The sequence below is a fragment of the Sciurus vulgaris genome, assembly GCF_902686455.1.
Source record: "Sciurus vulgaris genome assembly, chromosome: 2".
Lineage (NCBI taxonomy): Eukaryota > Metazoa > Chordata > Mammalia > Rodentia > Sciuridae > Sciurus > Sciurus vulgaris.
The window spans coordinates 11,493,954-11,564,300 of NC_136462.1; the positions used below are offsets into that span (position 1 = coordinate 11,493,954).

The 70,347-nt window shown below is 51.6% G+C and overlaps 1 protein-coding gene and 1 long non-coding RNA gene across 2 annotated transcripts; one reads left to right on the top strand and one right to left on the bottom strand.

The window, feature by feature from the left end:
* Positions 1–23,050: 23,050 nt before the first annotated feature.
* On the bottom strand, positions 23,051–54,135 carry LOC306654304. Its single transcript, XR_013761934.1, has 5 exons — positions 54,042–54,135; positions 53,227–53,357; positions 52,850–52,963; positions 24,337–24,457; positions 23,051–23,153 (listed from the first exon to the last, which is right to left on the bottom strand). It is a non-coding gene; the product is annotated as an uncharacterized lncRNA (long non-coding RNA).
* Positions 54,136–54,172: 37 nt separating this feature from the next.
* GSC (goosecoid homeobox) lies at positions 54,173–56,157 on the top strand. Its single transcript, XM_079127693.1, has 3 exons — positions 54,173–54,679; positions 55,144–55,403; positions 55,735–56,157. Exons 1-3 carry the CDS (start codon positions 54,325–54,327, stop codon positions 55,888–55,890), a joined length of 771 nt encoding a protein of 256 aa, XP_078983819.1. The 5' UTR covers positions 54,173–54,324; the 3' UTR covers positions 55,891–56,157.
* The last annotated feature ends 14,190 nt before the right edge of the window (positions 56,158–70,347 follow it).

Below are 70,347 nucleotides of genomic sequence, written 5' to 3' on the forward strand. Positions count from 1 at the left end.
CCATTTAGTCCCCCGCTTCGGAGATGCTTTGCTCCACATGGGGTGACCGCTTAGCCTTCCAAAGCAATCATCCTGGCAAAGCAATGTCATGCCAAACTGAAAGCCTAACATAGATTAGAACCGAGGTCCAAGCACAGGGTCCTGGGGGGTGGGCGTGGGGTGGGGACACAGCCTGAGGGCTACTCCCAGGCTCCCAGACCTGGCAAGTGCTCCAGGTACTGCTGCCTCCCAGCGCAGCCGTCTGAGTCCCCGCCGCGGGAGCGGGCTTGAAGCAATCACGTTGTATTTGAACTTTCGGTGGGATTCTGGATGGGACATAAAAGAGGGCTCTGTGAGAGTCACGCTGGAAACGTACCCAGGTGCGTCACCCGGGACCATGCGGGGTAGCGAGGGTGCCTGAACTCTACCTGGATCACTCCGCGACACCAAGCAGTGGAGAAAGGACATTTTATTGCCGAAACACAGTACCTCCTGGTCCTTGGAACAGACCCTGAAAGACAGAAGTGGAAGATGGAGGACGATGATTTGCCACTTACTCAGGGCCAGCATGTGACCCGCGCAGCACCACGTGCTTCGAGCATATTGTCTTATTCTTTCACTGATAATGACTCGCTTAGTTTACAGAAAAGGAAACGAGGGGGGTCGGCTGAGTAGAAGACCCACCTTAGCCCATGTAGAAGGGGCAGCCTGTGGATTTTAACCCTGGTTTGTAATAGAAATGATAGTTCTATAACTGAGAGTTGCTGTGTGTCTGATCATGATGTGGTCATGGTCACGGTCATGGTCTAAGCCTTTCTGAGTATCTATCTACTCGTGTGCTCCTCTCATAGATGTTGGAGATGTGCATTATTCCTCTGCCTATGTTACAAACAGGAAAACCAAAGACCAGCAGAGAGAGGGGCAGACCTTGCCCGAGTCAGCGGACATCGACTTGCAAGGCTGTGTGTGAACACAAGCAGCTGCTGCAGACCTCAGGCCCTTGACCTGTGCCTCTGGAGAACTGTGCTCTACCGAGGAGGCCAGGGCCCCGTCAGGACCACGTGGCTTCCCGACCCAGGGAGGCCTTTAGCAGCCTTACACAGGTGGGCAGGCGGTGAGGGAAGAGGCCGTTCAGAGTCTCCAGGCTGCTCAGCTGCACCAGGGAGACTTGCCTTCAGGACCAAATTCCAGGGCTCCTTCTCCTGCCCCACGAGGTCTCTTCATTCCAGAATCTGCTGCTATTTAACCACCAACAGCCAACAAAAGCATGAAGTGAGCCACAGTGCAGGCCATATATGTAACTTACACTTTTTTCTGACCCCTCTTACAAAAAATAAAAGATAAAAAAGAAAGCTGGCACGGTGGTGCCTAGCTCTAATTCCAGTGTTTTAGGAGGCTGAGGCAGGAGGATGGCAAGTTTGAGACCAGCCTCAGCAACCTAGTGAGATCCTGTTTCAAAATAAAAAATAAAAAGGGTTGGGGACGCAGCTCAGCGGTAGAGTGCTTGCAAACCATGTGTAAGCTCCTGAATTCAATCCAGAATGCTGCAAAATAATAATAATAATAATAATAATAATAATAATAATAATAACAATGGAATAGTGAAATGAATTCAAATAACATATTTCGTTTAACACAACACACCCAAAATATTGTCATCGTAGCATGTCATCAGCATAACAGTTCCTCGGAAGGTTCACCGCGTATTCGTTGGTCATAAGCTTTTGAAACCCGGTGTGTGGTTCACACTTCCTGCGCATCTCGATTTGGATGAGCCACGTTCCAGAGCTCAGTGGCCACCTGTGGTCAGTGTCTACCTCACTGGGCGGCTCGGCTCTGGAGCCTGGCCATTCAGAAGACCACCAGCAGTGCAGCAGCTGCCCCTGGGAGTGGCGAGCTGTGCAAAGTCTCAGGCCACACCAAGGCCTCCTGCGTCACCTTCTGTGCCTGGCAGGCTCCCTGATAACTCACATCCTTGTCTGTCTGAGCAGTGCTGCCCTGTCACAAGGAGCCCCTGGAATCCTCTGGAACACTTAGAAGCCACAGGGTCTTATTCCCAGAAAAATAGCAAAATGCAAATGCACAGACTTCTGCTTAGTTTCAGAAATTCCCCCAGAAGCCCAGCCAAAGATCTCCAGTGCTGTGGATTCCACCCAAAGAGCCCGGCTCTGATGCCATTGTTTCAAAATAAATAAATAAAAGTGTAGATTGTGCAAATGTTTCTGCCATTTACAAATGACACCGGATTCAGAAGCTCCCGGGATCCTATGGGCTTGGAGCGAGTCGCTGGGCTGGCCAGGGAGGCAGCCTGTTCCTGTGGGTTCCCTCCCTCCATCCGACCCCCCACGGACCTGGAGGGTACGTGCGCACGCGCGCACACACACACACACACACACACACACACACACGCAGATCTGTTAGGAGGAATTGGCTCACGTGGTCATGAGGCTGAGAAGACTCACGATCTGCCATCTTCAAAAGGGCACCCAGAGACACTAGTGGAATAGTTCAGTTCAGGTCTGAAGGCTGGAGAACTAGGGGAGTCAGAGGTATGGATCCCAGTCCAAGGGCGGGACCCAAGGACATAAACTGTCCCAGCTCAGCTGGGTACATGGCACACATCTGCAATCCTGGCTACTCGGGAGGACCACAAGTTTAAGACCAGACTGAGCAACTCAGTGAGACCCTGAGTAGGGTTGGGTCTTGGTGACAGAGGGCCTGCCTAGCATGTGCCAGACCCGGGTTCCACCCCAAGCGGGGAAAAGGGGTGGTCTTTTCCTTTCCTTCCCCTTCTTTCTGCTCAGACCCTCAGTGGGTTGGGTGACACCCAGTCAACTGCAGAGAGCCATCCACTGTAGAGTTCTTCCCAAAACACCCTCACGGACATACCCAGAGACCATGGCTAAGCTGGGCATCCTGTGGACACAAATTAACCATCATAGCCGGGTGTGGTGGCACAGGACTGAAATCCCAGCAGCTCAGGAGGCTGAGGCAGGAGGATCATGAGTGCAAAGCCAGCCTCAGCAACTCAGCAAGGCCCTAAGCAACTCAGCGAGACCCTGTCTCTAAATAAAATATTAAAAAGGACTGGGGATGGGGTTCAGTGGTTAAGCACCCCTGGGTTCAATCACTGGTACCTCCTGCTCCCCAAAAAATATTTTAAAAAATTAACCATCACTAAGCTTTAGACCCAACCCCCTTCCCCGCCCTGAGCTGGCTCACTACCTGTGACCCTCTGGCCATGGTCACCTGGATGGAGTGTTTCTGTGTGTCCATTGTTTTTGCTTGACCTCCCTGAATGATTCTGAAGTCCGGCTGGATTTCCGAACACTCAGCTAAGATCCCAACTGTCAGGCAGCCTTGCGTCATCACAAGGCCACCTCCAGGCTAGAGTCTCAAGTCTCAGAACCCAGGATGACCTCGGGTGGCCTCTGTGCCACCGTGAATCACCAAAGGACAGAGTTGGAAGTTGGAAGGCCTTAGTCGTCTCTTCTGGTCCCGACTCCACAGAAGAGAGAGATGGAGATGCAGAGGTGGTGACCACACACCCCAGGTCACGCCACGTCTGCTTTCCACGCGACCCCTTCAGCTGGTTGTGAGCTCTCGGTGCAGAGGGAAATGTGGAAGTTTCCAGCAGAGCACAGGACAGTTTCCCAGTTTCTTTCCTCCGCTTTGTCATCGGCTGTTTTCCATCTCACCTCCAGGGCTTGGGCGGGGTCCCCATGTGTCTCTAAAGCCCCCCTGAGATGGTCACATCTCTGCCCTGGAGGCAATGGGCTGCAAGGCCAGTGAGGCCTAGGTTCAAGCCCCTCACCTGAATGGACCTTGGCATCGCTGTGATTCACCTTCCCTTCCAGCAGTACTGGGGGGGTCAAACCCAGGGTGCTTAAGACTGAGTTGTGGAAGTGAGCCTCAAAACTTGAGATCCTCCTGTCTCAGCCTCAGAGTAGACTGTATTCTTTTTTCTTAGAGAAGGCCAGGCACGGTGGTGCACACTTGTAATTCCAGTGATTCGGGAGGCTCCGGAGACTGAGGCAGGAGGACCAGCCTCAGAAACCTAACGAGACCCCGTATCTTGATTTTTTAAAAAGGCCTTGGGATGTAGCTGAGGAGAGCACCCTGGACTCAACTCCCAGTACCAAGAGTAAATAAGTAAATAAATAAAAAGACACAGAAGCGGCTTAGTGTCCCAGCCTACCTGAGCTCCTGCTATGCAAAGGGCTATCTAAGTCCCATTTTGCCAGGGGCAGGGCTGATTTGGGGCATTTGTCACAGCATCACCATGTTCTCATTCACTCCTTCTAGTGCCCTGGGTCTGATTCTGATTCCTTGTCCCCCTTTCTCCCAGCGCTCCTCCTGGCTGACCCTCCGGCATCCTTGAAGGCGTGGCTCAGGGCATCCTTCAAGAAGGCTTCTCAGGCGCCTGGAATGTTTTCACCTACAGGTGACGGAGTCCCCAGGAAGGGTTGCACGAACACAAGGGAGCTTTCTTATCACACAGGGTCAGAAGCCCTGAGATGAAGCAATTCCAGGCTAACTCGGCCAGCAGTCTAATGAGCTCCGAGGCACCGTCAGCAAGGATGGTGAGGACCAGAGGCAGAAAATAGGATGACTCCTCCCCAAAAAGGGGTTTTGTATTTTAAATCAATGAGAAAAAAGTTCCCCGGAAGCTCCACCCCCCCCACCTACTCCATAGGACTTTCCCTACTTTAATTGGCCAGAGTTGTGTCACATGCCCTGGCTTAACCAATGGTTGGTAGGGGAGTGGTTACCTTTGGAGTGGCTTGACCAATCAAGATTCATCCTCAGGAGGTAGGACGTCTCAACCTTCCGGGAATGCATGGCCACCATCTTGAAAAACTATGTTGGCAGGAAGGCCACTGGCCATGTTTGCTGCACCTCCCCAACCCTCCGAGGCTGGGAGGGAGCCCTCCTCCTCCAGATTCCCACAGCTTATTCCTCTCCCACATTATAGGACACCTCACTTTTCACCTACCCCAGGCCATAAGCTCCACAGGAGCGGGAAGCATATCTTACCCATCTTGGTCGGGGTCTGGCACCTGGTAGAAGCGTGAAGACTGTTTAATGAATGAATGCATGTCCTTCCTGGTGGTACTTCCATAAAGTGTAATTTACTTCTTGTTTTACATGTGATGAGACGCTTTACTATTGAGGAAAGTTGTAGGTGTTCCACATCTAACTTTTATATTATGTGCTCCTTGGGCACTAGGCCACCTCTGGGCACATCTCGGGCCCCTCATGCAGAGTCTGATCCATGGTACATGCTTTTATTTTAAGATAGGATGCAGAATCAACAGGTTTTCATGAAATATAGGGATGAAGAAATGAACTGTGCTTTATGCTGTGAGTGAACCTCTCAGATCTATGGTGAAGGAAAGAAGCGAGACACCAAAGAGTAGTTGTGTAACCTTCATTTATATAAGGTTCACAGTGGCAGAAGGTGGTGATGGAGGTGACAAGAGGGGTCACCTCATTGCAGGGAGCACAGCGGAGCTGGGCATGGCTGGGGTAGTCCTCTCTCTTGATCCAGATGGTGATCACACAGCTGTGCGCACGTGAGAAAGGTATTGATCTTTAAATTGCAGTACAGCCAGACAATGGAATAGAATTTGGTGCTAAAAAGAAACGAATTCTAGAGCCGCAAGGCGACACGGAAGAAGCTTAAATGCACATCGCTAAGTGAAGGGCGCTGATAGAAAAAGGCTACACTGTGTACAATCCCAGAGACGAGACTTTCTGGAAAAGACAAAACTGTGAAGATAGAAAGAAAAGAAAGATCCTGGGTCGCCAGGGTTGGGAGGAGGGCAGGCATGGAAGCGCTGTGGAGTTTTAGGGCAGGAACCCGCTCTGCAGGATCTACCATGGCGGACATAAGTCATTATTCATTTGTCCCCACTGAGAGAGCACAACACAAGAGTGAACCCTAAGGCAAACTAGGGACTTTGGGCAATCACAGTGTGTCCATCGGTCGTCACAGATGCGCCAGGTGGGGAGGGGTGTTGCTCACGGGGAAGGCTGGGAGTGGAGGTCACAGGGACTCCTTAATTTCTGACCCGATTTTGCTGTGAACCTAAAACTGCTCTAAAAAATAAAGTCCATTTCCCAACAGATGATTGAGGTACGCTTTGTGCACGACGCAATAAAGCAGGAAACAAGAGCCCTTCATCATAACATTCACCCACGTTTCCCAAACACCGTGGGCGCCGGACCCCGCACTGGTCCCTGCCATTAGTATTTCTAGAGTGGTCAGAGGAAATGGCTTCCACCTGGGCCTCCATCCTGCCCTCGGGGTCCAGCACCAACAAAGATCTGTCAGATACAGAAATGTCACAACAGTCCCTGTTAGAGGAAATGTCACTCGTTTGGGGATCAGGAAAGCCAACCTCAGAACGGGCCACACAGCCTTGGCCAGTGGCAGAGCAGGACTTGAGCTTCGCTTGTCCTGGGGAGAAGGCCTGTGACGTCCTGCAGCCACACATAGGCCCTGGTTTCCTCTGGAGCCGAGTCCCAGAGCTGAGGGTGTTCGGAAGACGCACTGGTAAAATTATTCCCAGGAGCTTTCACCCAGCCCTGTTTTCCCTAAGTTAATGGCTGTTGTCTCTGAGACAGGGTCACAAAGTGGCCTGATTATAGCTGTGAGAAATGATACCCAAGCCCACGTGCCACGCCAGCCTGTCAGTGACTTTGACACCATGATTCTTAGTTACCTGGTAACGAGTAAAAGGTGTAACGCTCTGAAGCCTTTAATTTCGCTTTTCAGGAGAGGAGCATGGATGGGGGACAGGCAGGGCGCAGCCTGAGACAGGTGCGAATTACCTTTTGACTCTCATGAATATATATTCCATTTGCATCAGACGTCCGCCCGAGCAGGAAGCCCTGTCCCCTGATGAGCCCGACTGATGGCCGTCAGCGCCTGATTGCTGGGCTCCTCCTGTCTCTCCCGCTGGGGAGTGAAACCTTGCTCAAGGTCAGTGTCGAGGTGTCCATCTGCAAGTTTCCAACGCCCAACAAGTTGCAGCAGGAACAAAAGGTGTGTGTGTGGTCACAAGTGAGCGGTGCGTGGTGCGAGGGGGCAAAGGCCAGGAAGGACGAGGGGGTCAGGAGCCACCCAACCTCAGAGCCACCATGACTGAAGCCGCGCCAGAGGTCTGGGGCTTGGAGAGTGAGCAGGTGACATGCAGAAGCCTTCTGAGCAGCCCGCCTGTGACAGAGAAGGGGAGGGCAGCGCAGGAGAACCCACAGAGGCCTTTTTTGGAAGGTTTCTTATTGTGAGAAAATACACACAAAACCCGTTGCTTTAGCGTGAACAATGCCAATGGCATCACATACAACAGGCACCCCCACCTCATCCCCAAACATTTTCATCACCTCCCAAAAAGAGACCTCATACCCGTAAGCAGTCACCCGCCCCAGACCCTGGCAAAGACAGACTGTCCTGCCTCGGGCAGCTGCCCGCTCTGATCACTCCCATTCCAGGAACTGTACACTACCAGGCTTGTTACCCCAGGCTTCCTGCACTTAGCGTGATGTTTTCAAGTTCTGCCATGAGGTGGCGTGTCTCCATCTCTGATTAGCCATTTTATGGCCAAACAGTGGTCCATAGCGGGGCCTTAGCTGGACCTGGGTTTCCACCCTTCGGCTACTGAGCTGGGTGCTGCTGTGAACATTCACACACCAGGGTCTTGTTTCAGTAGCACCCGTGGCCAGTTCCTTGGGGTAGAGGCCTCAGGGTGCCACTTCTGGGATGAGCTGGCTGGCGAGCCGCCCGGTGATTTCCTCATTGGCTGGGTAGGAACTCTCCCTCTTCTCTGCACCTTTGTGAACATTTGCTAGTTTCCAATTTTTTTAAAAGTTGAGCCAGGCACATCTGTAATCCCAGTGATTTAGGAGGCTGAGGCAGGAGGATTGCAAGTTCCAGGCCAGCCCCAGTAACTTAGGGAGACCCTGTTTCAACATAAAAAATAAAAAGGGCTGGGATGTGGCTCAGTGGTAGAGCACTCCTGGGTTCAACCCCCAGGGAAACCACCCTGTCCCCCCCAAAAAAATTGAAGTACCTTTGCTTTTAAGAACAGATTCCTTCTTCTACTGAGTGTCCAGCAGATGCCCACTGGGTGGTGGTGTAACAGTGGGGAGTGGACAGGCCTGGCCTTGCCCTCCACCAGGGTCGTGGGAAAGTCAGACTCAGTGAGAACCTGTCTGCCTTGGACTCTGAGGCCTTCAGTTCTGTTGCTACCATCTCCAGCCTCTACCTCTGCTACTTCTCCTCCAGTGAGAACCGAATTTCAACATGGGACCCCAAGTCCCTGATAGAAGTAAGCAAGAGGCCTTGGCCCTGTGGCCTGCTGGCTGGGCCCTCCAGGGAGCTACCGAACATCGTTCAGCCTTCCTGCCAGCAAAAGGGGGACCACACTGCCTACCTGAGAGTTATCATGAGAAGCAGATAAATGACCAAGGTGAAGATCCAGCATGGTGCCCAACCCTGAGTGGACACTCGGCAAACACCTTTCAGCCAGACATCACGGTGCACACCTATAATCCCAGCAACTTGGGAGGCTGAGGCAAGAGGATGGCAAGTTTGAGGCCAGCCTCAGCAACTTAGCGAGATTCTGTCTCAAAATAAAAAAAAAGGACTGGGGGTGTAGGTCAGTGGTAGAGGGCCTCTTCTATACTTACATACATAAACATACATGCACAGACACATAAATAAGATAAATAAGGACACAGGAGAGAAAGAGAAGTCAAAATGAGGAGAACGGGGATTTCTTTTTAATCCAGCACTGCCTGTGGGGACGTTGGCAGACTGGGGAGGTGGCCTCCGCTGTGGGCCGGAAAATGCCACCAACATGCTCCGTCTGGCTGGCCTGGGACCTCACTCACCCACCAGCTCCCTGAGGATCACCTCAGTCTCCCCAGTAGTTCCTGTGCTCAGTGAGCTTTGGGGGCCCCTGACTACACAGTCCCCAAGGGCTGCTAGAACAAAATGTTTCAAGCTGACTCAAAATGACAGAGATTTATTTTCTAACAGTCGTGGGGACCAGAAGCTGGAAATCAGGTGCCTCTTGCAGTGTCTGGTGTTGCTGGAGGTCTGGGCTCCAGCCTTGTGTCCCCCCCCGACCCTGTACAACCACCCCCCCCCAGGTTCCTGTGTTCTGTAAGGACTCCAGTCATTGCATGAGAGCCCACCCTGTTTATTAGGGCCTCATTTGTTTTGAATCTACCTGTAAAGGCCCTATTTCCAAATCAATATTGCCTCTGTAGGTACCTGTGGCTGCGATGGTGGCATCTCTCTTTCGAGAATGCGACTCAGCCCAAACACTGGCTCATCATTTGGCTCAGGCATGGATCAGGTTTGGTGCAGCATAGTGATCTTTAACGGTTTGGAGAAGTCCTCTTTAAGGAAAAAAAAAAAAAAAAAAAAAAAAAAAACCACGAACATCAGTTTAGGCAAAGGGCTGAGCAAGTGAGGTTGTCCTACGGTCGAAGTGTCATTAACTTCATGAAAAATCTGCCTCTGGATACACCTTGCTTATTCTGACTCAGTTTCTAGATTCATTAGCGGTCAGTGGTCAAGGGCGTGGCTCAGTGTAGAGCACTTGCCTGGCTCCTGTGAGGCTCTGGGTTCTATGCCCAGCTCTGCAAGCAACAAAATAAAACGAACGACCATCAACAAAGACAATGATCATCACACGAAGCTGAAGGAATGAAACAGTTAAAGGCGACTGTGGTCTCAGCTGGGAGGCTGAGGCAGGAGGATCACAAGTCTGAGGCTGGCCTGGGCAATTTTTAAAAAGGACTGGGGATGTAGCTCAGTGGCACTTGCCTAGCAGTTGCAGGGGGATGGGGGGTCCTGGGTTCAATTCCTAGTACCACAAAATAAAAAAATAAAATGAGAGAAGAAGACCAACCATTCAAGCATAAGTTCTGTATCCAGACCTAATATCCACGTGCACATTGAACGGGTCTGGAAGGACATGGATGCAAATTCCAACTCAATTTCTTGTGGCGGGAGCCGTGGGTGCTTGTCACGTATTGTTTGCATTTTCCCTTCTTGCTTGTCTGAACGTTCTGGTCCTGCGACTTGGAGCACATATTGCTTGATAAGAACCATAACCATCTTCTCGTCGCAGGCTCGATGTGCCCATTAGAGCCCAGATGCGTCTGAGACGCTGGCTTCACTGCTGGAGACTGTCACTGGCTCCTTCCTGGGAAACGCTATTTCCTCAAGGGCCACGGAGCCCTGGAGCCTCCCCTCTGGTTTCCTCGGGGGTCCCCGCCCCGCCCCCACCCCAAGGCTGCCTGCTCCTGTTGGGAGGGTACCCAGAGAGCCGCTGGCCGAGAGGCCCCGCCATGCGGAATGAGGCGCCGTGGCCGCTGATCCGTTTCCTTGATTTACATCAATTTACATTCGGCGCTCAGCAATCTACATGAAAATCAGGTGCCTCCATCTATTCCCTGGAAGTCAGCGGAGGCTCGGCCTGAGGGAGGGTGGACTGAGAGGCCCCCCTCACGTCCCAAACCCTGGGCAGATTAATTTGTCAACCAAAACAGGGGCCGGAATTGTAATCATGGCCACCTGGCCCTCGGTTACTTTCCCCAAATTGGATAGATAAATGGATATTTGTGGCTTATTAACCTGAACGTTTGGTCTGCTTTATTTTCCACCCCGTGCATCTCGTCACAGGAGCTCATGGATGCCATTCTCCCATTCATTCTTCTAGCAACGATGTCCTGAGGTTTCCTATGTCCCTGGCAACGGTACTCGGTGCCCGGGCTAGAAGGCGATTTCCTGTGTCCCCTGTCTACACTAGGATTTACCGTCCCTGCTCTTTAGAGTAAGCTTCAAGGTAGGTGTGACCCAGGTCCAGTGCATAGACCTCAGGGTCACAGGGTAACAGGGACCAACTGTGTGTGTGTGTGAATTCTCCACCGCGATCAAGACCGAGCTCACTGTCCTGGCCCCCAGGGGCCTTCCACGCCCCACCCAGTGGACATCTCCTACCCCCTGGAGATAAGCTTTGTCGAGTTGTTCTGATTTCTTTCTCCATCGGTCCACCCTGTTTAAATGAGATGCACACTAGGCAGACAGGAAGGGGTCCACCTCCAGGAGTTCGGGCCTGCGCAGAGCCTACGTCGGTCACCAGCACTTGTGAGACTCCTCTGTTGCTGCGTGCACCTGTCGTGTGTTCCTGGAATGCCATGCGATGGTGAACCAGCTCCTCAGAAGGCTGAAGCAGGACGATGGCAAGTTCAAAGACAGGCTCAGCAGCTCGGGCTGAGTTGTTAGTGAGACCCTGTCTCAAAAGAAAATCACAGAGTGCTGGGAATGTAGAGCAATCCCCAATACCAAAAATTTAAAATGCTCCTTTTTACTACTGTGTGATATTTAATTACATGTCTATACCACAGCGTGATGAACCATTCTCTGGTCAACGGACACTGGGTTGTCTCCAGTTGGGGACAACTAGGGAAAAGGTCCCGTGAACATCTTCTCTCTGTATCATAAGCCCAGGTGCACCTGTGGGGTCACTAATGGCCTGCATTTAACTTTGGTCAGTTCTGCTGTCCTTGCCTTTTGAGTGAGGTCCCTTCAGCTCATATTCCCCATGTCCCTTATTGGGATCACATGGCTCCCAATACTTGTCCTTTCATCTATTCCATAAGGTTTTGCTGTTAAAGTGATGGCCGAATCACGTCCCCCCACATTCGTATGTTCCAGCCCTCACCCCCGATGTGGCCGCATCGGGAGATAAGGTCTTGAGGAGGTGACTGAGGCCAACCGAGGTCATAAGCCTGGGTTGGACTGATGGGACTGGCGTCTCTATACCAGACACCAGAGAGCGCTGTCTCCCTCCTGCCTCAATCTGCACCCAGGAAGGGCGGCTGAGGAGAGCTGTCTGTGGGACGGGAGGGAGGCCCCGAATGAAGGCTGCCAGAATCTTGATCCCAGGCTCCAGGCCCAGAACCGAGAGAGGGTCCTCACGCAGTCGATGGCATTGCTCTCTGTCAGTCCCAGCTGACCATGTGCCAGACAGAGCTTGGGGCCGGGATGGAGTGGCCGAGGAGACAGGCAAGACTTTGCCCTCGGCCTGCTTCCATTCTCAAGGGGGAGAAAGGACACCAGGGGAAATGACGGTAGATCTGCCTTCCATCAGAGGGCACTAAGTTCAAGCCGGAGAGCAAGGGTGCAGTGTGGGGAGCAACAGGTGTAGTTTTTAGATGTCAGGGAAAGCGATGTTTCAGTACTGACTGTCAGGAGAAGGGAAGGAGCGGCCATGGCCAACCTCTGGGAAGTGTGTGCCTGGCGGGCAGAACAGCATGTGGGCGGCCTCGTGTGAGACCCTCTGGGGGCCAAGAGATGAAAGCTCTAGAGAGCCTTGTGGGGCGGGGCTCATGGAGAGGGGAGGCTGAGTGGGCCACGGAAGGACTGGACATTTATTCAAATAGGAAGCTTATGTCGGTCAGGATTCCCCAAAGCAGCAGAATCAACAAGGTGTGTGTGCATACAGTGTGCACGTGTGTGTAAGCACATGTATGTAGAGATTTTTCAAGGATCTGGTTCGTATGATGTGCAAACCTTGCAGGGTAGACCAGAAGGCCGGAAGCCGAGGCAGGAGCTGGTGCTGCCTCTTTGAAGTAGAGTTCTTCTTTTCCTGAGAATCCTCAGTTTTTGCTCTCAGGTCCCCATTGATTGACCAAGGCCCACCCACGTGATGAGGGGTCATGTCCTTCACTTAAAGTGTGACCCACATCTATAAAATACCTCCTCAGCTGGGCGTGGTGGTGCTTGCCTGTAATCTCAGTGACTCAGAAGGAGCAGACAGGAGGATCACAAGTTCGAGGACAGTCTCAAAATAAATAAATAAATAAAAAGGCCTGGGGATGGAGCTCAGTGGTAAAGCACCCCTGGGTTCAATCCCCAGAACCAAAACCAAACAAAAGGACCCACCACAGCAACCTCTAACACCATGTTCGACTCAGTAGCTGGGACCAGCCGCCAGCCACGTTGACCGCGAGCACATCCCCAGACTCCGGGAGGTCTCTGCAGATGATATTCTGTTTTCTCACCTCACCTAGTTTCTGACTTACTTTAAAGGACATGATCTGCTTGCTAGAAATGGGTCCTTCTGGTTTCCTCCTGGAGAACAGCCTGCAGGGACTCAGCTGGCCGCCACCAGGGAGACTGTTCGCAGGTCACTGCCAGCACCAGGGGAGGCTGCAGGGAGTGGGGCCTGAGCCAGGTGGCGATGTGGAGACCTCTGACTCATGGCGTGCGGCTCCCCTGGGAAGGTGGAACCGCCAGGTGCCATTGCTTCTGTCCTGCCAGAAACTGATCCACTGTGCCTGGGGCCTTGCACACAGCAGGTGCACAATCAATGTTTCTGACTAGGAATGTGGAAAATATGAGTAGCCTAGAGCATTTTGCAAGCTGTAAAGTGCTGTCCAGAAGTTCTGTGCAAACCGTGCAGCACTGTGTATTGGGTCACCCTTGCACCCCCAGGCTCCTCTGCCCTGGCACCTCTCCTTGAACCGGTGCACCCTTTGAGGAAACCCTAGCTGTGGCCTGAATCCCATTTCCATCTTGGAACAGGGTTTGCTGTGGCCCACATCAACAATTCTCTCTGGCTTCCCTTGACCTCCTTCAAGTGCAGTAGAGCCAAGGCCACCTTCCTAGGGGACATTCCGCTGCACAGGGTCCACAGATTGGGCAGAAATCACATTCTCTGCTATGTCCAAAGTTCCTGTTCCCCTCTAACCCAGAAAATGCTTGAGAATGTCACATTGCCTTCTGCAGTGTTTCCAGAATCTGGGAGCAGGGTGGACATAATCCATCTGTCTTATGACCTTGAGGGTTAATTAAAGCAAGTGGAAGAGCCATGAGGTCTGGCAGGGTCCCTCACCCTTGAACCACATAGGGGGCTACTGACCCCTACCCCTTACATTCATGGCTAAGCAGGTTCTTCAGAGTCCTAAAAAAAAAAAAAACTCAAGTATTTAAGAAAGAAAAAGTTAAGAACCCCCGTGTTGCCAGGGAAAGTGGTTCCACATTCCTGCTGAATGGAAGGAACACAGAGTGTCCTGGAGCCAGCAGCTACCTGGCTCTGTTCCCTGCCGTATTATAGAGCAAGGAAGCCAAATTTCCTTCTGACGTCTATAAATAAAGCGTTTCGTCCACAAGCAATTGGGTGGAAGCGTTTTTCCAACCAGCATGCATATGAGTTTCATTTCTCCGCTAGCGGCACGTCAGATCAGAGATGTTAGTTTAAGTCCACTGCTATGTGTAATAATAATAATTTCTTCACAGAGCCTACTTCCTCTCTTTCCAACCCTCCCTTCCCCTGCCTCAGTCTGGGCTACATGTAGAAATTCTGCCTAGGATCAGGCAAGCACAGCATTCCAAAGCTGTCCATGCAAGACATTGAGAAGGCTGGGATTTGATTTCTTCCACTGCACGTAGAACAACCCATTTCTGAACTCCTGGAATGACGTGTGGATTCTTCTTTCCCTGATAAGAGCTATGCACACAGATGATCCCATTCTCCTATTTACCTAATCTGCCAGGCAGCTCAGCACCAGCAACCTCATCTGCCTCTGGTTAGTGCCTGCAAGTCCTCTGTTTTCCAAATTGCTGATTTCACCTTTGATTATCTTTACTGAGACTAATTTCAATGTAGGCTTACCCATAATGTATCCAGAAAGAGGCAGGAAGCGTAGAAATAATAGTTTGGGGCTAGGGGGCTGCTCAGCAGTGGAGCACTGGCCTAGCATGCATAAGGACATGGGTTCCATCCTCAGCACCAAAAAATAAAAAAATATAAAGTTTGAACAATTTTTATTCTTAGTGACTGCTGCTCTTAGGTTGGATGAGGCACAAGATATGGAAAAAATCAGGATAGAGAGGACAGGAAAGAAATGACACTCAGTAGGCCTGGGTTATGTGCCCTGCACGGTGTAAGTATTTTACATAAACTTTTTTACTTTTTCAATTTAATCTGTACAACAGTTCCTCCAAGGTGAGATGGCCAAGTCACGCTTGGGGTCAAATGTCTGACTCCAGAGCTAGTGTGGGAACCATATTATCACGATGCTCCTCAAACAGCAAATGGGGAAAAGGCCAGGAAGTAGCAAGATATGCATGGGACAAGTAACCCACTCACTAAAGGGCAGAGCTGGTTTGGCTGATGTCAATTGAGAAGTCCAGAGAGAGTGACCAGGTTACAGGCAAGGTGTCCACTGTCCATTCAGTCATCCAACCATTCATTCACCCCCCCCCATTCAACCATCCATCCTACCATGAATCCACCCATCCATCCATCCACCCATCCATCCACCCATCTATCCTCCATCCATCCATCCATTCATCCACCTATTCATCCATTCATCCACCTATCCATCTATTCAACTATGAATCTATCAATCCATCCATCCATCCATTCATCCACCTATCCATCCATCTATCCAACCATGAATCTATCCATCCATCCACCCATCTATCCATTTATTCATCCAATGCTTTCTAACTCTACGAGAGCCTCATAGCTTCCCACAGGGAGCTTCAGAGCTGGGACAACCCTTCAGAATTGTCCCAAATTGAGGCAACACCTTTATGTGACCACATAAACCAGTCAGAAAGTGTGACCAGCTGAGGGCCATTTGCAGAGACTCAGCTGAAAATCATTAACAGTCAATGTCCCCAGAGGATGGGGAATGAGGGTTACTATTCTGCAGAACAGGTCCTTGGTGGCACAACACTGTTCCCAGAATACCCTGTTTTGCTGTTTTCCATTTGATCATTCATACATTGTCTGTCCCCACTGCATCAAAATACAAGTTCCACGAAGACAGAGACTTTGTTTCGTTTGCTGCTGTGTCTGCAGAGCCTGGAGCAGTGGCTGACCCAGAGTAGTGCACAGTAAGAAATCGCACATGAAATGCCCAGGTCGTTGTAATGGGTACCACAGATGGGTGGCTTAAACAACAGAAATTAATAACTCATTATTCGGGAAGTAGGAAATTCAAGATCAAGGTATAGGCAGGTTTGGTTTCCTCTGAATTTTTGCCAGCTTCATGTTACTGTGACCAGAATACCCAACAAGAACTTTTTTTGGGGGGAAGGGGGAGTACTGAGAGTGGAACCCAAGGACATCTTATGACTTAGTTACATTCCAAGCCCTTCTTATTTTTTATTTGAGACAGCGACTCACTAAATGGCTTAGAATCTTGCTAAGTTAACAAGACTGGTCTTGAACCTGCCATTCTCCTGCCTCACCCTTCTGAGACTCTGGAATTGCAGATGTGCACCAACACCCCTGGTCCCACAAGAAAAACTTAAAGAAGAACATTTTTATTTGAAGTTCATGGTTCTAGAAGTCTCAGTCCACAGACCCAGGGGTTACCTGCCAGTCCTCTTTCCCTCACCTCTTATATCCTTCAACAAGATCTGACCACACTGCCTCCAGAATAAATCTCAGACTAATCCACTGCCCTCCGTGTCCACGGCTGGCATTCCAGGCTGATGGGTCACTCTTCCATCTGGACCTCTACAAGAACTTCCCACTGGCGTCCCCATGTCTTTTCCATTTGTGCCCTCTACCTGCCCCCACTGTGCCAGACCCACACACTGCCGCTTGCCAGCGACCAGCGGGACAAAGGACACGTATACTTCAGAGGTTCATGAAGCAGCTTCCCTTTATTCGGATAACACCCTCAATATATAAGCAGTCTCATGCATATGCAATTGTAACCAGATATGTGCATCCAATCCTATTAAAGGTCAAGCGATCAGAGCCCAAGCATACGTGTAAGATACATCTGTCCACGCGCTAGGCGGCGGAACTAATTATTATGCAGCCAATGGTAAACGCTTCCTGTTTTTCTCAAGGCGCATCCTGCAGGCCGTTTGGCTCTCTGCCGGTCGCCATCTTGGATGCATGTGGAGTAACCCTGGGCCCCGGGTCTCGCCCGCCACACACACACCTTCCAAAACTCATCCTGTCAACAACTGTAAAGGACAGAGGATTTGCCATTCTTTTGGGCTAACAAATGACCACCTCCATTTCATGGATGCTGGCAAAGAGGAAAAGATGGAAAGACAGTCTCTGGGGTCAGAGACGAAAGGCCCTGTTACTCCAGGAAAGTAGTCGGCAGAGTGTTAGCATGGCCCCTTGGTGTCCTTAGTCCCAGTTCCCACGGGTGGACAGGCCTGTGTACACAGTGGGTCTACAACTTGGGAGAGGAACTCTGAGCTTAGGGAACCACTGTTTGGACGGGCAGGAATGAAACGTGCTCCTGTCATGGAGGAGAACCTCATCCGTCCAACTGCCTGTGCCCCGAGATGAGCGCCCACCTCGAGCAGAACCCAGACACTTGCCATGACTCTCGGGACTCTCAGTGGCCAGCTCTGCCTACCTTTCTCCCCCACCTCCCAAACCCTTTGCACCGGCCTCCTCCTGGCTCCTGCCCTCGCGGCCTTTGCCCCCGTCTCCCCGGCCCCCTCACCCGCACAGTTCTTCACTTGAGTTGCTCCTTTGCACCCTGTAAATGTCACCTCCTCCAGGAAGCCAGTCTCAACCATGCTTTTTGGTACCAGGGGTTGAACCCAAAGGTGCTTCACCACTGAGCCACGTCCCCAGGTATCTCTCTCTCTCACCTGATGCGGAGCTCTCTGGGGACAGCATCTGTGCCAGGACCCAGGCTCTAGCAGGGATCCAGACTGGGGCCTACAGAGACGATGTCCTCACAGCTGCAACGGAAGCAAAAATGGGGGGAGGCAGAGGCCCCCTCTAAACCTTTTTAGTTTTTATTCTGAGGCAGGGTCTTGCTTAGTTGCTCAGGGCCTCCCTCAGTTACTGAGGCTGGCTTTGAACTTGAGATCCTCCTGCCTCAGCCTCCCAGCCACTGGGATTACAGGCACATGCCACCACACCTGGCGGTCCCCAGGCCTTCTGTCTAATGTTTCTTCCCATAGGCTTCAGTAGGTCATGGCTGGATTCTTTTCAAATGCTATCACACTCAGCAGTTGCCTTTCCTTTGTGTTATGCTTCCTCCCACTGTTTCCAGTCAAGACACCCAGTTGGGTTCCCTGCTGCACTCAGGAGCCTCGAGGCTGCGTAAATGTTTGGGGAAGAGCTGGGGGTGTGGCTCAGTATTGGTGCAAGGCTCTGGACCCTCTCCCTAGCACCACAACACACACACACACACACACACACACACACACACGCATACGCACACACATACACATGCAGTACAGGGGGCAGCCCTAGCTCAGAAAGCTGGGGGCCCTCTCTCCAGGGCTGACCAATGCCAACCAAGGAGCTTCGCAGTGTTTCGGAAACTTACAACTTGGCATGACTCAGATTAATACCAGGGTACAAGTGCTGTGTGACTCAATACTGTGCTTCCAACATGAGGCTGCTCTTTGTAGTGGCCTCTGAGAACATCAGTGGGGACACCGCAGCATGACTGTGGGGGAAGCTGTGGCTTGGGGGATGGAAAGTATTAAAAGTCACACACACACAAACGCGCGCGCGTTTAAAACGCAGTATAGTTTTTTGAGTTCTTTATATATTCTGGAAATTAGTGCTCTATCTGAAGTATGAGTGGCAAAGATTTTCTCCCACTCTGTAGGCTCTCTCTTCACATTGCTGATAGTTTCCTTTGTTGAGAGAAAGCTATTTAGTTTGAATCTATCCCAGTTATTGATTTTTGCTTTTATTTCTTGTGCTATGGGAGTCCTGTTAAGGAAGTCTGATCCTAAGCCGACATGTTGAAGATTATGGACCTACTTTTTCTTCTATAAGGTGCAGGATCTCTGGTCTGCTTCCGAGGTCCTTGATCCATTTTAACTTGAGTTTTGTGCAGGGGGAGTGATAGGGGTTAGTATCATTCTGCAGTATATGGATTTCCAGTTTTCCCAGCACCATTTGTTGAAGAGGCTATCTTTTCTCCATTGCATATTTTTGGCACCTTTGTCTAGTATAAGAAACTTGTATTTATTTGGATTTGTGTCCATGTCAATAATAAAATTATGGCATTTGCAGGCAAATGGATGAAATTGGAGAATATCATGCTAAGTGAGATAAGCCAATCTCAAAAAACCAAAGGACGAATGATCTCGCTGCTAAGCGGATGATGATACATAATGGGGGTTGGGAGGGAGGTAAGAATGGAGGAAGGAGGGACTGTATAGAGGGGAAAGAGGGGTGGGAGGGGTGGGGGGAAGGAAAAAATAACAGAATGAATCAAACACCATTACCCTATGTAAATGTGTGATTACACAAATGGTATGTCTTTACTCCATGTACAAACAGAGAAACAAGATGTACCCCATTTGTTTACAATAAAAAAAATTTTTAAAAACTTAAGGGCTTGGCACAAATATGTAACAACACCTCTCACCATTATGTACAACCAGAATGCACCAATAAAACAAATGGAAAATAAATAAATAAATAAAAATAATAAATAAATAAATAAAACACAGTATGCTCACAACCCTTTCTTTGACCCTCTCCTGGAATGGCTGAGCTTGAGAACTTGTGCTCTGGACTCAGACTAACCTGGGTTCCAGTCTAGAATGACCTGCCCCTGTCCCAGTGGCCTGTCTCGGATCGACACCTTTAACTAACAGTAGCATCTGGAAGGCGGGAAGGGGAGGGGCTCCAGGGGTAGCTCACCAGGGCTTTTCAGTAAGGATGACGTGCCCCTCCAAGGGGCTGCGCTCAGAGCTTTGCCAGCGACCAGCAGCAGGCTTCTGCGTGATGGCTCAGTTCAGCAGGGCCAGGTGCCCGGGGAGGCCTCTTAGGCTCCTAGGGCGCTCGCAGTTGAAGGCAGGAGGAGCGGAGCCCAGAGACAGGGAGCCAAAAAGAGGACTGAGGTGGATATCCTGAGAGGTTGGTGGCAGTGGGAAGGTGGTGTCTTCTCAGAAGAGACCAGGGAACCAAGGCCGAGGGACAGCAGAGCTGGCTGCTGGGGTTGGAGGTAGTTGGCCTGGGGTAGAGGTGTCCAGGGCTGGCAGAGATGCCGGAAGGACGAGGCTGGCCCGTTCCTATGTGAACATGGGCAAGGTCCCTAAGCTCTAGGATCCTAAGTGGCAGCTTATCAATAGTGACAACAGGAATACTGAGCCCCAAGGACAAGGGACCCCATCCCCAGGCCTGGCTCCCCAGGCACTCTTGCCTTTTCCCTGAGAATCAGCTACACAATGGCGACTGGATTTCCACTGGGGCATGGGGCAGGCGGGTAGAAGTTATTGCTGGTAGAATTCAAAGTGGGAAGGACAAGACGACCTTGTGTTCATCTATTTGCTGAGCTTGGGTTCCAGGCTTGGGCTTGGTACACAGAATAAGAGAAATGAGCCCAGCAAAGCCTGGGGGGCAAAGGGCCGGCCAGCCTGTGCTCCTGTCCCGGGGCCCAGGATCCAGTGGAGGCGAGAGGTTCTTTTCTGGCTGTCTCCCAGGGCTTGTTCAGGAAAGTGGTCGCAGGAGGCCTCTGGGGATCAGTCTCCTTTGGAGACTGCTCTGTTTCCTCCTCCTGGGGCTCTATCTACAAGAATAGAGAGGCCCAAGGAAGCCCAGTGAGCCCCTGCCAGTCAAGGATTAGGGGTGCCTCTACCACCCTGCTCGCTCTCTGTTGCCATAGAGGTAAATCGTGGGGTGTGGATACACCATGAATCCATAGAAACCCATTCCTCCCTCTAGATTCCCTGTGTCCACCTGGGGTTCCCAGGATCAGTGCCATCCCTGAGTCAGGAGAGCATCAATTCACAGTCTGACCTAGAGGGCAGCCAGCGTCACTGGGCAGGGGACTTGATCCCAGCTGCCAAGAGCAGAGGGATGTCGGGAGTTGGGGAATGGACAGTCTCTGCCAGTCACCACCGCTTCCTCTGCTGCCTCCAGGGCTCAGGTGAGAGTTTACCGTGCTGGTGGTAGAGCTGGCGGCCAGCACAGTCCCCTCAGGCTGGACGACTCCACACCCCTGTTTACGGAGGCCCAGAAAGTGAAGGTGACTGACCCAAGGTCACACAGCAAAACTGGGATGGGACCAGAGCTCAAACCTCCCACAGACCTAAATTAGAATATCTGAGGTGGGGGAGGGCTGGGCCTCTCAGGACGTTGTGTGTTTCTCTTTGTTTTTTTTTTGCGGTGCTGGGGATGCAACCCAGGGCATCACACGTGCCAAGCAAGTGTCTACCTGGATCTAAACCCCCTGCCCCTGAGTTTTAAGATGCAAAACCACAGGATGTGTGGGCCACACCAGTGACTCCAGCTGCTTGGGAGGCTGAGATAGGAGGATGGCAAGTTTGAGGCCAGTGGAAGCAAGTTAGCCAGATGCTGCTGTTTTAAAAATAAAACTCAAAGCCACTCCAGGCAGTGACTCTGACTGCGCAGCAGCCTCTGTGCTAGGTTTTCTCCTCTTGTCCCAGATCACCCTCCCTGGTGACCCAGGCTGATTTGCATAGAAGGTGTCACCGCCTTCTGGCCCCATGGCTGCTTCTGGTTGGGTTGTTCATGCTCCCTTGCTGCTGGGGGCAGCGGGGCAAGTCCATGGTCCTGGTGACATCCCCTTGTTGGAGCAGCTGCCCCGACTGCAGCCCTGGGGGAGCTCACCTCCACCCCATCCTCTGAGTTTCGCCCGTCCCTCTGCCTCTTCTTTCCAGAACCTTCAGCAAGCCCCAGCCCCTGCTGTGTATGTACCCACTTCCTCCCAGTGTCCTGACCCACAGTCCTCGGTCTGTGTGGGGGGTGTCCACCCACTCCACTGCCAGCCGTGGGGACTGGCTTCAGGAGTCGGTGTGGTAAGTGTGGAGGAAAGTCGGCTCAGTCCTGAGCTGGAGAGTGCCAGGGAGGAGAGCAGACTTAGGCGCCGGCTGCATACCAGGCTGCCACCCAGCAAGCAAGCAGACGCGCTGGGTCCTGGCACCCAGCAGGAGGAGGAAGGAAAGGCCAGGAAGGGCAAGCAGAAGCCAGACGGGGCCCAAAGGTGACTTGAATAGACTTCCTAACTCGCCAAAGACAGCTTCGCAGGAGGCGGAAGACACCTCCAGCTGCGAGGGACCCACTGCCGGCCCCCCAGCTTTGTTCCCTGACAAAGAACCCCCGGGTGACAAGCCTGGGCGGCTGACCCCTCCTGGACGCCCAGGGAAGTCTCGACATGTGACAGTGGTGGGCCCAAGACAACACTGGAGACTGTTCTTCAGGAAAGGGGTCCCCACGGTCCCCAGTGCCGAGGATCTCCCTGATGGAACTGCTCCTGGGACAACACTGCTCTGGCTCCCAGGGTGGCTGCACCATCACTTCTGAGCAGAACGCAGGGGACCAAAATTCTATTGCCAGGCTCTCTGCTTTGGTGACAGCTCTGGGTTTTGCCGTTAAGTGCTCCACTCACGTCAGTCAAGCCCAGAAAGGGGGTGGGTGTGGTCCTGGGAAGACTCCCCGTGGGCTTCTTCCCGATTCTGTTTCCACTGCTGCTGTGAGGACGTGGTCTCTGCAGGCCCAGTCTGGATCCCTGCTGGACCCTGGGGTCCTGGCGCAGATGCTGTCCCCAGAGAGCTCCGCGTCTGGTGGGAGAGACAGCTGCCTGACCGTTCCTCCGACTCGCTTTCTTATTCCTATTTTTTCGCAGTGCTGGAACCCAGGGCCCCAGCGGGCCAGGTGAGCACTGTGTCCCTGAGCCACACCCTGGCCCTCCTCTGGGTTACTCAGCTCCACCTCAGTACCACCCAGGCCTGCCCCCTGTCCCTGGGGAGGTTCCCTCCCAGTGTGTGAGAAGGAACAAAGGAAGAACCAGTCCATGGCCAGCCACTCCAGCTCTAAGAGCTGCAGAGGATGACAGGAGAGCCCCAGGGGAAGAGCCCCAGGCCGAGCTCCGTGCCCACACCTGTCATCCCAGTTACTTGGGAGGCTGAGGCAGGAGGATCACAAGTCAAGTTCAAGGCCAGCCTGGGCAGTTTAGCAAGACTGTCTCAAAATACAATTTTAAAAGACTTGGTGGCTTAAAACAAGAGGAATTTATTTTCTCAGAACTCTAGAGGCAGGAAGTCCCACGTTAAGTGCCGGCAGAGCGGTGCTCCCTCTGGAGGCCCTGGGGAGAATCCTGCGGCCTCCTGGCTGCAAGCTGCAGTTGCACTTGGCCACTCTTCTTTCTCCTTCTGTCTCCTAGAAAGACACACGGTCATTGGACTCAGGGTCCAGCTGGACAATCTCAAGACTCATGACTTAACCACATGGACAAAGACCCCCTGCTCAAAGATGTCCAAAAGCCTCTTGTGGGGGCCGTCATCCAACCCACCACGGACGGGTTGGGCAGGCAGGGGATCCTTTGTTGGGGGTGGTCTGCAGGGCCTGGTTCTGGAGAGGTCAGCGCTGCGGAACAAGAGGGCAGCCGGCAGCGAAGTGTAAGGAAAAGAGGAACCCGTGGCCGGCCCGCCCCACCCTGCCCCGCCCTGCAGGAGATCCTGAAGGCGGGATGCACCATCCCACTGGAAAATCAGGAAGTGGGGACCATGGCCTCCAGGTGACATCCTGAAATGGAGGGCTGGATATGCTTCCAGACATAGGTCGGGTGGCCTCCAGGTGTGGATGACGGGTACCCAGTGGGTCAAGCTGTGCTCCTGGCCAGGCCTTGGTTTCCCCAGGGGGATCCTGGAGAGGGAAAGGGAGGCGTGCAAAGCCTCGGAGCCCCTGCTAAGGGCCTCTTCTCACTTCATTTATGAAGACAAGCCTGATTCCCATTTTAAAGCTGCACAAACTGAGGCTCGAGAAATCCAGTCGCTGACCACCCTTGTACTGTCCATCTGCTTCCCAACGCCTTTATTTTGGGGCGGGGGGTGGGATCTGGCTTCTGCTGCAGAGGTTAGCAGTCTGGAGGCTTCTGAAGTCTGCCCTTACAGCCAGGCATTGTGCCTGTCCGCTCCTCTTACCCATCCGCCCGTGGTCCTGGAAGGTTTGTGCCACAGTGACAGCCCCTGTTTTACAAGTGAGGGACTTTGGCTTTTTGCAGCTCCCAAAATTTGAAGCCAGAGCCTAGAATTTAATTGTCTGCCTGACACCCACTGAAATGGGGGGTGCAGGAGGTCAGAAAGAAGCAGGAGTCACAGGAGACGCCACTGATTTGTACATAATCCTGGGACCAACTGGGGCCACCTTCCCAATGTCCCTGTATTATTATGGAATTATTCAGCTCAAGAACATAAAATGACCCCGACAAAGCCTTTTAATATACTCGACCCTCATGTTCTCTTGGGGCACCTTCCCAGGACCCACAGGTGGCCCAGCACAGCTGCCCTGTGGGAATGGCTGCATCCCTGTGGACCTGAGCTGGAGGGACCTGGAGACTCACCTGTCGGCATCGGAGGACAGGTGAGAGGCATGCACCCCGCCAGTGTCTTTGGCTGTTAAACCTCTGGTCTTTACACTCACCGAAACTTGCTTGTCGATCCTCAAGCACCAACTCTACTGACCTGTGGGTGGACTTGGACACAAATCGGGCAAACCTCCATGATCACAGGCAGATATGCATCTTGGGGGAGGGGCTGCATCACAGGGTTAGGTCATTTCACACCACTGAGTTGCTCATCCTGCAACTTTGGGGCTCTGATTGCTACGCTGGCTGTGGTGGTGCTCTGGGTTGATTCTGGTAAAGCACAAATTAGGGTTCAGAGCTCACATATGCCAGCCAGGCTCAGTGGTGCATGCCTCCAATTCCAACGGCTGAGGAGGCTGAGGCGGGAGGATCACAAGTTCAAAGTCAGCCTCAGCAACTTAGCAAGGCCCTAAGCAACTTAATGAGATCCTGTCTCTAAATAAAATATAAAAAGGGCTGGGGAGGTGGCTCAGTGGTTAAACGCCCTTGTGTTCAATCCCTGCACCAAAAAAAAAAAAAAAATTCACATATGCCGGGGGCTCTCAACTTCTGCACTACTGGTATTTTGGTCCTGGTAATACTTTGTGTGGGGGGCTCTCCTGTGCACTACGGGACGTTCAGTAGCCTCCCTGGCCTCTACCCACTAGATGCCAGGCATGTCACAGCTCTTGTCTCTCCCATGCCCTCATTGTGACAAATAAAAATGTCCTCAGATATTCCTGAGGCAAGGTGAGCCCTGGCTGAGAGCCCCTGGCTTGTGTGACTACTCCACGCAGATATCCAGAAATCCCTTTATCTAGGGACACATGCAGGTGGAGGGCTTTAGTGTAGAGGCTGTGTCCACTTCCTGGGGGCCACTCATGAAGCCACTCACAAGATGACCAAGAACCACAGGAACGTGTGCTCCCACTTTCTGACGGCCAGACGTCTGCAGTCGAGGTGCCCTCTGGGCCATGGGCCCCACAGCCCTGGGGACCCGTCCGTCCTGCCTCTTCATAGCCATGGCGGTGGCAGCGGTCCGGGTGAGCCTAGGCGTGTGCCCGCAGCACCCCTGTCATCACCTGTGCCTCCCGTGACTCTCTACGCTTCCTGTGAGGACACCAGTCACCTGGATCAGGGACCTCGCTCCTCCAGCATCACCTCCAGCATCACCTCACCTTACAGAATCACAACTGCCAGAATGTCTTTTCCAAATAAAGCCGCGATCAGAGGTTCTAGGAAGGACACGAGCTTGGGGGGCGAGGGGTCCACTCAAACTCGGCACAGCTGGGTGCGGTGGTGCGCGCCTGTGACCTCAGGGGCTTGGGAGGGTGAGGGAGGAGGATCGCAATTCAAAGCCAGCCTCGCCACTTAGTGAGACCCTGTGTCAAAACAGAAAATCAAAAATCAAAAGGGCTGGGATGGGGCTCAGTGGCTAAGCGACCCTGGGTTCAATTCCCAGTACCAAATAAGTCAATGATAAAAATAAACTCAGCACAAGATCCCACAGAGAGATGGGGTTCCACCCTGCCTTTGCAGGAGGACCTGGGAAATCGGCTAACCCCTTTCGGGTCACAGCATCAGCCAGAGGCAGCGTCAGGATGGGTCCCAGACTCCACATCCACCTCCAAGGGCATGGGAAGCAGCTTGGACCAAAGTGCTGTCCAGGAGTGTCCCCAGCCAGCCCACCGCCCAGGCCCCAGCCCTCCCAGGACACTCTCTGCCTCCCCAGGAATCTCACTTCTTCCTGCTGCTGGTTGGACCTGGTCACCAAAAGAGACAAGCCTTGTTGGTTCATTTTTTCCCTTTCAGAAAAATAAATTCATAAATGCTCCTTGGCAAGCTGTTTACTACCTGGTTTTAATGGCCTGTTTATGACCCTGAGTCTGCATCTGTTAACACGCCCCCCCTCGTCATTTTCCCTCATTAACTGTCAATTTGGAAGCCAGCTTTGGCATTAACCATGCCTAGACCTAAATGGCTGCGGACAGTTGATTTTATGACCGTGCCTTGTCTTGGAAACGCGGGACCTGTCATCAAAGGAGACCTGCAAACCCGGCCTGTGCAGGCGGCTGGCAGGAAGGCAAGGCAGGTGGGATCTGGGGCCCAGGACACGGGCTATGCGGCTCTTCAGATGTACCGCCCTTCTTGTGACCGCTGAGGGACAGCAGTATATTTAGAAGGAAGTTTAACTTCATGACTTTAGAGAGGGATTGGAAAGAATCTGTGAACTGTTAAAATTATTATTCTCCCACAAACACAGAAAAGAGAGGCTTAGGAGGATGAGGCAGGAGGATCACAAGTTCAAGGTCAGCCTCAGCAACTTAGGGAGGTCGTGTCTCCAGCTGGGGATGTGGATCAGTGATTAAGCACCCTGGATTCTATCCCCAGTTCAAAAAAAAAAAAAAAAAAAAAAAAAAAAAAAAAAAAAAACAGAAAAAATAATGCAGAAAAGAAAGCATCTCTTTGGAAAACGATCATGACAGATTCACACACGAAGGCTAACTCTAATCTTCTCAGGCCCGCATTCCTTAGTTCCCATCCACTCTATGCCCCACCCTTACTGAAAGAGCTGCAGAAGTCAATGAGAGGTGGCCTTGGCCAAAGTGCTCCTGAGAGCAAGCAGAAAGATGTGCGTGCAGGTGGGAACAAGATAGTGAGCCAGGTGAGCTCCAGCTGGGAGGCCAGGTAGGGTTGGGCAGTGAAGTCACCAGTACTAGGCTGTGTGTGTGTTGGGGTGGGGGTGCTTATAAGCCTATAAGACCTGGATGTTGATCATAGACACAGAGAAATGTGGCGATGTGCATTCTGGGGTGGGTCGCAAGCCACCTGATGGCTGTAGCATCACTGGTTTGTTTAAAATCCTCTGCGCCAAAAATCAGGTTGGAACAGTGAGGGAGGCTCGGAGGTCCCAGACCTTGCCCTGCTTCTCAGTCATTCCATCTTCTCCATATCACCCTGGGATCCAGCCTCACCATCTGTAGGATGAGAAAGTGTGGCCCCCAAATTCAAGTTCACTTGGACCCTCAGAATGTGACCCTGTTTGCAAATAGGATCTTTGTAGACAACAAGATGTGGTCAGACTGGATCAAGGGCCCTAAATCCAACCACTGGTGCCCTTAAAGGAAGACGAGAAGAGACACAGGAATGAAGGCCATGTCACAAGGGGGAGGTCACCAGGGTGATACAGCCACCAGCCAAGGACCACCAAGGATTGTCACCCACCATGAACCAGAACAGGCGAGCAAGTCTCCTGCCCAGCTGAGAGACAGCCGGCCCTCCCAGCCTTGGTTCCAGAGATTCAGCCTGTAGGATAGAGAGGAGACCGCTGTTGTTCTAAGGTGCCCAATTGGTGGTCCTTTGTCGCAGCAGCCCCAGGAAAGAAGGGCACCCACTCACTCACTGCCACGTTCCCAGCAGGGTGGCTTCCTCAGGGCCCTGTCCTGCCAAGCCTTCTTGTTGCCCAAAGATCTGGCCCTGGGGTGCTGGGTGAAGAGGCAGGCCAAGTACAAGCTGCTAATCTTCCCCACTCCTTAAAGGAATCCCACTAGTTCACAGCAAAGGAATTTTTGTTTGTTTTCTTCTTCGTTTTTCTGCCATTTCTGCCTTTTATTTATTTCTTTGACTTCTGTTGTTTTGGCAAAGGGATCTTCAAAGAAGCTCGGGCCTGGCATGGTGGTGCCCCCTTTCAACCCAGGGGCAGAGAAGCCAGAGCCGGAGGATCACAAGTTGGAGGCCAGGTTGGGCGACTTAGCAAAATCCTATCTCAAAATAAAAACTGAAAAGGGCTGGGAGTGTGGCCTGGTGACAGAGCCCTGCCCAGTGCTGGTGAGGCCTGAGACCCTCAGCACTGTGAAGCAGGGAGGGAAGGCGCTGGCCCCGCCAGGAGGGGCCCAGCAGGAGAGGAAACGGCCGGAAGCTGCGTCTCAGTGGTCCAATCTGAACCGCAGCACCCTCCATCCTGGGGTCTCTGTAGAGGTGGCTCGGTGCCATCACTAGGACCCCCTCGGTCACAGTGCTCTTGCGGCAAGCCCAGCCAGCCTGGCCTTGCTCTTGGCCAGGTGCTGGTGGAGTCCCTGCTGTCCCCAACGGAGTCCAGGTCCAGGGGACATACACGTGTCACCCCAGGCAGTCTTCTGCTTTGACTTGCCCTGGGGCTTGCAAGCAGCAACTACAGGGCAGGAGTCCGCGGGGAGGCAGCAGAGTTTCCCGGGCCCTGCCTGCCTCGGAACGTCCCCAGGGGGCCGGCAGGGAGGCTGAACGGCCTTGTCCAGGACCGCTGACGGTGGAGTCCGCACTCAGCTAGGGGCGGACGCTACCCCTCTTTACGCGCCCAGGCTCCTGTCCCGCTGGGCTTAAACTAAACTAAACGGCGCATCGGGCCACGTGGAAAGCTAAGGATGAATTGCACAGAGAATCTTCTGGAAGGTGGGGGCAGAGGCGCAAGTGAGAACTGCACACGGCACCTCAAAGGCAGCCTCCTCCAGCCCAAGGGGTGCAGGTCACCGGGCCGAGGGGCCGAGACGCCGCACGCACGTCCCGACAGTCCCCAGGTGCGCCTGGTCGGCCAGCCCAGGGACGGCGCTGAGCACGGGCTGGGCTCCTGGAGGTGTCGCGCCCTCCGGCTGCACGGGAGGCGATGGTGTGCGTTCCGCACTGTGCTTTAAGTTGTGGCCCGCGCTTCACACTCTGCGAGCCTCCGCCGTCCGGCGATATTAAAAACGAGACAGCAGAGCGCCGCCTCCCCTAGAGGCCCCCGCGCTTCTCAGACCACGGGAATCACGTCCTCCTGCAGGTCCCGGGCTCTTCCAGCAGCGGTCCCGTGACGCCTATGCAACCCGGCCAGTGCCACCCCCACCGAGGCTGGTGGGGAAGACCCACATGTGCTAGGGCTAAAGAGATGGCTGTCACCTACAGGTGCCCAAGAGAAGCAGATATTCAGATTTTTATAAAAAATCTAATTTTTTCCCCCTGAAAGACATCCATGGGCTGGAAGGGGTCTGCACGTGGTTCAGCTTGTGACTAACCCGTTCAAGGGTCCAGCTGGGCACGCGGAGGTGCTCGGAGGAGGGGCTTATCCACACTCCGATCGCCATCATCAATGACAAGGATAACAACACAGTTCCTAAGATAGCAGCTACTCTGCCAGGCCCAGCTTGGAGTGGCTTATGTGAATTAACTAATTTAATCCTCACAAACTGGGCTAAGCTCTTTAGGTGACTTTATCCACTAGAAACCTTGACTCCTAAGGCTCGGGAGGCTGAGGCAGGAAGATCACAAGTTCAAAGGCAGCCTCAGCAATTCAGCAAGGCCCTAAGCAACTTCCTGAGACCCTCTCTCAAAATAAAATATAAAAAGGGCTGGGGATGTGGCTCAGTGGTTAAGGGCCCCTGAGTTCATTCCCTGGTACCTAAATAAAACTTGCAAAAAGGCCCTAGCGCTGCTATTAGCCCTGGTTCACAGATGACAGCAGCTGAGTCTCCAAGCCTTCCCAGCCTGCAGGCCGGGCAGAGGGTTGTAAGAGTCCTGTCATGCAGGCTCACGGTCACTTCTTCCTGGGGGATTCTATCTCTCCACCAGACCAAGCTACTGGTGCATTAAAATTCATGCTGGGAAGCGCCTCACGCCCACTGATAAAATCTACATTTGTTTGGAAGATTCTTTACCCATACTTAAATCCTTTAGTTTACCTGGAGGGCAATCATAAAACTAGAATTTTTATTTTCCTATTTACAAAACACTTTCGGCTTATCTTGAGTAATCCACCCATCTTGAGTAATCCACCCATCCTCAAGAATGCTGGGTGAGCCGGGCGTGGTGGTGCACGCCTGTTATCCCAGTGGCTCCTGAGGATGAGGCAGGAGGATCCTTCAGAGTCAGCCTCAGCAACTTTGTGAGGCCCTAAACAACTCAGCAAGACCTTATTTCTAAGTCAAATATAAAAATGGGCTGGAGATGTGGTTAAGTGCCCCTGGGTTCAATTCCTGATATCAAAAAAAAAAAAAAAAAAAAGAGAGAGAGAGAAAATTGCTGGTTGAGCCCCTAGTGTGGTTGCTTTCCTGCTCATAATCCCAGCTACTCTGGAGTCTGAGGTAGGAGGATCACAAATTTGAGGCCAGTCTCCACAATTTAGTGAGAGATTCTGTTTCAAAATTAAAATTTTAAAAATGGGCTGGGGATGTGGCTTAGTGGTGGAGGGTCCCTGGGTTCAATCCCCAGTACCACAATTTAAAAAAAAAGAGAAAAGGTAGCCAATTTCTCTAACACCTGTCTACTGCCCTGCTGCCCCATTTCTTTACAAAACCCAGAGACAATTAAACAATAAAGGAAGCACTGAGCACCACGACACACGCCTGTAATCCCAGCGGCTCAGGAGGCTGAGGCAGGAGGATCACTGAGTTCAAAACCAGCCTCAGCAAAAGCAAGGCACTAAGTAACTCAGCGAGACCCTGTCTCTAAATAAAATACAAATTAGGGTTGGGGAGGTGGGGCTCAGTGGTCAAGTGCCCCTGAGTTCAATCCCCTGTGCATCCCCCCACAAAAGGAAGTATCTCTCTCTTTCCACCAGTTTCCACCTTGCAGGATGGAAGGAGTCTTCCTTCCTCTCTCCCTCTCTTTCTTTCTTTTGCAGTACTGGGGACTGGACCCCTGGGCTCTCTACCACTGAGCTACATCCCCAGCCCTTTTTATTTTTTATGCTGAGACAAGGCCTCACTTAGTTGCTGAGGCTGGCCTCAAACTTGTAATCCTCCTGCCTCAGCCTCCTAGTTGACGGGATTAGCAAGCCCAGTTTAGGATCCCTTTTAACAACAAAATTGTTCTGTGGCTGTTGCCGTCTCCTACCTGGACGGCAGGAACCATGTGCATATCCTGGATTGTAATCTTTTGTTGGGGTGTTGTTACTGCCTCCTCTTGGTTGGTGGTTGGTTTGAAGAAGCTGAATTTGTTGAACAGTTCTGAATTTTATTGCAGTTCTATTTACCAATCTTATCTCCCATGATTGTCCTTACTTAGAAAAATGCCTCCTTATCGGAGGTCCTAAAACTATATCTTATACTTTCTTATAAAACTTTGAGGCAAGCGTGGTGGTACCCACCTGGAATCCAAATGATTTGGGAGGCTGAGGCAGGAGGACTGCAAGTTCAGAGTCAGCCTCAGTAATTTAATGAGGTTCTAATCAATTTAGCAAGACCTTTCTCAAAATAAGAATAAAAATAAAAAGAGCCAGGGATATGGCTCAGTGGTTAAGCACCTCTGGACTCAATCTCTAGACTGTGCCTTTTCATTTACATATTTAATTACCTGCATCTTGCTTTCATGTGCGGTGGGAGACAAGGACCCATGCTCTTCCCCCCCCACCCCCCGCCCTCACCTAAGCACCAAAAGTCCCAGCACCTTCTGCCAAGAGTTCCTGCTTTCCCCAGCAGCCTGGACCGCCCACCAAGTCGGGTAACACACTGGGCTGCTTCTGAGCTCTGGACCCTGGTCCCCTGGTCAGTTCTCTGTGCCAACATAATCCAAAGACCTCTACAAGGAATTCCAAAATCTTCTGGGCAAATTGCCCCACTTCATGCTTCGCCAGGAATGTGCTGGCTATTCTTGGGCCTTTGTTCTCCCACACAAACTTTGGAATCAGCCTGTTCCGTTTCTTGAAAATTCCAGCAAGGGTCTGGATTGAAATTGCATTAAGCCTATAGCTCGATTTGGAGATATTTGAGATTGCTAACATACTAAGCCAAAAACTGGAAGTTTCTCTACTTATTTATGACTTTAATAGTATTCTCCAGCACATCATTTTCTTCACAAAGGTCTTCCATGTTTAAAAATTGCCAGGCACGGTAGCGCGTGCTGATAATCCAGGTGACTCTGGAGGCTGATTTGGGAGGCTCACAAGCTCAAGGCCAGCAGTGGCAATTTAGGGAGACCCTGTCTCAAAATAAAAACTAAAAAGGGCTGGGGATGTGGCTTAATGGTAGTCGTCCTAGGTTCAATTCTCAGTATGGAGGGGAAAAAAATCCCTAGAAGCTTTTGTCTTTTCTTGCCGTGATATGCAGCCTCATTTTGTGAGTTAATGTCTGACTGCTTGTCGCCTGGGTATGGAAACGTGCTTTTTTCTTTTTTTAAATACGAGCCGCTTGCGTCATCCTGGCCACAGGGCTGTGCTAATCTCTGCATCCTTCCAATTCCAGTATCCAGACCCAGAGGCCCGCGCGACATTTTCTTATTGACTTTGCATCTTGCTACTTTGCTGAACTCTCGCTGATCTTAATAATTTGCAGATGCTTCAGAGTTCTTGTGTAAACGGCCCTATCATCTCTGAATAATGGCAGCTCTATTGCTTCGCTACCCACCGCTATATCATTTGCGCCCTCTCCTCGCTGTATTGCCCTGGTCAGGCTAGGGGACAGTAATGAGAGAACACTTAAAAAGAAGCACGCTAGTTTCTAAGACCGTATTAATTGCGGTCCTAGGGATCAGGAGAGCTCTATCCCTGAGCTACATCTCCAGCCCTATTTATCTATTTATTTTTGGATACCAAGGATTGAAGCCAGGGGCACTTAACCACTGAGCTACATCCACGGCCTTTTTTAAAATTTCTTACTTAGAGATAGTCTCGCTAAGTTGCTTATGGCCTCACTAAGTTGCTAAGGCTGGCTTTGAATTTACCATCCTCCTGCCCCAGCCTCCCAAGTCTGCAGGTGTGAACCACTTCGCCTGGCCCTTTTTATTTTTTATTTTGAGACAGGGTCTATCTAGCACAGTTGCCCAGATTGTCCACCTGTCCTCAGCCTCCCAGGTGGCTGGGATTATGGACGTGCACCACCATGCTCAACTTTATTACAGACTTAACCACTTCTTTCTGTAGTTATTTCCAGTTTGGGTTTGGTTTTTCTGTTTGTTTGGCCTGAGGATTGAACTCAGGGGCACTCGACCACTGAGCCACATCCCCAGCTCTATTTTGTGTTTTATTTAGAGACAGGGTCTCACTGAGTTGCTTAGTGCCTGGTTTTTGCTGAGGCTGGCTTTGAAGTCGTGATCCTCCTGCCTCAGCCTCCCGCCGCTGGGATTGCAGGCGTGCGACACTGTGCCAGCTATTTCATTTTGTAAAAATGAATACAAGCAAAAAAAAAAAAAAAAAAATGAATACAAGTTTACAACTGTCATGTCTAACTGGCGAACTGAACTTCTTATAACCTACCCCGCTTTATCTTTTTGTTGTTGCTATTTTTGAACTGGGGTCTCACTTCATTGCCCAGGCTGGCTTTGAACTGCCAGCCTCCAGCGATAGGTGGGACTACAAAGGTGCGCCGTGGCCATTGCTATTTTTTTTTTTTTTTCTTATAAGTTTTGTTTGACGTTCATTATTTTTTGTCTGGAGTATGTCTGATCCTTTACTTATAAACATTTTTATTTTCTTGGTTTTATCTGTTTCTTATAATTAATACATGGCTACATTTAAAATAAACTAAGCCAGATGTGGTGGTAACATGCCTGGAGTTCCAGCTACTCAGGAGGCTGAGGTGGGAGAATCACTTAAGCCCAGGAGATGGATACCAGCTTGGGCGATATAGTAAAACTGTCGAAAGTAAATACGTGCCAAGCACAGTGGCACACACCTGTAATCCCAGGGGCTTGGGAGGTTGAGGCAGGAGGATTGCAAATTTGAGGCCAGCCTCAGCAACTTAGCAAGATACTGCCTCAGAATAAAACATAAAAAAGAAGGGCTGGGGCTGTAGCTCAGTGACAGAATGCTTGCCTAGCATGCACAAGGCCCTGGATTCAATTCAGAGTAGTGTAATAAATAAACAAACAAAAAATAAAAATGTAATGGGTAATCCTAGTTTTTTAATTGGTAGGTTTAGATCACTTATATTGGTTATTGAAACATTTGGGCTTTCCTTATATCACTTTACTTTGCGCTTTTTCTACACTCATTTGATTTTATTTTCTTGCCTGTTCTTAGAGAATCCAGGGTTCAATGTGAAGGTGTCAGGTTCAGTCATGTGATTCTGATAAGAACCTGAAATTCATTGTTATCCTGTTTACTAACGTCCTCCTGGGGGTGCTGATGTAGGGCTCCACCTCAGGACGACCCTGGCTATGGGTTTTTGTTTGTTTTTGTTGTGTTTTGTTTTGGTGGTGCTCAGGGTCACACCAAGTCTTAAACGTGCCAGGCAAGTGTGCCAGCCCTGACTGGGTCATCGGTCCCTGCTCTGTCCTGGAGTTATTAAATTTATTTGCTTGGGCTGAGGCTGTAGCTCAGGGGTAGAGCACTTGCCTAGCAAGTGTGAGGTCCTGGGTTCAGTCCCCAGCACTGCAGAAATACTACATGTGTTTAGCTATCCAATCAATCTACCTACCACAGCCCTCAAGAGTGCCTTTATTTGCAATAAGCCCATCCATCAATGTATTATAATACAAAGCTGCTGTCATTTATTCAAGACCTAATGGCCGAGCATGGTGCTGCACATCTGTGATCCCAGCAGCTCAGGAGGATTCCAAGTTCAAAGTCAGCCTCAGCAACTTAGCAGGACCCTAACCAACTTATCCAGGCCCTGTCTCAAAATAAAAAAATAAAAAGGGCTGGGGATGTGGCTCAGTGGTTAAGCACCCCTGGGTTCAATCGCTGGTACCAAAAAAATAAAAATAAAAATAAAAAAGACCAAATTGTGATAAAAGTCCCTCAGAGTACCTAGAGAGCCATATTTCTAACGCAGCACCCTCTGAAGTCTCTGCTGTATTTCCTTAAAGTAGAAGCTCTAGGCCCACAAAAATAAACAAGCACCTGAACCTCCAGGCAGGCACCAAGGAGTCCCGCGAGACCAGTCTGCAACATGCACCTCTGTCCATGGCTGACTCCTTACTAAATGTGGGTGTCAGTGTGTTGAAGGAAGAAGATGCCTTCATCGGTGTTCCTAAAATGATGGCGGTTTCTGTCTTATTTGGCTAACTGGTGTTTGCAACATGTTGGATCACTAAGGTGCGGAGACCAGGAAAATTTTAGGGGCTCTCACACCCACCACGTGAAAGCAGTGTTCATCTCTAGGTGTATGGCTGACACCTCTCCTATATGCTGCTTTGTGTATTTCTCGAGTTCCTGCTGTGTGCATGTCTCTAAATATCAGCTTCATATTGACAGGGGAAGTTATTTCCAGAAGACTCCTTAGACTCCAAGGCGTCGGGCACCACCGCTTCCAGTGGTCGTTCTGAGCCGCAGAGCTGCCGAGAAGCCCTGCGGCCGCGGAAGGGTTCAGACCGACCCAGGGTGACCGGATGCAGCTAATTTTCGCCCTGTAAAAATGCGCAGTGATGTGGCCAGATCTTTCAGCTAAATAAAGGTACATTCCGCATTTAGGATTTGAGGCCTTTAGATATTTAAAATGCTGGCAACCCATTCGATTACTGGCCCTGGCTTGGGGGTTGAGCCCAGGTCCTCAGGCTCACCGGGCAAGTGCCCGACCCCTTCCACGCACACAAGCTTCTGAGACACGGGTGAAGTCCTAGCCACCCTGCCGTGTAGACTGGATGTGGCTGTTGGGGGCTCGCTCCCACCTCTGGCTCAGAATTAGCTCCCTGTCCCCCTCCAGTCCATATGCAGTTAGTCACCAGGATGATTTTCTCAAATAAAAGGACGAAACCAAAATAAGTGCCCCTGGACCCAGATCACAGCCTGCTCCTCCAGGGACTCTCAATCACACTGAAACTGTGGCTGGCTGTCCACCCATCCCTTCGTCCGCTGATCCATGCCTCTGTCCACGTATGCAAACAGACATCTTTTGAACACCTACTAGGCGTCAAGTATGGTTTCCGCTGCTGGAAACGAGACTAATCGTGATGGGGCAGAGCTGCAGTCCCCGACACTCTACTGCGGAGGCTGGGGCAGGAGGATTGCTGAGCCCAGGAGTGTGAGACCAGCTTGGGAACAGAGGGAGCCGATCTCAAAACACCAAGAAGCCAGTGAAGACACGCCTTCTGCCTCCAAGGAGCTTACATTCTTGGGGAGGAAACAGTCAATTACAAGCAAATAATGTCATTTCAGACTGGGGTGGGGGTGCCATCTAAAAACAGGACAAAAGAGGGAACTGGATTGGGAGAGGCGGGGAAAGAGGAAGATGAGAGTCCACAATGCTAGAAAGCCCAGGCAGAAACAAGGCCTGTCCGCCAGGTGCACTGGCACTCACTGTGACTCCGGGAACCAGGAGGCTGAGGCAGGAGGATCGCAAGTTTGAGGCTGGCCTCAGCAATTTAGCAAGGCCCTGTCTCAAAACAAAAAATAAAAAAGGGCTGGAGGCGTAGCTCAGAGGTAGAGGCACCTCTGGGTTCAATCCCAAACAAAACAAAGAAAAAAGAAAGAGAAGGAAAGAAAAGAAATGAAACAAGTCCTCTTCTTGGACGTCAGGGTCCCGTGCAAACACCGCTGCCTTAGCTCCCAGGGAGGGGCGGGCGGGTGCGAAGTGACTGCGATACAGGTGGAATTATCTTGACCGGCAGGAAATTGATTAAGCCTCTTCCCAAACACTGGCCAGTGCTGTCCGCTTCCCTGACTCCACTGTAGGCAGCTGGGCTCTCTATTATCTCCAGAATGGAGGCTGAAAGTAGCGCTGGTTCTCCACTCGTCCCTCCCACTGGGCTGGTTTCCAGGAATCCTGTTCCCTGGAGAGGACAGAGCTGGGTCCGGCTCTTGGGCTCCGCAGCACAGACCTAGAGCGAGTTCAGGAACGGGGACCCTCCTTTGGACCATCCTGAGACAGGCCACCTCCAGCCACCCCCAGGCCCTCCTTCCCCCTCCATGAAGCTGAACCATTTAACCCCTTCCGAAGCCATTAGGTAAAGGTTCAAACTCCCCAGCTGCCTTTTCGGGGCCTTGACCTCTCCCGGCCTGACCCCAGCCCCAGTCTGGGTTCCAGTCTGGCCCAAACGCTCCGGGCCCCTTTCTGGTCTGTTACCTTGGCCTAAGGAATTTTTTCCTCTTAAATGCCATCTGCTGCTGCTTTACTGTTTGGTTGGTTTGTTCCAGGGGACGGAGCCCAGGTCCCCTAACTTGGCAGGCGAGTGCTCTGCCCTGGAGGCACCCCGACGCCCTTCTTTACTCTGGTCTGTGAGATGCCACTGGACATCCAGGCCCCTAACCCGGAGCTGCACCTTCTGCCTTCTCGCTCCCTGGGTGCTGGCATGAGGACGTCTTCCTCTGCCCGGCCGGGGCTCTGTGTGTTCCTGACTCTCCCCCACAGCTCCCCAACGCCCACGGTAGCGTCCTGTCCGCCACACCTCCAGCCCCCTTGCCCGGCTGGCCTCCGGGTTCTCTGGCCTGTCTCCTCCCATCGCCACCTTTCCCTGGGCTCCTGGCTGGGCTGTTCATGTGCCCCGATGCCTACAGAGCGAGCGGCTGGAATAACTGAGTCCTGGGCTGATCTGAGGGCCCGGGGTGGCTGGCGTGGGACGTGACAGCACAGACAGGTCTGCTAACATGCCCTCAGTCACTGCAGCCCTGGGCCGCAGGGAGCAGGCCAGAAAGGGCATGCGGGGGCGCGTCAGGGGTCTGCCAGCCAGTGACCAGGCTGGACGTGCGGGTTCTGCTCTCCAAGCCCCAGTTTTTCCATCTGTCAATCAGGGGAGCTGGCCTGGGTGGCTTCTGAGAGGCCTTCTGCTGGGGCAGGAATGACCGGCTGTGGACGGCTAGAAGGTGTGCTGGGCTCAGGGCCAGTGTCCACCTCCTCACCGGGCCCTTCTTGGGCCACATGGTAGCATGTGCCTGAATACAGTTCCAGAGCCACCCAGCACCAAGGGCACGCTGAGTGGAGAGCCAGGCGCACTGTTGTGTGTTCAGTAACTGTGGGCACCTGCTGTGTGCCAGGCCCAATTCCAGGCACGCGGGTGAACAAAACAGGCAAAAGTCCTTCTCCCTGCAGAGTTCACTGTGTTGGACGAGGCACAGAACCAGGTGACATGGTACGCTCGCAGATAACATGTCCGGTGCAGAGGAGACCAAGGAAGGAGAAAGGCCGAGAGGCCAGGTTAGCGCAGGCAAGAGGGGCTGGGAAGGCTGGGGACAGGCTGCACACTGGGCCGGGTGAAGGCTCTGAGCCCACAGGCCTACCGATGCCTGGGGCCACCAGAAGCCCCAGGTGCCGTACCTCAGTGCAGCAGCCCCAAGAAACTCACGTGCACTCCCCACTGGCTGCACGGTTCTTGGGCTACAAAACCTGAAGGAGTTGGGCCTGATGGCACATGGCTAAATCCCAGGGGCTGAGGCAGGAGGACGGCAAGTTCAAAGCCAGCCTCAGTCACTCAGTGAGGCCCTCACTCACTCAGTGAGACTCGGTCTCAAAATAAAAAAATAAAAAGGGCTGGGACGTGGCTCAGTGGTTAAGTGTCCCTGGGTTCCATCCCTGGTACAAAAAGAAAAAAATAAAAATCCTGAAAGACAGACCCCCGCTGAGTCACAGCACCGTGGAGTCCAGGCCCAATTCTGCCACCTAACCGCTTCCAGAGCCTGGGAAAGCTCTCTCTCCGCAGCCTGATTTCCCCTTTATCGACAGAGGGCAGTGACACAGTCGGTCTCCTCAAACCTCTGTGGGGGGCCTTGCATCCCATCGCGGTGGCCCCACCTGGGCCAGCCCCGCCTGCAGGCTTCTGCTGGGTGAAGGAAGCTTCCTGCGCCTCCCTCACCTGCGTGCAGCTGGCACTGCAGTTTACCCTGGAGTTCTAGTTCACACTTAGGGATGGCAGGTGGGAACAGCCAGAGGTGCCCCACCAGGTCCCAGGAGCGCTTGGCTCGCCCTCACAAGCCTGGGGTTTGCCCAGCTTTCTGGGGCAACCAGACCCAGGTCCTCATGCATAACAGGCACAGCCCAGGCACTGTGCCCTGGCCTGAGGCATCCAGGGACCTTTCCTGGCCTCCCCACCCCTGCTCCGTCCACTTGGCCTCTGGGTTCTACTTCGGCTTCAGCATGGAGGCCCCAGCTCCCTTTCCCTGGCCACTGTCCCCAACAAGCGAAACAGTGAAGCCCGCTGTGCAGGGGCAGCTTGCCCCGGGGCCCAGTGACCTGAGTCTGAGTCTTGGCTTTGCTGTGTGGCCTGGGGCAACTTCCTCCACCTCTCTGTCACAGGTTCCCCAGGGAGATAAGGATGATAACTGATCCTAGGTGTGTCCTGAGATCAGCTGGGCCTGACACATCCTACTCACTGGGTCAACTTGAGCTGTGTTCCTAGCACTTTACTTATCAGCTAAGCTCTCCCTTGTCAGTTTGCCTGCAGGAAACAAGAGACAGGCATCTAAATTTGAAAAGGTTAAATATCTCCTCACTTAGAATTAGAGGCATCAGCACAGACTCATGATATATTTTATGTTTAAATTCATTCTCTCTCTCTCTCTCTTTTTTCCCCCCTGCCACCATCTCTCCTCCTTCATGCTTGGACGGAACCAGGGCTTCCTGGTATGCCAGGGAAGCACTCTCCCACGGCGCCGCACCCCAGCCTGAAGTTGTATTTCCTCACTCTGTTAACCTGAAAAGGCCTGGAAAAATGTCTGGCCAGTACAGATGAGGCTCCCCGGTTTCCTGATTATGCTAAACACTATTTCTCACTTGAACGAGGAACGGTTAATTCTGGGTTTTGTTTCAGTTTGTTTTTTGGTACTGGGAATTGAACACAGGGGTGTTCTAGCACTAAGCTACATTTCCGGTCCTTTTTATTTATTCTATTTAGGGACAGGGTCTCACTGAGTTGCTTAGGGCCTCACTAAGTTGCTGAGGCTGGCTTTGAACTTGTGATCCTCCCGCCTCAGCCTCCCAAGTCACTGGGATTGTAGGTGTGTGCCACCATGCCTGGCAGTCCTTTTTATTTTGATACAGGGTCCTGGGAAGTTGTCAAGGCTGGCCAGGACCTTGTAATCCTCCTGCCTTAGCCTCCAACTCACTGGGATTACAAGTGTGTGTCACTACACTTAGCTAAATTTCTCTGGATATTGTGATGGCACATGCCTATAATGCCAGTGCTTTGGGAGGCTGAAGCAAGAGGACTGCAAATTGGAGGCCAGCCTCGAATTTAGTGAGACCCTGTCTCAAAATAAGTAAAAAGGGCTGGAGGGAATATACAGCTCAGTGGGAGAGCCCTCCTGGGTTCAAGCCCCAGTAAGACAGAGAGAGAGGGAAGGAAGGAAGGAAGGAAGGAAGGAAGGAAGGAAGGAAGGAAGGAAGGAGGGAGGGAGGGAGGGAGGGAGGGAGGGAGGGAGGGAAGGAAGGTAGGTAGGTCGGTCTGGGAGGCAGTAGGGGAGCTACACATCGGGCTGGGGCCCAGACGTGCCCAGTGCACAACCTGGTTTCACCCCCTGCCCGATGGCACGCGAGTCCCTTAACCTTGGCTTCTGTATTTGCTGAGAACCTGCGAGTGTCTGCGCAGATACAGGCTCGAAGCACTGAAGTGTCACCACGTTACACAGAGACTTCTAGGCTCCCTCCCATAGCCACAGAAGGGCTGCCATCCTGTTTGGCACCGCGCGCACAGAAAGTTAAATACAAGCAACGGAACGGTCTTCCTCTGGCGCCACCCGGGAGTCTGGCTCTTGTGAACAGCTCCCTGCCTTTCCACGCAGCCTCCTCCGCTGCGCCACGGTACTGAGTCACGATCAATCACATCCTCCAGTCCTCACCACGGTCCTCGCATTCTACAGAGGCGAAAACCGAGGCAGGGGCCGCTGCGGAACTTGCCCAGCAGAACGCAGACCTTGCTGGAACTGGTCCTTCGGCTGCCTCCCCTCCTCATCTGGCTACAGCTGGAGGGAAGGGAACACGGCCGGGCTGGGGACACGGATCAGGGGTAGAGGACTTGCCCAGCAGGCCCAAGGCCCTGGGAGACAGGAAAGAAGTCCGGCCGCGGTCCGGCAGGCGTGGCTGCGCTCCCCTGCCACTTCTTACACTCAGGGCATCGCTCCTGTCCGGGCCTCACTTCCTCGTGTGCCTTTGCTGACAATGTGCCACTCAAGTGTCACAGCCCTCTTTATCTTCTCGACTTTTTCCTCGAAAGGGACGTGGGTTGATTTCCTGAGTCAAATTGAGCGTCCGCGGAAGGACTCCGTTCCTAGAAGAGGGCGCTGGGAAAAGCTGGCTCTGGACGCCCAGCCGGCCCCGCAGCCGGCCTCCCCCGTAGGTCTGCCCTTTGGCCGCCGCACAGTGACCAGCCTGCCCGAGCAGGTGTGCTGCGGCCCTCTCCCCTTGTTCAAGTGCAAGCTCCGTGGGGTCAGGGACTTTTCACACTCGCCATTTTCTCCCCTAGCAGGGAGCACCATGGCTGACACGCCAAAGGAAAACAAAATCAGCTGAAGGAATGCGCTGTGAACGTGAACTCGGAGGATGGCGTTGGGGGAGGGGGCTACCGGGGATTGAATCCAGGGGCGCTTTAGCCCTGAGTCTCAACCCCAACGCTTTTTATTTTTTATTTTGAGACAGGGTCTCGCCACGTTGCTTACAGCCTCACTTAATGGCTGAGACTGCCTTGGAACTTGCGATCCTCCTGCCTCGGCCTCCAGAGTCCCTGGGAGGACAGGCATGTGCCAGTACACCCAGCGAAAGAGTGAAGTTGTAACCTCAGGATTTGAAACAGCAGAGCCAGTTGGGGACCCAGATCAGTGGTAAAGTGCTTGATTTTCATGTATGTGCAAGGCCTAACTTAGACCCCCAGCGTAACAGCAACAACAACAACAAGGGCAATGCTCTTATTATTTTAACTCCTTACAAACTATTTTCAGTTCAGTTTTATAATCCTCCACTGTGTAACTAAAATGGGCCAGGCATTGTTAAGTGGTGCCAAGAGACGAAGATGAAAGTATTTATTTTTGGTGCTGAGGATGAACCCAGGGGCATGTAACCACTGAGTCACATTGTTAGGCCTTTTTATTTTCCAGTTTGACACAGACTCTTGCTAGGCTGTTTAGGGTCTCACTAAGTTGCTGAGGCCAGATTTGAACTTGTGATCCTCCTGCCTCAGCCTCCTGAGTGGCTAGAGCGACAGGTGTGCGCCACCAGGCCCAGCAATGACAAGGCTTATAATTAGGTGCACGAATGCTCCACGTATTTCTCAAGCATTGAAAGGTACTTAAGGTAAAGATTGGGATCCCACGGAAGAGAAAAGAAGTTGTCACCCAGTTAAAGGACAAAGCTTGGAACCTGATCTGGTTGGCCTTAAGACTTTAAAACCATGATTTGTTCACTGGGGAATCCCTACCTCCACAGCCCCAGCTGCTACCCAGGAACCCAGGGGAGACCATCATTAGCAAGTGGGACTCTTTCCCAGGACTGTTTGCCGTGAGAGGTGTGAATGGAGGAAATGAGGCCCAGGCAGGTGGCCCCTGATTCCAAGTTATTTGTTTGACCCTGGGCTCGCTCGTTCCCTCGCACACTGCCTGTGTAGAGAAGGAAAGGAATTCTTTATTTTGGAAAGAACTTATAGGTTTAAATGCACATTTCACTTACATTGCACAAATAAAACATGAATGTGGTGTTTTTGTGAAACATTAGAGATACGGGAGGCTCAGCCACGCTTAATCGCAAGTCGGGTCCCCGGCCTCCCCACCAACTGGCACCCACTGCTGGAGATCCCACAGACGCTGACCCTTCTCCTCCTGCATTTGAATCTGTTTCTCCAACCCGACATGGCACTACGAGCCGAGCATTTCTCTAACGGCCTTCGAAATAGTAACTCATTTCTGCTTATGCACCCACGTCACGTGAACATTGACACAGACACGTACACGTGTATAATCACACTGTGATAGAATATGGTTGTCACCAAGTATAGGTCTTGGCGATCTCTCCTCGTCAGTGCATATAATAAGATGGCCTGACTCCTTTCAGTGGCTGTGTGGTGTGGTTTTCCATATATGAGCGTGCTCTGGTTTATTTAATTAATACCCTACTGAGGCGCATTTAGGTTGTATCGTTTAAAAACAATAAATTTCAAGCCCTGTTACCATGGATATCCTTCCCGATCTGTGTACATCTGTGTACAGTAGAAGCAGGATTTCTAGAGCAATGTGCTTGGGGGGTCTTGAATCTTAACCCTGAGTAGGTTGATCTCTGCCAAGCCCAGGCTTGGGGCAGAATTGTCAGTCTTCAGAGGGTGGGGAAGAGGAGAGGAGGGTGTGGAGATACTGTGAGGCTGGGATGGGCTGAGGAGTCACCTCCACCTTGGGAGAGGGCACAGCTTCTCCAAGACCCCACCCTCCCAAGTGCCTGTCCCTGGGCTTCACACGTGCCTCCTTGGAAGCCCCTTGGTTCTGACCAAAGCAGAGCTGCATAGGCTTGCTTGGAAGGAGGGGGCCCAGTGGACCTGACCCCAGGGCTGCCAGGAGGCCAGGCAGGGCCTGTCGGCATCAGGACCTCCAGCTCTGAGCCCTTGAGAGAGTCACTGGGCTTCTCTGGCCCTGAGTTTCCTCATCAGCAAAGCTGATTCCTAGACCCCACCCTGTGGCCCCTATTGCTCTAATCTGAGAATTAAATGAAGTAATAGAGAGTTGAAATTTCAAGGTGAAGTGGTGTTTTCCTTGGAAATTCTCCTGGGTGGGATTTGAGTCTTTTGTTATGCAGGTAGCATAAAGCTAAGCCTCCATCTCCTCTGTCCCTTCCTGAACTTCCTCCTGGGCAAGAGCTGGGGACCTTCGCGGGATAAGTCCTAGAATTAATAAGAATCTCATGCTTGTGAAAAATGACCACGGTCATTTAAGGAGCACTTGCCACATTCCCCTATGTGCCTGGTAAGGGGAGCCCAAGATGTGGGTCAGACCCCCCATTTCACAGAGGAGAAGAATGAGGCTCAGAGAGCTTTCAGGGCTTGCTCCAGTTTACACAGCTCTGACGTGTCCGAGCAGTTAGTTGGTCTGGGAGCAAAGCCTGTCCTGCTGACCAGCATGTCACCCATGGGAGACACAGCTCGGGTGACTCTCCCAGGCTGTTGCCATGGGAACTGGAAGCTCTGGATCCAGAGATGGCTGAGATCTCTGGAGCTCCATGTCATTCTCTCACTGGACAAACAGCCAGTTCTGCTACTCAGAACATTCTTTCCACTGGACCAAGCAATGGGCATTCCTGGACTTGCTTTGTCTACACAGAGACAAAGGGAGATGGTCACCATGGTCTCCTAACAGATCCTACACAAGGGGAGGAAGGCCCCTCACAGTAGTCATTGCTAAGGTCTCTAGGAGGCCACCTTCTCCAACTATTCCTGGCCAGAGAAAAACATCATGGAGCCGGTGGGGGAAATCCTGCTCCTGAAGCTCCCAGGGGCTCCAGACCAGTTACTAACCTTTTCTCCCCTTCATGCTGGTCCACCTGAGCAGGTAATGGGGAGGTGTCTCCCCCAGGTAAGGCCAGTGACCACATTTCTGCTGAGGAGTGGCAGGGATCTGAGCCAGGAGAGGACCTGCAGTTTATTTCCTGGCTGCTTCTCCCAAGTCACAGATGGAAAAAGGAAAACTCATGGTGACATGGCCCAGGCGGGCTGGTGAGTCCTCCAGCCCTCTCCATTCAGGACCCGCCTGGAGAACTGTGGGACGCTCCCTGGGGACGTGAGGGTGCTCGGATAGCTTCCAAGGCAGCAGTGGTCTGCGTGTGCACACAGGCACGGCTTAGGACCTGCAGGTGACCTGCTCCCCTACTCACGGTCCTGGGGGACCAGCCCTGCCCTTTATCTCTTCCAGGGCAGCACCCACTGTGCTTCATTAACACTCTGCTGCTAATAGCCTTTGGCCTGGACCTGGGGGACAAGCGGGGCGTCCGCAGGAAGGTGCATCTGCACTCTTTCCTTAGGGCACTCCTTGTGCCAAGACCTATGGTCAGCTGGTGGGGATGGGGGGCAGAATCAGATGCTGAACCGGCCACCCCCACGTGGTCCTGGCTCGGAGGCCTCTCGGTTGTTTCTGAGCCCCCTGGACCATAGAAGATCCCTGCAACCACTTCTAGGCCTGCAGAGTCAGCAAAAGCCCAGAGACTGAACAGCACAAAGCAGCAACCGCCATGTGGCCAGAGTCCTAAGGGAGGGTGGTAGCAGAGAAAGCGGAAAGGGTGATTTGGTGCTGGAGGACTGAGGAATGGGACATTTTGCTGCGTTTAATAATCTGTTTGGTATGATAGCTAAGGGGAGCTGAATAGACTCAAGTTCAAATCCAGGCCTCAACCACACGCACAGCCACCCCTGCCCGGTCTTGATGTCCTCTCCTGCAGCAGGAGACAGTACTAAGGCCCAGTTTCCTTGAGTATAGTGACCATTCACTGACTACATGGTCATGGTCCTTTCCTTCCCTCCCTTTTGGCCAGAACTTCAGGACTTAATGCCCAGTTCATTTGTTCCATTTTCTATAAAGGGACCAGTAGCGTGGACTAACGTAGACATGGCTCGCCCTGGATGCTAGATGCTACTGCTTCATGTCACAGTATGCAGACCCTGTGTCTCATTTAGAACTCAACCAATAAAAAGGCAATTTGTTAGTACGCTGGAAGACGAGGTCAGGCCCGACATGGATCCAAGGAGCGAGATTTCACAGTGACTCCAGCTTTGTGAGCGAGAAATATTCAATAAAGAATTTCCCTGCAACACCGAGTGGTATGCATTCGCCACACATATTCGATATCCACCCTTCATCGGAAGCGCAGAATACCTCTGGCAGCCAGAGGGCTTTGAAAAGCAACTCGTTTGCTGCCCCCTCCGCTTCATGGAAGCACTTGAATGGTAAGCCAGTTATTTTAAAAATTATTTCAAGTCAAATGTTCACTTGATCACTCTAGTCTAGTTTAACTTGGAAAGCTGCTTTCTGAGGGTTTTGGAAAAAAGAATGGCTTAAATCAGAATGTGGAAAACATCATCAAAAACTTATGTTCCCATCTCTAAGCTGACTGGAGATACTTTCAAATGTAAGCACTTGCAGAATTCTAGAGTTTTGGAGGACGTATCATCACTAGTTGGGAATGAACATGTTTTGATGGTCTTGATGTCCCCATTTCACATGCAAATACTGTACCTACCTACCAGGCAGAGTTGAAATGACTCTAGCTACAAAGTTCACAAGAGGGGAATAAATGTTTAGGGACCTGTTTAAAAAATTTTTTTGCATGGTATCATGTAGACAAGAGGTGTTCTTTTTAGTTCAACTGCACTTATGTATCTTTTTGGTACTAGGGATTGAGCCAGGGGTGCTTAAATACCGAGCCACATCCCCAGCCCTTCTTCTATATTTTATTTAGAGATAGGGTCTCAATGAGTTGCTTAGAGCCTTGCTAAGTTGCTGAGGCTGGCTTTGAACTTGTGATCCTCCCGCCTCAGCCTCCCAAGCTGCTGGGATTACAGGCAGACGACCACTGGGCCAGGCCCATACTACCTTTCCCTCATAGAGTATACTGAATTCCCCAAGCTGTTATTGCTATGAACAGACTACTTTCCCTTGTAATACATAAATTACCAACAACTCATGCCATGGGAGATGGACTCTTGTGATTTTTAAACCCAAGAACTTCTGGTCTACAGGAAGAATTTTACTGCTAAATGAAACCAAATCCATAGGGTTGGTCAGGCAACATTCGGTTTTTGTCCCTGGGTTGTAAGTAAACACCCCAAATAAGAAAACAAACACACACTCCGGAAAGGAGGCAGTGAGGGAGCTGGTGTTGGGTCCGATGGGCCCAGAAAAAATGAACTGAACCATTGTACAAAATGAAGGCGCATGGAGTTGAGGGAGGAGGGGTGTGTGCGGGTGTGTGCGTGTGTGTGCGTGCACACACGCACACACCGAGGTATTTTCCAAATTGCACGATCCCCTGGGTAAGAAAAGACAATGAAAACCCCAACGTGGATCAACCAAATTGGAAGAGGAGGTTGTTTCTAAGCACTTCCTCCTGTCTCCCATCAGGCATGAGTGGGAAGGAACTGGCCACAATTACCCAGACAGGCTGGGAAGGGGCCAGCCTCATCTGCAGATGGTGGTGGGGCCAAGCTAACACTGAGTCACAGTTCCAGATCCTGTGAGGGTGGGATGGGGCAGGTGAAGGACCTGTGGCCTCTGAAGGTGTCCCCATTTCCCATTACTGGCCTGACTTCTGAGGTCTTGGATTCTGCACAAAAGCAGTGCATTGCTTCTTTAAAATGTAGTCAGGCATTAATGGGCCCAAGGAAGTGTCCCTCTAGGAGGTCAGAAAACTATTGAAAACCAAGATCTACAGAGAGGACACAAGGGAGAATGTGCTTGTGAATCTTTTTATTCTGATGTATCCAAAGCATCAATAAAGCTACCTCATGTAAATTATTCCTCGAGATATTAAGATAAGGGCTGGGGTTGTGGCTCAGGGGTGGAGCGCTTGCCTAGCATGTGTGAGGCAGTGGGTTCGATTCTTGGCACCGCATATAAATAAATGAATAAAACGAATGTCTATCAACATCTTAAAAATATTTTTTAAAAAGATATTAAGATGTCATAGCAGCAAATGACCATCTTATTAAGTCCTATTTTTAAAAATGAGCACATGGCACTGGGGCTGGGACCCAGTGGTAGCATGTGTGAGGCCCTGGGTTCTATCCCAGCACCATCCAAAAAAAAGAAAAAAAGAATACAGTACACATATCTCCAGTTTTTCTAGACACCTGATAGTTACCTGTCACCATGATCAGCTTTTGCTACAATTTTCAGTTTTGCTTCATGATATTCTTTTGCTAAAAAAACAAACTCAACATTCCAAAGTATTTTTAAAGTATTAAGTGTCTTTCTTTTATCCAAAATACTTACCTTGTCCAGCTTACTTTGACCCCCGAACACATTTTCGGGGCAAGTTTCTCAGAGTTAAGCAGCTCCAGGCTGCAGAACTAATTCATTAGCAGATCAATTATTTTTCTAAGAATTTAAAATCTACAGGTAACAGCCGAGAAATTTTTACCCTTATTCATTTCAAACTAAAAACAAAAGGTTAGACTGGAGTATTGAATGTTTGGGGGGGGTGGAACAAGACATAAAACAAAGAGCCTAGAACCTTCTTTCATGTCATAAAATGTGTCCTTCCCTTTGGGTTTGCTGACCACAATCAGATGAGCTGGAATGTTTGAGAACCCTAAGTAAAGCACCTCCTCCTGTCTTTCCCAGAGTCTTTTTTTCCTTCTTCTTAATTAAATTCGTCCCAGCAAGGTCTTTTTTTAGAAAGAGGATTTCAATTTGTTAAGTCAGGCCGCTTAACAATGTGCAAAAATAACCCAAAAAATACCAGGGTCTCTCTCGCTTTGTGAGCTGTCTGTCTTCCCCAGTTCCTCCAAAACTTCACAGAGGGACCGTGTCACTTGGAAAGTCTGCACATGACAAGACTGACACTACAGACATGGGCAGGACCTCGAGAGCAGACGGAAGGAGCTGTGCCTACCCTACAGCACGCAGGAAGCCAACATGTGGTCCCTGCTCACACGCACAGGGCTGCTGCCTCTCTGCTTGCCGAGGCCGTCCAGGTCTCCTGCTAGCGCTAGTTTATGGGAGACAGATACATCAGTAAGGAATGGGTTTGTGCAGATTTCTATGTTTTTCTGAAATCCCAGGAGCCCAGAGAGGACTGAGCTGCACCCTGCCACCACTGTACAGCCCCAGGAGCAAGCTCCTTCCACCAAGAAAGACCCATGCGTGGCTCAGAGAAGTGATGTGTATCTGGCTATTCTGTGCCCCAGATGATTCTCTTCAGAGGCTGATTTTTGCATCTTAATGGGTTCTGTGACATGGAGCCATTTCGCTGGTAACATTCTGAAATGATACCTAGATTTTTAACACCTATTTGTATGTTGGACTGATCAGCTCCGCCCTAAGACAAGCATTTAATGACATGCCCGTCAGTCTCTGAACCCTGCTTAAGTGTTCCCTCAGATGGGCCGGCTTAAAGAAAAGTGACAGAAATGTTCTTTAATAACTATGGTTTATCCATTTCTTTCAGATAGTAAGTGGCACGTTCTCACCTCATTTGCAGCTTTTAATCCCAAATGGACATTGCTTTTGAAATATCCTCTTTCTTTCTTTTCTTTTCTTTTTTCTTTTTTTCCCTGAGGCTGCCACTTGAAAGTTGAAATCTAGCAAGAATGTAATGGTAGGTGCCAGCTTTCTGAATTACAGGGTGACTGCCTGAGCTGATCCTAAAAAGCAAGTGTCTTTTTTATACCGCATAAAAGACTGAAATGTTTACATATCAAAAGGCTATAGGCCAATTTCTGTCAAAATTACACATGAAGTTAAGCAGTACAAGCAATCTATTTAAACACTAGTCATTGTAGAAAAATTCAAAACCATATGCTCTTTTAGCAGTTTTTCACAAATGCATTTGACCCATGACTTGGCTAGACATACAAGCTTCATAATTTACTCTAAATTTCAAATCCCCTTGACGTTTAAATAAAAGATCTTCATTAATGAGGTTTACATGAATGAAAACTTTAGAAGCTGATATCGGTTAGCGAGGGGCTTCAGGACCGTCTGTGCCTTCGCTCTAATTTTCAAATGACTGACTTTGCTAATCATTTCAAGAGAAAGTTCCTCTGAGAACAAATTATCATCATTTGCATTCTGTGATTTGCAAAAGCAATGGTGCAGTCACTTTGAAACAAACTTTGGTAAATAACCCGGCTGAAAGCGGATTTCTGCAACCCGGGAAAACTGAAGCTATTTTTTTCCCCTGGAGGCCTTGGGAACACGTCATTTTTCGACACCCTCTTCTCTCCCAGGGTTACGTGCTTTCTTAACACCTTGATTAGCTTGTCCTTAGGGTTTCGGGTGTTTTTCTTTAGAATGTTTCAAAACTTCTATCAAAAATCATCTAGTAAGTTCCCTACGTTTGACTGAATGCGGGAGACGCAGCGCCAAGCGCATCTTGCCCTTTAGCGGAGCGGTTGCGCCGGTGGGTCGACACCACAGGGGAACCAGCCTCCCCCAAAGTGCCCCCCAAACAATCGGAGGGGTCCTTTAGGTAGCCGCAGAACCATAGAGCCTGTTCGAGCACCAGTTCTGAGACCCTGGATTTTTTAAAAAGCCCAAATACCAACGAGAAAACCAATTTGCGCCGTGAAAACTACTGAGGTCTCAGCGCTGCACGCTGGCGACCCACCGCGACAGTGGAATCCGCATTGTTCCTAATTCCTCTGACCTCTATAGAGCCCTGAGGGCTCGGTTACCTTTGAAAGGGACACGCCAGCTTTTTGCGCATGATAGGAGAAATCTTACACGCATCCGATTATAAACTCTGCTCTGTGACCAGGCAAGAGAGTGAGAGAATTAAGGAACGAATCCCAAGAAGTTGGCGCCGGGTCTGCATTTTAAAAATACAGCTATGGGGAGGGGGTGTAAGGAGAAAACGGACAGCTTTTTCCACGATGAAAATATCTCGGGGCGCGGAGATATGCCCAGACACACTCCAAACTTGAGTACTCTGTTTTAAATCAGAGAAGCAATTTAATCTACACTCTTTGAATCAATTTAGCGATGACCGCAGCGCAGACGCCTTCCACAGAGGCCAAACAGCAAATGTACCTTATGCATGTGGAATCCACTGATCTATTCTTTAATATTTTAAAAATGAGGGCTATTACCGGGGCGAATGACTCCTCAACAAACACATTTTCATAGACTTCTGCGTGGTGATTGCTTTGTGTGAAATCGTGTTTGGGTGATAATAGGGAAAATCAGCAGCGTGTTTACTGCCTTTCCCACCGAAGCGCTCCCGGCTGCCTCTGGACGCTCCCGGTCCTCCCATGCTGAGCGGTGCGTGTGGGGCCGACAAACAATCGCTTAGCAACACGAGGGGGACCATTTGCTTGCGTTGCATTTGTTATTCCAATTGCGCCAGGCGATGAGGGGCAAGATTGGCGCGTTGCGGACACTTGTGGGTTTTCGTCCTCAGAGGAGGCGCAGTAACAGGCCAAGACCCTGCCTGCTTTCCAGCGTCTGCCTCCCAGAAGACAAAGAGGAGCGACCTCAGATTGAGGGGTACCCAGGTGGGGGAGGTACGGCCCCGCAGGGGTGAGCTCCCTGAGAGCTGGAAGTGTGAGTAGTGTGTGACTCTGGGTCCCTGTGACCCCTTCCCTGAAATTCTCCTCCGCTAGAGGATAGAGCTTGCAAATTCACTCTTATCTTGGACCCAACTGATTCAGAGACCCTGCCCTAGGCTGGGGGCAGGGGTGGAGACAGCCCACTCCTTTGTCCCAATGAAAAAAACAAGAAAATGTCCTTTATTCCATCCCCAACCTCCTCGGGCTAGTTACCCTCAATAAGTTGTAAGAGGCTCAATTAATGTTGGATTTGGTTCAATCAATTAAAATCTCGAGGCCTCCAAAAGAGGGGCAATTTGCAAGGTGTCCCCATTCACCTCTAACCGGTACTCTTCCTTCTAGTGGTTGAGTAGTACAGCTACAGGGCTTCAGGAAAGTGAAGACAATCTCTGAGTTTGTTCAACCTGATCATTAAGGACAAGCACCAAGAAGAAGGTGACCGGAGGGTGGGCTTGGCTGGCAAGTTCGTCCTAACACTTTTAAATACTTGGGGACCCTTTTGTAGGTCTGTGACTGGGGCTTTGTCGGGAGGTAGAAATCTGCCTCCGCGGATTCAGGTAAAGATCTGAAAAGACGCATCCCGCCCAGCTCGCCGCACAGTCACCAGCAAAAAAAGTCACTGCTGAAGTTGAGCCTCTAGTTGTCTTCCATCCATTACCCTGTACAACTGAACCTGAGAAAGGCTGGCGGCAGCATGTGTGCTCTGGGACCTAAGTGAGCCGTTCGCTGTCTCTCAGAAGGGAAAAACTGCTTCCCTCCCTGGTTAGTAGGAGCGCGACAGCAGGTCTTCTTACCGTAGACCTGACCTCTGAAAGAGAGGGTCGCTCTCCTTCCAGAGCGGGTATAATTATTTTTAAATCTGTTGCCTCCCCAAGTTGAGACTCATCTCCATTGGGTCCTAACCTCTCCGCTACAACCTCTAGTTTGCAGAGCAAAGAACCAAGTCTCTCAGACACCAGGAGCGGGTGGGTGTTACGGACTTAGGGCTCCAATCCGGGAGAACTACGGCGAGAAGCGCCAGCGCTAGCATTCATTCTGCTGCGCCGCTGGAGTTCTGCGCCCCGGCAGGACCAAAGCTCCGCGCAAGGGTTATTTGACTTGGGAAAAGCAATTGACAAGTGACCTTTCCCCGGTGCCTGGGGAGAGGCAGCATACTTGACTCAGCCTTACTGAGGCGATTTTAGACAACTTTGCGGGAACCCCTGGTTAATCGGTTAGAGAGAAATGGGTAGGAAATAAAGGCGAAAAATGGGTAGGAGTTAAAGGCGGCCTTCCTTCGGGACCCCGGAGAGGTCTGCAATCCCGGCCCGCCGCGGTCTCGCCCGAGTAGGTACTGCCCCTTCCCGCTGGAATGGCTGGCATTGCTGGCGCGAAGGCCCGAGGAAAGACAGCTCTGCAAGTTCAGGGGCTTGCGCCCAGGCCTCGGGACTTCACGGGCTGCTTTCGTTCCGCGCACACCGTCGCCTACCTTCTAGAAAGGCGCTCTGCCGCCTGCGCGCAGAGTGGGCTGGCTGTGCCTCCCGCGGCTCCGCCAGGAGGGCCGGCGGTGCGGAGAAACCTCCCCGCACATCACCACGGTCGCCTGCGGAGAGCAGAGCCGGCCTTGGCATAGGCCCCTGGGGCCTGGGGAACCCAGCGTGGGCCTGCCAGGTTGAAGGACAGTCCTCAGCTAGGGGGCCCGTCAGTCAGGGAGTGAGCAGGTCGAAAAGAAAAATGCAACTCAGTTGTTGCGGAGGAAGATTGGGAAGCCCCAAGGGCTCCAATCTGGATCGGAAACCCCAAACAGGGGAAGAGGACACCCCACTTCTAAAAATAAGAATTAACAAGGAAAAACACAAAACCTACCGACACCCACGCAGGGAGCAGCGGGAAGCATCGCTTCAGAGTGCTACTCTTGAATTTGAAATAGTGGCTCAATTTGGTCTTCGTTGTGTAAGGACCTAGGGATGCCATGGTGGTTTTCTGACCCAAAGTGGCTGCAAAAAAAAAAAAAAAAAAAAAAAAAAAAAGAAGATTTTTTAGAAAACACGATGCACCTTTTCTTTCGTCGTTTTTTACCTTTACAAATTTTGACTTTTGCAAAAACAAAAGGCCAGGGCGAGGGCTGGGCATTAACCAGTTCCATTCGGAAGAGAACTTTAAGATTTAAAAAGGGAGACACGGAGTTGAAATCAGGCCGCTAGTACGCGGAGGCCCAGGGGCGGAGCGGAGTTTTCGTCCCACTTGAGGAAGGACACAGTCACTCACATTTTCTAAAACAAAACAGATTCCGAAAAGGGGGAAAAAGTAGCCCCCAAGTAAAACCGGCCACGATGAATTTGAGCTACAGGCAGAGGAAATCGCACCCAATAATAGGACCCAATCTGAGAAAAAAGGGTGGGGGCGGAGAGGTGGGCGCAGGGAGCTGTTAACGGCGGCGGTACAATGGAATTAATGAGATTAACCGGGGCAATTAGGCCGCCCGCCCAGCTCGACCGGGCCGCCGCGGGGCTGCCGAATGGAAAAGATTAGGTTAATTTCATTAATTCTCAATCCACAATCTCTTTTCAGGCCCTGTAACCCCCTCCCCTTGGCACCTCTCCCCCTCCCCTGGAAAGCCTCCCCCCACCCAAAGGAAAAGAAAAGGCCAAATCTGGTTCTGTTTGTCATCTGCATATTACCAGGAACTAAATCCAGGATGACGTCGACTCGGTATAAAACCAACAAGAGGTTCAGCTGGTCCGAGCTCGTCCTACCCGCGGGTTGAGTTCAGCGAGCGCTGCGGCGAGGGGCGGGCGGGAGGAGGGCGAGCGGACGCAGGGGGCGGGGAGGGGCGCGGGGCTCACGCTCGCCGGCGCTCTCTTTCGGTTTGGTCGGCGGTAGGAGGAGAGCGGACACCCCCACTTTGGGGCTTTTCCCTCTGCGTGGCCCTGCTGCCCTCCGGTCCCGGCGCGGGGCTCGGGGATGCCCGCCAGCATGTTCAGCATCGACAACATCCTGGCCGCCCGGCCGCGCTGCAAGGACTCGGTGCTGCCGGTGGCGCCCAGCGCCGCGGCTCCGGTCGTCTTCCCGGCCCTGCACGGGGACTCGCTCTACGGCGCCAGCGGAGGCACCTCCTCGGACTATGGCGCCTTCTACCCGCGCCCGGTGGCCCCTGGCGGCGCGGGCCTCCCGGCCGCGGTCGGCGGCTCCCGCCTAGGCTACAACAACTACTTCTACGGGCAGCTGCACGTGCAGGCGGCGCCCGTGGGCCCGGCCTGCTGCGGGGCCGTGCCGCCGCTGGGCGCCCAGCAGTGCTCCTGCGTCCCGACGCCCTCAGGTACGGTCGCCCTCGCTCGGGCCTTCGCAACCCGGCGCTTTTTAGCCCCTGGGACGTGGGTGGGTGGTGGCGCTTGCTTTAGTCACCTTGCACAAACTTTTCTCCTCTTGCGACCCCCTCCCCCATCTCTTGGCCGGCCGGGCACCGGAGTTTGCACACGCCTTCCTGCAAACTTGAGGCGAGAGTTAGCGAAAGTAACCCGCGTAGTGTCCTGGTTACGATTCCACGCCCGAGCCATCACTTAGTGCCTGCCGTGGGGAAACAGGTTTTTTGAATTCCCCGACTGGCCCTGGGAGCGTTCGCGGGGACGCTCCCTCCATTTTCCTGCACCCGATCCCTGTGTTCCCCGGATTCCCGGCACCCCCTTGTAGCGGCTTTTTAAGTGGGAGAGGTTTGCGGGCTGGCCGGCGGGCGTGTGCACGGTGACCAGGGAGGTGGCTGACTGTGCGCCCCCCTTGCCGCAGGCTACGAGGGCCCAGGCTCGGTGCTGGTGTCCCCGGTACCGCACCAGATGCTGCCCTACATGAACGTGGGCACGCTGTCGCGCACCGAGCTGCAGCTCCTCAACCAGCTGCACTGCCGGCGGAAGCGGCGGCACCGCACCATCTTCACCGACGAGCAGCTCGAAGCGCTGGAGAACCTCTTCCAGGAGACCAAGTACCCGGACGTGGGCACGCGCGAGCAGCTGGCCCGGAAGGTGCATCTCCGGGAGGAGAAAGTGGAGGTAGGCGCCCGGCCGGCCGGCGGTGTCGAGCGGTCCCTCCCGGAGAGCAGGGCCGGGGCGGGTTGGCCCAGCCCTCCCCGGGGCTCCCTACGCTTTAGAGACGTCCCGGTGGCGGCCTGGAGGCTGCTGGAGGGCGCTTTAGGCCCAGGAAGTTGAGAGAAAACGCGGAAGCGGGAGCTAGCGGCTCCGCTCCTTTTGTTGGTGTGCGAGGCGTCCCGCTCGCGACTCCGCGCCCCGGTCCTCCCGCGGCCGCACAGAGCCCCAGGGTGCGCCGGCGGCGGGGCGAGCGCCCCTGTTGCTCACTGTTGTTCTGTGCTCCCTTGCGCAACAGGTCTGGTTTAAGAATCGCCGCGCCAAATGGAGGCGGCAGAAGCGGTCCTCGTCAGAGGAGTCGGAAAACGCCGAGAAGTGGAGCAAGACGACGTCGAAGGCATCGCCCGAGAAGAGGGAAGAGGAAGGTAAAAGCGATCTGGACTCGGACAGCTGACGGCCGCGGGCTGGCCGTGGCGCTTGCCTGACTCAAGGACTTGCACACAGACGATGCTACTTCTTGCACACGCGCTGCCTTGCGGGAGGGGGTCGAGAAAGAGGGCCGCGGAGCTGTGAATAGTGTACAGAGCCGGGAGGGTCGGCGCCTGGAGACTGGCAGGCACGCCGTGCTCGCAGCCCCGCGCGCTCGGAGGCCGCCCGCATCTTGCTCCCCACCGTAGTATTTATAGTTAAGTTAACGGTGACAATACAATAAAGTGATGGCGACGTAGATGGGCCAGTCTGTATTTCGTACCCCACCACCACCACCACCAGTCCAAGGCCCAGAAACTTAGTTTGTGGCATCTAAAGAAAAATTGAGCAACTCTGGCCCGTCCAAAAAAATAAAGAAAAAGAAACTTGGGGTGAACTGGCCAAGGGATGAGATGGGATGGGCGTCCCGCTTAACAGTAAGCTTGGGTCCTAGGTCTCCGGGAAGCGGGGAAGTGTCCTTGCCGATGCGGAGTGAGGGCCTGGCAGGGTTCTTGCTCCTGCCTCTGCCTGGGAGAACGAGCACGCCTTCCTTCTCTGCAGAAGCCAGGGCTGGGGGACCCAGAGCTTCTCCAGAGCTGGCTCCTGGCCACTCACCTGGTCCTATTTCTGTGACACCTCAGACCAAAGATGGCGAGTCCACAGGCTGTTAGGCAGTGGCATGTCAGTCCCTGCTGGGTGCTTTCCTTGATCTTCCGGGACTGCTCTGGCTGTTCCCTCACCCCAGCTGCCCCTCCGACTAGGGTCAGAGTCTCCTCTTCACAGCCCTGATAGCCCCAAGGCGGCCAACAGCTTTGCGACGAAGCTGGGCCCTTCTCCCTGTGCCGCTGAAGTGGCCAGGGCTGAGGGATGTGCTCTGGCCTTGGCTCAGAGGGCACCCACGCTGAGAGGGTTGCTTTGGAGTGGCGGTACCGGTCCCCACCCCCACACCAGCCCTTTCCTCCAGAACTATCACCCGTCCACCCAGCCAATTGGGTGCTGTCTGCATGGGTCTGTAGTTTACCAAAGACAGGAGAGGCCCCCTGGAGCCCCTGGGCCAGGGATGAAGAGGTAATCACTCCACAGGCCAGGGGCATGGAGTGAAGGCCAAGGCCAGAGGGAATGGCTTTTAATATGTCGAACTTGATTCGAGTCTGCTCTGAGTCAATTTGTCCAAGAGGGAACCTGGGCTTAGAGCCCTCTTGGGCTCCTCAGACCTGCCTGTGCTGGAGCAGGGAGCTCCTTGCTGGGCCTCCTTCAGAGCAAGGTCCCTTCAAGGGAAGGGGAAGGCCAAGCACGCTGGCTATAGAACAGCTACCAAAAGAAACTTGTTTGCAAATGCACTGTTTTCCCCCCACAGCTTGTGGGTTTGCAGTGTGACTCCTGGAGTATATGGAAGGACACAGTGATCTCCAGTACTGCCCTTTTCACAAGCAGTATCCCTAGGCAGAAGAAAAGGGCGGTGGCTGGAGGCCAGGCCTGCCTCTCAAGGTCCAGACTGCCTGGATTCACAGGTAGACTGCTGCAGTTTGTGACCTTGGGCAAGTTACTTAACCTCTCTGACCCCCATATTCCATAACTGTAAAATGGGCATAGTAATAGACTCTTCCCAGGGTCCCTGTGGACACTAACTTAAGAGCATAAGGGACTCTTTCAGCACGACTACTTCATTTAGAAAATGTAAGCATGCTTTATTTTGTTCAGCTCCGATACTTTCAGATGTATGTATATTATCTCATTTTATCTTCACAAACTCTAAGATGGACAATGTCACCATTTTATAGATGAGCATGTTAAGGGCTTGAAAGGTTAAGGACATTAGCAACAAGCAGCTCCTAAGAAATAAGGAGGGAACATGACCTTGGCCCAATTGAGTCTTATACCATAATTGGAAATGTTTCCACTAATAATAGTTCTTGTAAGAAATATTCAGAGAAACTGTCCTATTTATTTCAAATGAATCTTGCAATGGCTGTGGGTGTGCCTTCTCAGACAGTGGACTTACAGGGCGAGATGGCAGTGTCTGCCATGCATCCCAGTCATTGATAGCTGATGTTCCTGGAGGGTGTCCTTTGTGCCTTTGAAGAGGGATCAGCCTGCAGGAGCATCTGGAACATTATAAGGCAGGACAGAAGTGAGCAGTGTGGCATTTCACCCTGAGAGATTTGCCCCCTGCAGAAAACTATAAACTCCCGTGAGTCTTCCTGTGTGTGGCTTTTCCCTATAAAAGGGAATCTTTCACTGTAAAGAAAATTTACATTGATCTATTCTGGAAAGAGATCTATGGCAAATGATCGAGGGGAGTCAAAGGAGGGGTTGAACACCTGGTGAAGAGCCACACTGAGTGTAGGAGAGCCCTGGCGTTGCTCCTAGCTTGTCCCAGGGCAGGCCCAAGGGACAAGAGAACGCTCCCTCACTGTCCACGTCTCCGGGCCTGGCGTCCCTGCAGAGGGCTTTAGGATTGGTCCAGCTCACAGGAAATAAGCATAATAAACGTCTGGAGTGAAGAGGGAAACGACAGCATGGTGTGATTATAGTCCACCCACCTACCTTCTGCATGCCCCAGGCAGCTGCGGAGCTCGGAGCTCCATCTTAGACCGGCTCTTGGTGTCAGAAGGGCCAGCTGGGGTCATGGAGCAGAAGGCACTCAGGCCTTGTCATTTTCTTCAGTGGGAATTCAGATCACCCTGTTGGAAAGTGATTCATATACATGGGCAAGGTGTAGGCTAGTCGACCTGGCCTAAGAGGTGTCTGATCATGTCGCCCCTCATCCCCCCACCGAAGGTGTTCTGCCCATTTCATAGTTGAGCAGACCGAGGCACAAGACTAACACAAAGAAGCAAAATGGGAACTGTGATCTGCAAGGCTCCTGGATCTTATGATTTGCGAGTAGGTCTTCTGGGTGGGTATATCACCCTGTAGAAAAGATTCCCAAAGGCAAACAACTGCAAGACCGAGTGTAACTGCCCTGCCTCACAGACTCTGGTGAACAGTAGTGATAATTGTAACCCCTAGCATTAGTCTAGCACTTTCCATGCCACACTTCCAAGCTCTCTGGACGGGGGAGCTCCAACCCATTTTGCAGGTGGGAATCAGAGGCTCAGCAAGAATAAATAGTAAGTGGCAGAGCAAGCCCCGGATGCCCAGGTCCCAGCAGATGTCCCATGTACTTCTTGGGGTGGTGTGAGGTCTAGAGTAATGGCTTCCAGGTGTCCTTGGTCACCTGAGCCAAGAGGGCCCTGTTTGGAAGGAGCTGGGGTCTTCAGATTCTTGCCATCTTCCTCCATGTCTGGCAGTTCTTGGCAGTGGCAGGGCACGAGTTGGGGGAAAGGACTCGAAAACAATTGCTGCATAAGCAGCCTCCACCAAGAACGCATTTCAGCTGCTGCTCTTTGATCGAGTTATGTTTTATTGATTTTGAATTTTTTTTTTTTTTTTTTTTCAGTATGAGAGAGTGAACCCCGGGCCTCACCCATACTAGGCAAGTGCTCTATCACTGAGCTTCATCCCCAGCCCTTATTTTATTTTTTATTTTATTTTGAGTCAGGGTCTCATTAGTGTGCCTAGGCTGGCCTTGAACCTGCGATCTCCTTCCTCAGCCTCCTGGGATTACGTACGGGTGGGTATGCACCACCACGCCTCCAGTGAACTTTGAACTAAGAGTTCTGAGTTACTTGAAGGACGTCCGCTTAAGGTGCGTGTATGGGATGGAATCTGGCAGATGCTTTTGTTTTCATTGCTCATGGGCAACATTTGGTGGCCAGGAATTAGGGGTGACAGGGAGCTCTTTTTCCAAAGTGTATGAAGTTTCCAGTGACTCAAGTCAAATGGTTCAAAGGCATCAAGGCTGCCATACAAAGAGTCCTTCCGGACTGACCTTCAGTAACCTTGAGCTCTGCACCTAAGTGAAATTAAAGGCTTGCAAATGCAAAGCCTCACCCTTGTGAAGGTGGACTTCTCGGCCAAGGTGAGAGAAGAGGGTAACATTAAGACCAGAGGATAACTGGGTGGCAGGCCTTTAAAGTCGCACTGGTATAAGCAGATGGGGCCACATCCTCACCAGGTCACCTGCCGCAGGTTAAGCTCTGTGTCTGTCAGCCTCCTTCCTCACCTGCAAAATAGGCTGGGGGAGAGCATTAGAGATTAAGAAGGACCCCAGCAGAGTGTCTGACACATCAATTATCTCCCAGCAGCCAGATAATGCCCTGCATAAGTAGGTTGGAATAAGGAATTAAGGAATGTCCCTTGTTTTTAATTGTTGTTGGTTCAGGAGCTTATGCGTGACCACAGAGCAGAGTCTAATGCAATTACATGTGCCAGCATGGACTGAGATATAATAGCCTGCATTCTGCCCCAGAGGTTGAGGACGACAGGATTTAGAGGGAACAAGAATAGTTGGAGTGGGTTTGGATTTGATTTCCAAGTTTTGTGAAATGACCTTGAAGTTTTTCAAAAGTAAAGCCAAAACAAATCCCAGAAAACCATGTAGAGCCCCTTGAAAGTTCTGGAAGAAATGAATCTGACTGACTCTTTTCAGCTCTTGGGACCTCTCACTTGTTGAAGGGACGAGGGGCATCCCCAAGGACTGCCCCTAGAGCCCTGTGACAACACAAAGGATCTCTGCTTATCGTGGCCTGGTTTTAAATCTGGGAAAAAAATAGAAAGCTCTTGTCTTGCAGTCCAAATGGCCCACAGAACAAGCAGGGTGAACCATGCGTGCTGAGGTATTCGAAAGTGGGTCTATAATTTTTGGATTCCAGCAGCCTTCATCTGTTCCCAAGTGTCCGGCCCTGGGAAGCATCAATGAGAGACGATCTTACAAGTCCCTCTCCCAGCCCCCCCCTTCCCCCAGGAGCTCCTTCCACTTAGACCTTCTGTTTTCCTAATTTTGAGGCCCTCCAGAGTCAAGTGGCTGGGTTTAATTGAGTGGACCGCATTTCGCCAAGTGCCCGTGCCCCGCTCTCTTAACCGAAACTGATTTATAGAAGCTGTAATCAGTGAGATAATTTTAGCCAAGATGCACAGAGTTTAAAAGTGTCCATGTCACTTCCTGGCTGATTTACCAGGCCTGTAACGCTGGGCCTAGGAGGTGCTTCCGCCCTGTGATGCGATCAGCCAGGACGACCCCAGAAAAAGCCTGTGAGCTGCAAGAGACGGATTTTCCTTGTGGGAGCCGGGCAGGCCGAGCTCCTCCTTGAACATGAGCGAGCGCGCTTTCCCCAGGGCCCTTTCCTCTTTCCTGGCTCTCTGAACTGCCTGTGGTAATTTTAATTTTTTTCCTTCTTTTCGGGGGAGGGGAACAGAAATATTTTAAAACTCAGAATATTTCAGAGAAAAGCTCTAGATTGATCAGTAGGAGAGATGTGGTTGTGACCACAGGTGCAACGTCACAACCAGGCCACCCACAGTAGTGGCAGTGACCTCTTGCATCCCTGGGGCTTCATAGAAATTGACACATTGGTCTGGTGTTCTTCACCCTTGGACTTGGGGGGCCCAGCAGTTCCAGAGTCTCTTACAGCCTGGTAGAAGGCTTGCTGTGGACTGCCCACCGGCCAATGTGGTCTGAATCACGCAGGGGAGAGCCTGACCAGCTCACGGGGACGGTGTGTCTTTTAATTTTATGCCAAAGAAGCTATTGACATGACGCCGTAGGGCTAGAAGAGAGGCACTTCTATCCAGGTGGGTGTGGCTAATCCTTTGAAAATCTTCAAAATGTTCACAATGGGACCAGGAAAAGAAGCGTGCCTTTTCCAAGAGACAGCCAGGCCTGGACGTGGAGGAGCCAGCGCGCTCCCTGCTGCTGGAATCCCAGCTGGCCGTTTCATCTGAAGACATCCCAAAGGCCAGATGGCTAGGAAGTGAGGGCGTGCGCCCGCTCAACGCCGTTTGGTATTTGAGGAATAAATATTTAAATCTGAAACCAAGGGTCTCGCTTTCTGCTGAAGTGGGCGGGGATGAAAAGTAGCGTGCGGGTATGATCCCCACATCCTAAGCATCACGCGGCTTGTACGGTTCCTAGGACGCTTGGCACCTTCGGAGAGGCGCAGGCACGAGGAGTGAGGAGGTGCTTCACCTGTCTTAGGGCTGTCTTTTTAGATTTGAATATATTTTTGCTGCAAGAGAGCTCCCTGCATGAATGTCTGCAATGGAGACTGGGGCCCTCCAATCTCGGCGTGAGGAGGGCCCCTCTATCTGCCTCTGTTCTGGCCCCTGGGGAAAGTGGGTACAGATACTGATATGAGCAGATGAGAACTCAACTCTTCCCTTGATTGCCATTAAGGTTTGGAGAGATCTCAGGGCCTGGAACATGCTAGGCAAGTGCCCTACCCAAAAATTGCAGCCCTAGACCATGTGTGTGTGTTTTCAAAGATAGGAAATATTTTCTGCAGTGCTTGGAGTTTATAACAAATGTATCTTAACATCTGTTTGGGGATGGACAGTTTCAGAATCATTCTCCTGGGAGTGTCCTTCTCCAATCTGCCCCCAGCCTGATGAGGCAGCTGGAAGTGGCTGCCATCACCTTGCTACATCAAAATAGTTACTGCCATAGACAGATCTTGTGTCCAGCACTGTTTTTGTTTGGTTTGTTTTTGTGGTACTGGGGATTGAACTCAGGGGAACTTTACTACTGAGCCACATCCCCAGTCCTTATATTTATTTTGAGATGGGATCTTGCTAAGTTGCTGAGGGTCTAACCTAAGTTGCTGGCCTCAAACTTGTGATCCTCCTGCTTCAGCCTCCCGAGTTGCTGGGATTTCAGGCACGCACTCCTGGTGTTCCGCCACTGTTGTCTGTACTTTATTAAACTGTCCATGCATTAGTGAGGTTGGCATTATTATTTTATTTTTTGCCATGCTGGGGATGGAACCCAGGGCATGGTACATGCTAGGCAGGCCCTCTACCACTGAGCCACATCCCCAGCCCTACAGTTGGCATTGTTATCGCCGTTTTGCAAAAGGGGGAATGATGTTTCTAATCAAGTAAGGTAGGTTGTTGGACTCCAAGCCTGGTGTACTTTCTACCCTGCCAGACTGCCTTCCTGAATAAGGACCGGCCAGGTCTGGGCGGGACTCCCTTCCCGGTCACAGGCAAGCAATGCGACCTCTGAGCTTCAGACCCTTCCTTTCCAAAATGGAATTACAGCTAGTTTGTGGTTACAGTCTAAAGTTATAATTTCCAGCAATACATGGAAATTACCTGGAGTTTTGCAAACACAAATTGTCAATCACAGAAAATATATCAACACATAAAAATAATCATAAGCACATCATCCATCAGGCAAAATATTTATTGACAATGTTACAGTGATGGTAATAACATCCTCCAGTCCCCAAATCTTACAAAGATGTCTCATCTGTTGCAGATGCTATTCAAGATGCTGGATGCACAGCCTGTCTTTACAGAATTTTACATTCTGTTGGGGAAGCAGTCACTGAATGAGCAGATAAGCTATTACTGCAGACAGTGGTGAATGATAACATGGAACCAAAATCTGGGAAGAAGATAGGGATCCAAGGAACTGGAGCAAGGTCGGGGTACTTTACAGTGTGTTTTAGGGGGTTAGATGTCATTGCCCATAATTCTCCAAAGTAGGAGTTGGCAGCCTACAACCTGAGGGCTAATCTGCTGTCTCCTGCTTTGCCAATAAAGTATTATTGGAGTCCATCCCTGCCTGTGGATTTCCAGGTTGTCTATGGTAACTTTCCCACGGCAATGGAGACTGTACGGCCCATGTTATTCCGTATCTATCCTTTCACAGAAAATGTTTGCCAACTCCTGATCTGAAGTTTAGAGCCTAATCCAAAAATGGAGATCATTGCTAGTAGGAGATGGAGTAGAGTTTTCTGTCTTCCGACGTCTTCTCTCTGTGGCCTTGGTGTGATGCCGGGTTCCTGGTGATGGCTCGCGGACCAAGGAGGTGGAGCATGGCTATAAAATTTGATATAGAAGGCAATATGGTGCTTGATTCTAGGACCTGCTGTTTGGGTGACAGTTTGCATATCCAAGGAGCTAAAAGAGGATGTCGAGAAGTGCTGAATCCCATGGTATCACCTAGGAGACCAAGAGGGAAGGTGGTTCCAGAGAGGAGACCACCTAGCCGTCCCACCCCACGTTTCTGTGCATGAGCCAGTCCCTCCCTCCATCCATCACTTGCCAAGCTCCCCTGAGAGCTGCATTGGCCACAGATGTGGACAGGGCAGTGCTGGTTCTCAGGCATGTGAATCAGGTAGATTAGGTTAGGGTGGATTCAAATCCGAGGTTGGGATAACCATGAAAGGCTGTGTCTGGGCAGAGGAGGGTCTACATAGGCAGGGCCACGGGAGCAGGAAGCTGGGACCCTAGAGATGGGGTGGGTGAGCCTTCCAAAAAGAGGGACTAGCTCAAGCCAGTTAGGGGATGGGAAGCCATGAGAGAGAGGCCGCTGTGCGGACTGTAAGGAACCGAGGACGGGGCCTTGGGGGACCCACTGTCTGACACAGCGTGGGTGCTCAGGTCAGTATTTTAAAACCAGCTCTTCATTTTCAAAGCTATGGAATAGGTTTCTTCTCCCTCAAGACCCTGGGAGATGGCCCAGGAGGTGGCCAAGGTCATGCTGACACGGGGTTCAGGGCCAGTCAGCTGCAGGCCCTTCAGCCCAGGAGAGGCCTGCAGGCCATCTCTCACGGGCATCCCTGGCATCCTCTGCATCTGCCACCAGGGAAGGCCAGGCCAACAGATTGCTCGGGTCCCTCCTCCGGAGAGAAGGGTGTTTGCTGTCGTTTGCTCTCGGAAGGGTTTGGAACGCAGCGATCTGGGGCCTGATGGCCAGACCCATTGCCATGGTCTTTCCAGGTACTGTGATCCTGGGCAGTTGAGGTGCCGAGGGTCCTCATGCTCCAGCCTCTTCTTCAGCCTTGCAGCCACCATCCTCCCTGTTGGATCTGGCCTGGGCAGGCGGGCTGCCTCTGACAGTTTCCTGAACCCCTTCTGCAGCTCTTAACTCTCTGTCCCTACAACACCTGTGACAGGAGAGCTCCTCTTCATTTTTTTTTTTTTTTTTTTTTTTGCACTAGGAATTGAACCCAGGAGGTGCTTAGCCACTGAGCCCAGTCCTTTGTATTTTTTATTTTGAGTCAGGGTCTCTCTAAGTTGCTCAGGGCTTCGCTAAGTTGCTAAGGCTGACTTTGAACTTGAGATCCTCCTGCCTTAGCCTCCCGAGCTGCTGGGATCACAGGCGTGCACCACAGTGCCTGTCTTGTCCACCTCATTTTAAGAAGGAGGGAATTGGATCAGAAAGATCAGGCTGTTCTCCTAAGGTCACATGGTCACAAGGGGAAGCGCAGAAGAGCAAAAGTTGTACCAGCCCTGGGACTGCCCATTTGCATCCTGCTCAGTCCACACTCATGGAAGTAGCTGCTTTTCCTGGATATGCCAGTGCGCCAGTTTCCGCAACGGGAGATGGCTCAGACACCAGCCCTGCCTGATGACTGATGCCACTTTCTCCAGATGTGCTTCTTGGACTTCAGCCTTTCTCAGTTCTAGAGACTTTGATGTGATTTCTTGGTGTTTCAAACAAGTATTTTAAGACCCTTGAAACTGGGCATGATGGTGCAGGTCTGTTATTCCAGAGACTCAAGAGGCTGAGGCAGGAGGATCGCAAGTTCAAAGCCAGTCTCAGCAACTTAGGGAGGCCCTAAACAACTTAGCAAGACCCTGTCTCAAAATAAAAATTAGAAAGGACTGGGGATGTGGCTCAGTGCTTAAGCACTGCTGGGTCCAATCCCCAGTGCGTGCGTGCGTGCGTGTGTGTGTGTGTGTGTGTGTGTGTGCGTGTGAAGACCCTTGAACATGCTTAGAGCTTACACATGCCCACACTACTGTAAAGTCCCCTCTTCCAAAATGAGCCAAGCTTCCTTTTGTCAATGACCATGAGATCCTGGTGCCTCAAGAGAGCATCTCTGCTTCAAGTATCTATTGCTACCACCTCCCCCACCCCTGTGCAGGATTCTTTTTCTTTCTTTCTTTCTTCCTTCCTTTCTTTCTTTCTATCTTTTTTCTTTCTTTCAGTCTCCTTCTTTCCTTCCTTCCTTCCTTCCTTTCTTCTTTCCTTCCTTCCTTCCTTTCTTCTTCTTTTCTTTCTTCTTTTCTTCCTTTCTTCTTTATTTCCTTCCTTCTTCTTCCTTTCTCCCTTTCCTTTTCTTCCTTCCCTTCCTTCCTTCCTTCCTTCCTTCCTTCCTTCCTTCCTTCCCTTCCTTTCTTTTCTTTCTCCTTCTCCTTTCTTCCTTCCCTTCCTTCCTTCTTTCTTTCTTTCTTTCGTTTCTTTCTTTCGTTCTTTCTGTCTTTCGTCCCTTTCCTCTTCCCTTTCTTTCTTTCTTCCTTCCTTTCTTCCTTCCCTTCTCCTTCTTCTTCTTTCTTTCTTTCTTTCTTTCTTCTTCTTTCCTGTCCTTCCTTCCTTTCTTCTTTCTTTCTTCTTTCTCTTCTTTCTTTCGTTCTTTCTTGCGTTCTTCCTTTCTTCCTTTCTTTCTTCCTTCCTTCCTTTCTTCTTTCTTCCTTTCTGTCTTCTCCTTCTTCCTCTCTTCCTTTCTTCCTTCCTTCTGTCCTTCCTTCCTCTTTCTTTCTTCCTTCCTTCCTTCCTCCTTCCGTCTTCTTCCTTCCTTCCTTCCCTTCCTTCCTTCCTTCCTTCCTTCCTTCCTTCCTTCCTTCCTTCCTTTCTTTCTGCATATCAGGAAACATTCAACTTTTGACTTGCTGGGTCTGACTTATTTCCCTTAGCATGATAGTCTCCAGTTCCATTCATTTGCCAGTAAATACAGTAATTTCATCCTTTTCTGTGACGGAGTAATACACCATTACGTGTATGTACCACGATTTCCTTATCTGTTCATCTGTTGAAGGGCTTAGGTTGGCTTCATAGTTTGGCTATTGTGAATTGAACTGCTATAAATATTGATATGGCTGTGTATGCTGATTTTAGATCTTTTGGGAATACATGGAGGAGTGGACAGCTGGGTGGTATGGGGGTTCCATCACTAGTTTTCTGAGGAATCTTCATATTGCTTTCCAGAGTGACTGTACCAATTTGCAGTCCCACCAACGACGTCTGAGCGTACCTTTCCCCCACATCGTCAGCGGCACTTACTATTACTTGCATTCTTTTTTTTTTTCTTTTTTTGCTGTATTGGGGATCGAACTCAGGGCCTTGTGCTTGTGAGGCAAGCACTCTACCAGCTGAGCTACCTCCCCAGCTTGCATTCTTGATCATTGCCATTCTGTCTGGAGTGAGATGGAATCTTAATGTGGTTTTGATTTGAATTTCCCTAATTGCTAGAGATGTGAACATTTTTTTCATACATTTGTTGGTTATTTGTAATTCTTTTTTTGGGAGATGTCTGTTCAATTCTTTTTCTCTGCAGGTTTCTTTGACAATATTGTAAAATCTTGCCCCTTTCAGACCAAAAGGCATGTCTCTGTTCAAAACCTTGGAAAAGGCAGGCCTGGCAGGAGTCCCTGCTGTACCGGGGACGGGCTTGGTGACTTTGAGCCAACTCCCTACCCTTCCTGAGCTTATTTTCTTCATTCAGGAAGAGATAATGTTGTATCACACTTACCACAATTTCTTTAAGGAAAGTGACAGATGGGACCAGGCTCCCTGCGTTGGTCGGACTCATACCACAGCCTGGGTGGCTTTGACAACAGAAGTTAGTTTTCTTACCGTTCTGGAGGCTGGAAGTTCAGATGCAAGGTGTCCTAGGTTTGGTCTCTTGGCTCGTTGATAAACCTTTCCTCACGGTGTCCCTCCTGGTATCTCCTCTGTGTGATGTGATGGCGCTTTGGGTATCTTCTCTTCTCCTGAAGATACCACTGCTGTTGGTATCTTTATGCCAAATGAGGTCTTTGGCCTTAATCATCTCCTTCAAGGTCCTGTCTCCAAATACAGTCACAAGGGTGTTAGGGCTTTGACCTGTGAATTTTATGGGGAACACGATTCAGTCCATAACGCCCCCTTTGATCGACTTTGCCCACGGAACCAACGGCTTGGCAGATTTGACCTACCGGATGCTGGATTTAGTTGTAGCTGACTTTTCCTGTTTCCTTCATCCACACTGCCCAGCGGGGCTTCCGCCATCCACCGACCTCTCATTAGGATCTGTGTCAGCTGCTGGTGGCAGCTGCCATCTGAGTCCTGAATACCACGCCATCACATCTAGCAGCCGTGAGTCTGGGCCTCCTTCACCCCTGCCCTCTGAGTGGGGACACGTGCGTGTTCCATTGTGTTGGTTGGGAGCTCGAGGCAGAGAGCCGAGGTGTCCCAGCCAGGAGTGTCAAGGTGGCACGTGGGAGCAGTCCCCCAACTCCAGAGGCTGCCTGCACCCACACCATTCCTGCCCCCGCTGGTGGAAGGGGGGACCTGGGACACCCAACGTGGATTCATTTTATTTCGGGGAGTTCTGCTCTCTCCCTTCTTGCAGTCCCTCCGTCTCCCTCTGGAAGGTCACAGTCCTGACCAGATAAACTGCTGTCTTTTCAGAATTGCAAAAGGCAGCTCTGCGGGGACGTCCCTGGCACACGCAGCCTCCTCACTGCCTGCCGTTGTGTTCAGTGCTCAGGGACAAAGCCTTCCCCACGCTAGTGACGGTTTCCAGGCCACACCAAGCTGAGGGCTTCCAAGTAGAGGGGTCATTTGGACAGTGACCAGCATCTTCAGGGGATGGAGGGGATGGCCAGCAGCCGGCCGTGAAGGGTAGGCGGGTCTTTGCAGCAGAGGCGGCTGGCCTCAGGGAGGCCACTTTCTTGGCAGAACGTGGGCTTCCTCACCGCTGCCCAGGAAGACCTGTGTGCTTGCCTTCCAGGGAGGTGCGCTTGCCAGAGCAAAGGTAAAGAGAGCTGGCGTGCAGTGGCCTCAGGCACCGCTCTTCCCCAGAGGCCCCTGTTGCCAGAATGATAGAACACTCTCTGGCTGGCTTTTGTTTTTGTTTGGATCCTCATTGGAAATGAGCGATTTTCAATCATTTCGACCCCATTCCGTTAAATCGTGGAGGCTGTCTCTATTTTTACTCTCCTAAGGGGTTGGTCTGCATTTGGTCCAAATTATGTGGCTGTCGACAGACGGCAGTAAAAGTGCTTTTGCAGGCAGGACGGGCTGGTGGGAAGAGCTCACGTCTGGAGTCAGGGAGCGGGCGGCCTGGCGCTGCTTCCCGAGGCCCCTCCAGCCCGGTGACACAGCCGAGCCGTTTAATCTCTTGGAGACATGGTTGCTTCGAGTTTAAAACAGAACTAATAACTCATGCCCCTTTGTTCTCTCTAGGGCAAATTACAGAGATCTTGGAAGCATGAAAGCAACTTTTCTCTCTTTTCCCGCAGAGAGGGAGGGATGAGGGGAGGCTTTAAGTGAATTGGATGTGATGTGGAAGAATATGATGTTGATAACAGGCCGTATTTTTGCCGGTGGAATTGTGCATCAAATATTCTTTTCATAGACACACAGTAGAGCATCCGGGAGGCTAGTCTTTGCAAAAATACCCCAAAGCACAGCCTAGACTACCCGACACGTGATGCAAGAGCTTTTTTTCCATTTAGCATGGGTGATACTAAATGTGTACCAGGTAGACAGGAATGTTCTAGATGAGGGTTGGAGGCTTAAGGAGGAAGAGGGCCATGTCTGGGGGGCAGGGTTTCAGGGTGACTGGCTGGGAGGCCCCGGGGCCAGCCAGCACAGAAAGCTGGGAGAGAGCTTCCAGGGTGCCTAGTGCACAGGGAGATGGGCAGAGTGGCTGCGTGGACTTGGTGAGGCTTCTGCCTGGGCCCGAGTCCTGCAGCTCAGGTCAGAAGGGTGAGGAGAGGCTGGTCAGGTGGCCAGTCTGGTAGGAGGTAGCTTTAGAAATGGATATGGAATGTGGGGAGGCCCAGGCGGTGGTCAGGAGCCTGGTCCTACTGAAGGTGCCAGTCCCTGCAGGCAGGGGAAGCAGGCAGGATAGAGGATTCTGGGCCCCGGAGACTTAGGCAGCAATGGTGGAAGCTGAACTGGCATCCGGGCCCTCGACCCACATGTGACTTTGGCCCGGGAGAGTGTGCGAACACAGAGTCCCTTTGGGAACTGTGCTGTTTTTAGCCAACACTGGGACGAAGGTCCATGATCAAATGTGACCACTGCATGCTAGGCCGCCGTCACTTCCTTCTTCCCACGGGGCTGCCGTCCTCGCCTGGGCTCAGGATCACTCTAAGGACTGCATGAGTCCGTGCTTTCTCATTCCTGCCTGAATTCCTTCCCTGTCCCCCCGTCTCTGCTGGTCTTCGCTGCCTACACTTCCTTCCTCCAAGGCCCCCACCTTGAGGAGCTTGGGACCAGGAGGTGGACAGGTGCCAACACAGGAATGTGGACAGAGCCAGAGAGTGGGTGCCAGGCACAGTGGAGGGCCAGGCGGGGCGCGGAGCTCCCTGAGCGTCACATCCACATGCTGGGCCTTCT

Bases quoted from the DNA above. Each gene is read 5' to 3' on its own strand.
- GSC (XM_079127693.1), top strand. From the start codon at position 54,325: ATGCCCGCCAGCATGTTCAGCATCGACAACATCCTGGCCGCCCGGCCG. The intron at 54,680-55,143 runs GTACGGTCGCCC...CCCTTGCCGCAG, and splicing joins CTGCGTCCCGACGCCCTCAG to GCTACGAGGGCCCAGGCTCG. The intron at 55,404-55,734 runs GTAGGCGCCCGG...CTTGCGCAACAG, and splicing joins TCCGGGAGGAGAAAGTGGAG to GTCTGGTTTAAGAATCGCCG.